Below are 51,244 nucleotides of genomic sequence, written 5' to 3' on the forward strand. Positions count from 1 at the left end.
TACATTGTCCACATGCAGAAATTAGGCTGATCTACCAAGATCAATTATTTTTTTTTCGTATGTACAGGGTCTTCTTAAATATAATTTCTTTATCCTGAAAGCACATACTTTACAGTAAAGGTCACCAAAAACAAGTTACTTCTCATAGAAAAAAAATCAGTGTGATAAACCAGAACCAGCAGAATGAGGAGCTAATATAGAGATTCTGTCAAAACGTTGTCAGCAGAAAATCTTGATGATTTGAGCCCAAGAACAATAAGCATGGTATAACATTCATCAGATACCCATTAATAAACTCAATGACAGCATGCCAAAATGACTAAATAAAAATCTTCAAAATAAGGAAAAAAAAAATTGTGGCTCGTAAGCGAATGTAAAAAAACAAAAAAAAGTCATGATGGGGTTAAGACAATACCTTCACTAGCACTATAATTTCCACTATTAGGGCAGAGACACATTGCCGTATGACTCGTGCGATGATCGCATGGCACTGACCTGAGCATGACGGACTTCTATGCAGCTGTCAAACTAAGGTCAGGAGTGGTGCCAGCCAGTACGTGCTTTATGATGCGATCCTCGGACGAGAAATATGGCAGTGTGTCTCTGCCCTTAAGCTGAGCATAGACTCTCACACGAGATAATCAGATCGATTATGGTAATGAGACACTGATTCGAGTTTGCTCAGAGTGCCATCTTAGTGTGATCTGATTCTATCAGTTAAGAAAATCATAGCACAGTTGAGGAAAAGTTGGAAAACAAAATTTCTCCATTGTGTGAGTGTGAAAATCAGACGGCACTGATATCATCCAAGTTCTGTCTGATGATTTCCACGCATCCATAGATTTGAATGGGTGAGTGCCATCCAAACTGCGTTGCAAAACGCAGCATCCTGCAATTTTTCTTCTCGTGCGAAAAGCGCTGATCAGCACTGCCCCATAGAACATTGGCCCAAGTGCTATCTGAGAAAACATCGAATAGTATTCGTCCGATGTAAACACGTGTGAGCCCTTACTATTCCATCCGCAAATTAAAGATGGGACTTCCCCAAGTGAGCAGAATTTTGGGTGGGGTGCTTTCCTGGAGATTGACAATTCAGCTGCTCTGAACAGTCTGCTCTGCCTCAATAGCACATGTCAAACTCTGGCCCGTGGGTGGTTACATTTGGCCCCCAACACCAGAACCACCACCCTTATGTGAGGCCCATTATCCTGTATACTGGTTGGCCTGCGACTTTGTCCTAAGTTTTTCATTTTGGCCCCCTGTGTGTTTAAGTTTCACATCCCTGCTCTACAGTATTAGAAGAGTGCAATGGCACTGAAGCTGGCCAGATTCAGCGATCCAGTCAGCTTCAGAGCTGCGCTTGTAAGTGTGCACTCGCTGCATAACAAGCCAGCTATCGGTTCTATACACATTAAATTGAAGCTGGCCTGATCCATTATCTGAAGGATTAGCTGGCAATCTTATCTTCCGACAGAAGGGTCCAGCTCAACTGATTTCCAACACATGTTTCTCTTGAAGATAATCTCCCCACCCGAGGAGACTGGCAGCCGCTCTTGCGTAGAGAGCACAGGTCAGCGCTCCCATGCACGGGGAAGGTGGGGACAACAGCTAACTAAAGTGTATGGAGGTGGTGTTTAAAAGGTTAATCAAAATTGTAACAAAAGCAAGCTAGTCTTAGGTCTTTTAATTTACCAGTTCATTTGTCTATTAGCCTTCATCAGCAGTGTTTCTGATTATAGGAGGTTGATGGACAGGTTGGTTCCCATTTTGAGAACAGTAGTGTTCTATAAAACTATTATATTCCTCTCCTGTACTTAGTGCAGTCTTCTTTATAAGTCCCACAATATCATGCAAACACAGGTAGCGATAATGTAGCTAACCCTTTTTACCCCTCCGTGACCAGGCCAGATTGTTCAAATCAGACATGTCACTTTGTAACAACAACTCTGGAAATTCAACATGAATGATTAAGAAATTTTTCATGACACATTGTACTTTATAAAACTATTGACCTAATAGTCAACTTAGAACATCAGAAATTTGACCAAAAAAAAAAAAAAAAAAAAAAAAAAAAAAAACCCCACTAGCAATTTTCAAGCTTTGAAAGGACTATCCCCCAGGGGAGGGGGAGATTGAAAATCACTAAGTAGGTGGGGATTTCTTCCTGTCCCCTGGACCACATGCATAAGAAAACAGATTTAATAAAAGATATTTCAAAGCAACCAAACCTCTAATTCTAATATGGGGCATACAGGTATGTATAGATTCACATTTCTATCATTTGTATGCCCATATTAGAGCTCTGATAAGTCCCAGGGGTGACAGATCCCCTTTAACATTTACCTCATGGCGGTCTTACATCAGCTCAAAATTTGTAGAATGTATATATTATGCTACAGTAGGTTTAATAGTGTAGCTGCAATTTTCCAAGGATATTTACAAAACTTTTAGGGACCTTTTCAGTTTAGTAGTGACTGAGGGACCTATATATTATAACCCCCCCCCCCAAGAGTGATACCAGTTTAAAAAGCAGCCCCCCCCCCCCCTCAACATATTAAAACTTCTATCAGGTAGTCCATCAACCCTTCAGGTGCTTTTCAGAGATTTATGCAAAATGTTATTTTTACCACCCAAATGTTAACTTCTGAACAGATCACTATAGCTGGCAGACCAAGACTGTTACTTGGGGGTGAATTGCCATGTCAACCATCAGGACTACACAATCTCCGGGCACCGATGCTAACCATTTAGACGCCGTTATAACGAACAGTAGCAACAGGGGGTTTATCGGCAATTGTCGGTGTCAACACTGATCGTGCCCGATGCAGCAGGACTTGTTGAGGCTATTCTTAGATCAGTAGAACGATGTATAAGTGGTCATGAAGGGGTTAAATGTAGAATTCAAGATGCTATTATACTTTGGAGACTTGTATATCATGGTGTACAAGTGTGTTAATTGCTTAGATTTAAAAAGGAGTATGTCGCCTTAGTTAGGATGTGAAATCTTTAGTTAGAGAAGGGAAAGGCCATGATTGAGAGAAAGGCAAAAGAGCACATTTTCAATTAAGCGAGAGCAGGAATGATAGTGATACCAGAAATTCAACCAAGATGAGACAACTGCAGAAAGACTGCTTGTAGCTAAATTTTGTTTAAACTCAAATATGCTCATTTGTAGCACTTTATTTGTAAAGTTCTGTCTGCATTCTTCCCATGATACATTTTTCAAAGGGAATGGGTCGGTTTAAAAAAAATTGACAGTACTGTATTTAATGATATATGAAAACTTATAAACCCTAGCAATCATCTGCTGACAATAGTCATGAAAACTTAGGGTAATGCTAGCTCACATTGCAACTGCAGTAAGTGTGGACAGGGTCTGCTCCCATGGGATGTCACTCCTCCCCTCCTAACAGACCTATTGAATAAACTAGCAGCAATATGTCCTCTACCAGAAGGAACCATCCCGGCTACCATTGACATGGAATCTTTGTACTCTTAATATCCCACACAAGGATGGATTAACTGCTTGCAAAATCTTCATGGAAAATACAGGAGGAGTTGATGCAGATTGTGGTGAAACTTATCAAACGCAAAGTAGTTGTGGGTGAGGATGAGTTTTGTAACATATCTACAGGAGACTGGTACAGCGATGGGAAGCAAGGTTGCGCCACAGTATGCAAATCTTTTAATCGCCAAGCTTGAAAGCGACTTGTCCTCATGTCCCATCAGGCCTCTGGCCTACTATGGTTACATTGACGATATTTTAATCTGGACAGATTCTGAGCAACAGCTATGTTCCATGAACACTTTAATCAATTTCATCCTACAATCAACCTAACACTCAACTACTCCTGTACTGAAATTAACTTTTTGGACACCATCATTAAGCTACAGAACAACGAAATAGAGACATCCATGTACCGGAAGCCAATCAACAGTCCAACATACCTTAAATGGGACAGTTTCCAAGAACAATTGAGAACCAAATTACAAGAATCACCTCCTACATTACAAAACAAAAGAAAGCAACCAGGTGCCTCTAGTAGTCCTCTATAGTAATGAGCAAGTATGTTCGGTTAACCCTTTCGCCGAGTATACTCGGCCAAGCACCGAGTATTTATAGAATGCTCGGGCTTTAAGTTTTCGTCGCTCCGTGAACATGATTTGCAACTGTTTGACAGATTTAATACATGTGAGGAATGCCTAACAGTTGCAAATCATGTTCACGGAGCGACGAAAACTTAAAGCCCGAGCATTCTATAAATACTCGGCGAAAGGGTTAACCGAACATACTCGCTCATCACTAGTCATCTACAATCCAAATCTGGAGGTGCTAAAGGGAGCTGCATGGAAACTACAACCCTTACAAAAAAATGTCAGATTACAATCCATATTTCCAGACCCCCCCCCCTCCCTACTGTGTTTCAGGCAGCCCCCAAATCTAAGAATCATTGTCAGAAGCTCCCAGTCATCTCCACCAGCTACAGGAACCTTTCTATGCAACCAGAAAAAAAAAAAAAGTAAAATATATATCTGTCCATTTATAATTGCCATTGACAAGAAATATTACCAACTCACATCAGGACTACAAGATCCCAGGTACTTTCAGCTGCACCACATCTAATGTAGTGTACTTAATTGTATGTACCAAAATGACCAGCTTGGGGGGGGAGGGGGGGGGGTGGAGAGCTGTATGTAGGGGAGACCGGGCAAAAAACTTAGAACAGATGAATTCTCATCACCATAAAAGAAATAAGTACCTGTGGCTAAACATTTGTTTCCCTGATCACATCATGGACATGAAATTACTGGTATTAAAAGGCTATCTTAAATCTCAGAGACAGAAAAGTCTGGGAATACAACCTTATTACAACCTTTGACCATGCAGGAATAAATATGTCACATGGATTTATGTCATTCTACATCAACTAAGGAATGTGCTCCTCAGACCTGTGGGATCACCACAAAACTCAGACTTCATAGATGAGCGAGTTATTGTCCTGTGATTGAACTGCTCCCTCCACAATAGTTTCTCCCTCTCCCATACTCCTAGTTCTGCTTCAAGTCACATCTCATCTATTGCATTATTTGTGTCCTATTGTGTATAAATGTGTGACTCTTCAGATTGTGTTATACCATGCCTGATGAAGAGACCTGCGTAGTCTTGAAAGCTGGCAATTTACCTTTCAATGGCCAACTGCAAAGCTGGTATCAACCACTGAGGTGTATCTATCTATAAACATCTACTGGCTAACATGGTACAAAGTTATAGCCTCCCTTCCCAGGCATTGGCAAAATGAGGTGGGAAGATAAAGGTTTGGCACAGTGCTGCCCTATCTTACTGGTGACAGCAATGTGATACTGAGATCTGGACAGTAACTGGGGATCCCTGACAATGCCAATTCCATCTTGCCTAGTAACAAGTGAAAAATAGAAGTTGTGCTCCTCCTGCAGCACGGTATAAGCATACAGTGACTATGAAGGGGGATAGAGTTGGGGCAGAGAATTTGCCGCATTTGTGATGCCCCAATTTTTCTCTTTTTTTAATGTGGAGAGAGAATAGGAAGTTAAAATTGGTTTGTGACATTGAGACCTGCTATGCAAGTTTTACTGCTGATTAAGGCATCAGGGCTCACTCCTGATGTAACTGTTAAAATGGGTTACATATTGTCTGTGTGTCCCCGCTTAATTGTAAAAAGTGCTACAGAATCATATTTTGGGGTACATCTGTTCTGACCGATTTTCATGGAAGAAAAAAAATTTGGGGCAAAACTTCCCCTGAGTGCAATATGCAGTGAATACATACAATTGCTTGTTTTCATCATAGTGTACTGGAAAATAGGAAAGGGGGTTGGGGGGGAATGGAATAAAAAGCCCCCACTACATTTAAACGGTGACTTTTTAATTTGCTTTTGTTACCATTTTAAGACCTGTAACGTCGATAGAGATATGGATGGATCTGCGGTATAGCCGTCGATAGAGATATGGATGGATCTGCGGTATAGCCTTCGATAGAGATATGGATGGATCTGCGGTATAGCCTTCGATAGAGATATGGATGGATCTGCGGTATAGCCTTCCATAGAGATATGGATGGATCTGCGGTATAGCCTTCCATAGAGATATGGATGGATCTGCGGTATAGCCTTCGATAGAGATATGGATGGATCTGCGGTATAGCCTTCGATAGAGATATGGATGGATCTGCGGTATAGCCTTCGATAGAGATATGGATGGATCTGCGGTATAGCCTTCAGCTTTGAAAGTTAGAATATTTTAGAATTTAATTCTAGCTTTTAAGAAAAATAATCTGAAGCACCTGTGGTTTCAAGACAGTTTCCATGTCTACATAAATTCCAAGGTCCTAGTTTCTAAAATGAGGTCACTTGTGGGGTGGAAAGTTTTTGCAAAAAAAAGTTTTAAACATATATTTTATCTTAACATGTCATTTTGTGATTTCTTGCCTTGGAGCCGTGCCAGACAGCTGCAGTTTTTTCTGCCACAAATAGTTTGCTGCTTGCTTATTTAGTTTACCTTTAGTTGTAGAAGTTTAAAAACCTCACATTTAGCTACATACAGTACACATTATGCAGTTTGTTCATAGCCAATTAGCTGTGCATTTCTGGAGTGGCATGTACAAATTTAGGATGGTGTGTGCTTATATCATACATAGAGGACACTCATTTATGTGCCATTTCTGGTAGTGGAAAAAATATATAGAATCCAATCACTGCTTCAACGTGTTTATTATGTGCCAAACAAAAAGAAAACGACACCACATCTGTAGGTTAAGTGCATTTTCTGCTTGCATAACTACAATGAGGTAGAGACTTCACACGCAGCTTCACAGAAATGCCCACTTAGGGCAGCTAGTGCAGATTTAGCTCAGCATGTACTGGAAAGAGGGAGGGTTACAGACAGTGGGATCTTTGGCACAGAGCTTCCAAACAGAGGGGGCGGGGCACAGAAATAAAAAACAAACAAACATGGACACAAATTTGAAAGGCTTGCAATTTGCACAAGTCAGCTGCTTCCTATAACAAAATACTTAACCTAAGAGCATGGGCACATTCCCTCCAGGAGAAAGGTCTCATCTCTTGCCTCTACCCCATTCTCAAAAGAAAATATATATTACAGCCCTTTACTGTCCAGCCAACCAAACAAGTGATTAAAAACTCTACCATCCCCTGAAGTGCAAATTAAAAAAGTGCAACAAACATCCTTAAAACTATATACACACTGTACTCATCTGTTTCAACCAAGGCCCCAAGTCTGTCATTTTGTTGCAATTTCTGTTGTACAAATACAGTATATTATTTTCAGTAATGCTCTTCAGCTAGCAGCTCCCAGAAACCGAACACTTGCAATAATGTTAAAAGCTGCCAGGAAAAAAAAAAATATGGACTTAAAAACCATCTTAAGAGTGTAAAAAGGAACTGGTAAAAATCCCACAGAGGGTAAAATAGGAAATATGATTTGGTTTAAATTAAGAGCAGATCCTGCAATTGGTGTTTCAGTAAAAAAAACCAACTGAACAGCCTGTGGTTCAGAAGGACATTAAAGAAATCAGAAGGCACTGTGTGGCAACGGCAAAAGACTGGGTAACCACTCAATGAAATTTATAATCACCCACAGTATTTGCAAGGAATGTAAAAAAGCGCCTGTAGTATATATAAAAAAAAAAAAAAAAAAAAAAAAGGAGACGAAGGCAAAGGCAATCCAGATACTGTTCACACATTGCTTACATTCAGCAAGTGTTGTAGCTTAATACGAGTACTGCAGAACTACTGGGAGGAGAACCATGCTCCCCATTAAAGAAAAAACAAAACACAAACTTGAAACCAGACAGTCCCTGGCAAAACTTCACTGTGCACAAGTGCAAGAAAACTGTTACAAGTTACAGCAAACAGTAAGTGCCAAACAAAATAAAGTGACTCCGCCCCCCCACCATCTGCAGTCTTCTGCAATAATCCCGAAAGACTCATGAATATTCCTAGTGCTGTCTGGTGGGGACATGGGGCGCAGGGTCCTCTTCAGCACATTTGTTGTGAATTAAATTTGTTCTTCGCTGGTAACTTTAACTGGAGTCACGACTCTTCTGGTTGCGCATTAGAGGGCGGTGGTGACGGAGAATCTCCATAGAGTGTTGCCAGTGCCAGCAGGAACGGCAGAAGTACTTAAAGCAAACCTAAAATATTTAGGTGTTAATTAATATTGAATCAGGTCTTTAAAAATAAATGTCTAATCAAGTTAGCTTTAAAAAGTAAATACTAGAAGAATCTAGAGTCAACTTTATGCATCAATAAACTATACTGACTGAAAATACGTTTTAGAAGCTGGAGTTTACCATATGAGATTTTCAAGGTAAAGACACCAGCCTCATAAGTACATAATGTATACAGTGTTGTACCTTGAAGACCAGCACTCTAAAGCTTACTTGTTAACAGTTGTTATATTAAGGTGTCTCACTAGTGATCTGACAAGAAATTATTAATTTGCATACATGCTGTCACAATGTCAGCATTAGTCAGTTGGATTGAACTAAATGCTGTCATTGTACCAATAGCACCAGGTAAACTTAATTGTTCAGTTCACTTGTACAGGTTGTTTAATCAGTCATTTGCTTCCCTATGCACAATGTTTTACAGGTATATTAAAATAAAAATGGTACTTAAAGTAGAGAAATGCCTCTGCACTGAACATTTGAGCCTCATTACAAGAATCTCATTGTTGCAAACATTACCTGTCCCATGTAAAATATAGTTTCTACTTTTATACTAAAACACTGCAGTTCTGAAATTTGGATCTACCTGGTCTCTGCAGAAGAAGGGACCTGGCTGGGAATTGCAAACCTGGCACACAGAATCTTCAAGGTAAGGGTCAATCTGAACCTTAAAATAAAAAAATATTTACCTCATTAGTAAACAGATGACAAATAGCTTTATTTTTAATTACACTGGTTACAAAGGTCCACTATATTAGTGTTCTAAACAGAATTGCTTACATTTAACACTTAAGACAGTCATGTGATATCAAATACTTGTGGTTGTTTATCGCCTGCAGACAGTGGCTTTTAGTTTATAAAAAAAAAAGCTACCTCTTAGTTCTCCGTGCTGTATGTTAATTGGCAAGGTCCACTCCAATGCGTGTTGTCCAACACCTCTATCGCTGCAATTGCATCCTCATGCCTTGATTGATGTGGATGATGCATCTCAAGTCATCCATAGAATGCTGCAAATATCATGCCTGCACATTTGAACCACAGGCACACTTTGCTCCATTACATTAAGGGACTGTCATTAGTAGGGCAGAGGGGAGTGCAGATGCTTGTGCCTTCATTGCACAGGCATCAGCTTTATAGTGCGGTGTGCAGGACATAGGAGGAGTCATCCACATCAAGTAAAAGAATGAAATTGTGTGGATAAGTGAAGCATGGGGTAAAGACGAGCAGCACCCATTGGACTGGGCCACGCCAGTTAACATATGGTGCGGGAGACTTCTAAAATTTACTGCTGAGCCAGCTGTTTGTCAAAATGCTGACGTGTGCCTACAGCCCTCACTCATTGTATAGCATGACTGAAAGCTGGCTGCTCCCAGGAGGAAAAAAAAAAGTTACTCTCCCAGATGCTGAACTCACTACAGTGACTGCGCACCTACATAACTATTAACTTACAGACTGACCCTAGAGCTGCAGATTAATAGAATTATCCGACTTCACAGGTTCCTAAAAAAAAGTCTGATTGCACAGAATGACTTTAAATATGGCAAGGGAGCACCTGTAGTTGGGTCTAAACATCTGAGAAGTTTGTGTTTTCTCCAGGTATTCTGGCTTCCTCCCACCCAAAGATATAGTGATAGGGAATTTATATTGTGGGCCCCAATGGGGACAATGCCAATGATGTCTGTAAAGCGCTGCGGAATATGGCACTATGTAAGCAAAGCATAATAAGGTCACCTTCTCGCCTACTTCCACCCTCTGAATCAGGCGTTTGCTGTAGAGCCAAGTTTTTTTTTTTTCTTCTGCAGCACTATCAGAGATGGTACCAACAGAATCAGGCAAAGCAAATTTACCTTTTTAGTAAACTTAGCAGTTTTTATCTCGACAAATGCAGCACTAACAGCCTTTAAATAACTGCGCTGGTTGTTAAATGTCACTCGACCAGAACCTGCGTTATAAGGAAAGAAAGATTAGTTCGCTCAATTGTTATCAATATTAAATTGCGTAATGTGCACAGCTTTACACACCTATTGGGTACTTGTGCTTATCTGTATCAATGCCAGCATAGACCACACCACCAAACAGATCATTCATTATAGAGGCAAGAGCTTCAGCATTCAGCATTCCATGTAAAGCACCAACAAACACAGTTTTGCTGGGATCCAGACGCTGAGATGGACTACGAACAAAGTTGCTGTCTGCCAGCACCCAAGGAATGACCTGCACCTAAGAAAACAAAATGATAGTTCCACTTAATATTGGACAGCAATTACATTAAAACATGTCATTTTTCTTTATAAAAGAAAAAAGGCTCCAATCAATATGTAAAGCTTTGATACCCATTTCGGTGTTTGAATTTGTCAGATTAATTGCTACAGAATAGGGAATTATAAAAAGGCCCTTCAATGAATTTAGGAGTGCAGAATTAAGAGCCAATATATTAGGGGAGCTTGCTTTGGCCTGACCAACAATATTGCAATCCAAAAATTTAAACAAACAGTGGCTTTAGTACTAAAGTCCCATACCTATAATAGGCGCATAGCAGTTGCTCCCACCAACTAACTATAGTCTATGCGAAACAAAACAAAAGAATGGCACAACTTGTGTACATACACACTGGAGAAATTGTGAAGAAATCAGAAATAACTTTGAATGATTTGTTCAGTGGTGAACAGACTGGTACGGGCTTAAACAAGCTTCCGATGTACAGACAGATCCTGGGTTTAATTTTTTTTCCCCTCAAAACCAAATTGTGATCAAAGACAGGAAGCTTACCTCCTTGCAGCGCATCCTGCGACTTGACATTTTGAAGTAGTGCTCACTCAGCCCATCCTGACTTAGCAAGTCCTGAGTGCACGCTTGAAGTAGTGCCCTCACAGATTTATCAGATTCAAACACCAAGTACACATACCCTAAATGAGAGAATGGCATTATAAAACTTTGTAGGTCACAAGTTTCATTCACTTGCTTGATGAAGGTAGCTGCAGAATAGCATTGTCTGCAGTGAGAATAAAGTAGAGCTATAGACCAGATTGGATCTTTACCGTTTAAAATCCCACCACTCTTGATGAGCATTTTCCATTACAATTTGCAAAGTGGCTTGTTTTTACAAGAACTTTACAATTTTAATGAGATTGACCCTGTAACAGACAAGACAAACCACACAAGAAAGCCAGTAATGTTTTAGTGTTTAGGATGCAAAGTCATTTGTCCCATTTATTGACCAGTCATGGGAAGGAAGTGCCAATTAAAGCATTATTCCTAAAAGTTGAAAGCATGTATGCCTCTGCTCCATTCAAGAGGTGATCTTGCAGAGCTCTTTCATCAGCACCCAGTGTTTTGGGATTGCAGGGGGTCCCTGTTGTCAGACCTCTAGCAATTGGGGAATTTTAAGAATTTCGCATTAATATATGAAGTGCAAGCACTACCATATTACGTTATTGCAACCTTTACACTAACCTGTTTGGCAATTACCGCAACTGTCCCATCACCTTGTCACCAGTTATTTGTCCCATGTAAAACAGTCCACAAGTGCACACCCAGGAAGTGCTAGAATAAAAATTTTATCCTACCATCTTTGTATTACCTTTAGGCATATTACCTTTAGGAGGACAACGGGGATGTTTTCCATCCTTACCAGGCCACTCAACACTCAGAGCACCAAACACACGGAATGTGTTTATTAGTCCGGCTGGAAAGTAAAAGTTGTGCTTTAGTTTAAAGAAGCACTATCAGTTTTCATCCTATGAAATTATTGCAATTATATAGCACTGTACTTACAATTGCTCATTTTGACTTTCCACCCAATTTTATTAGGTCTATGGTATCTTGCGATTAAAAACTGACTAGCTGAATTTTTCTAAGCTCCATGTAGAAAATAGGAATTATTCCTACCGTTAATTACGTTTCCAGGAGTCCATCATAACAGCACGACAGGAGTTAAGTCCTCTGTTCCTCTAGGGACAGGAAACATGAGAGGTTAAAAGCCCCCCCCCCCCAGAATCTTAAGGTATGGGTCCAGAACAGAGGGCCTGGATCTCGCCTACCCGTTTCGCTGTAGTAACTGCCACAAGAAAGGCAGATTTCATAGAAAGCAGGTCTACTGATGTTTCTTCAAGGGGTTCAAAGGGAGACTTACATAAAGCCCTCCACACCAGGTTCAGATCCCACGGTGGTACTAGACTCCTTATCGTGGGTTTTAAATGAGAAGTTGCTTTTATGAACCTTGATATCCATGGGTGGTCTATTAAGGAGTAGTCCAAAAAAGCACTTAGGGCCGAGATATGAACTTAACGCATTTGGCCTCAGACCCTTATCAAACCCCTCTTGGAGGAAATCCAGTATTGTTGGAATATTGGGGTGAGACGAATTTCCCACAGACTGGACCTGCAAAGCTACAGAACCGTTTCCAAATCCTAGAATAGATAGCTGACGTTACTGGTTTCCTACAGGCTTGTAGAGTTGCAATTACTTGATGGGAAAGGCCCTTAGAGGCTAGGATCCGCCTCTCAGGTTCCATGCTGTCAATTGGAGGAATTGGATGTTTGGATGTAACAAGGGACCCTGCAATAGAAGATCTCTCCTGGCTGGGAGTCCCACCGCCATCTGGTGTAGCAGAGGGAACCAGCTCTTTTTGGGCCAGTAGGGCGCTATCAGAATAAGAGCTCCCTCTCCTGTTGGATTTTCCTTAGTACTCTTGAGATGAGAGGGACTGGAGGAAAGGCGTACACCAGTTTTGTTCCCCATGATTGAGAAAGGACATCTATTCCTTCTGGGCTGTCGGCTGGGTCCAAGGAAAAAAAAAAAAAAAAAAAAAAAAAAAAAAAGCGCTGCAGCTTCCTGTTTTTTCTTGTTGCGAACAGGTCTATGAACAGGGTGCCCCATCGTTGAATGATTTGATGAAACACATTTCGGATTCAGCTCCCAATCTGAGGGACCAACTCTTGCTCTGCTAAGAAAGTCTGCTACCACATTTTCAGACCCCCTTAGATGAATAGCTGATATTGAAAGGACATTTCTCTCTGCCCAGTAGAAAATTCTTGCAGCCAAGGATTGTAACCATTTCCCTCTTGGACCTCCTTGTCGACAAAGAAAAGCGATGGTGGTGCTGTTGCCTGAGAATTTTTATGTGATTTCCTCTGAGCAAATGCTGACATCTTTGAAGAGTCTCCCAGACCGCCTTTAGCTCCCTTAAATTTGACGACCTGTGTTGTATCTATTTGGGCCACATCCCTTGTAGATATCCGTTTCCTATGCTTGCTCCCCAGCCTTTTTGGCTGGCATCCGTATGGATCTGGATTGAAGGAAGAAGGATCCAGTCTACTGCATTTTCTAAGTTTGAAGGGTCTGTCCACCAGGAAAGGGAATTTAGCTCTTGACAGTCATTTTCTTGTCTAACCCCGATGGTAGTTTGTTCCAAACTGACAGGATCGACTTCTGTAACGGCCTTGAACGGGCCTGTGCCCATTTCACGCTCGGAATGCATGAGGTCATCAGTCCTAAGATCCGCATGGCGTATCTGATTGAGGTGGTCTGCTGTTTTATTTTTTCTCTTTTCTCCTGGGGCAAGGAGGACTTTTGAAGACTGGAATCTAAGAGTACCCCTAGAAATACTTTTGTAGTACTTGGATGGAGGCTTGATTTTTCCCAATTGATGTTCCACCCCAAATATTCCAGGGTTTCGATCATATGCTCTTGTTGACTGAGAAGAGACTGACTCTGCCACCAACAATATATCGTGCAGGTAAGGGATCAATATAATCCCCTGTGTTCTTAAGGCCGCTACTTCTGTCATAACCTTTGTGAATATTCGGGGGGGCTGAGGACAGACCAAAGGGTAGGCAAGTGAATTGAAAGTTGTGTACCGTGTCCTACTGCTCTAGAGTGAACCTGAGGTATTGCTGGTGACTTGGAACATGGTAATATGCATCCTTGAGGTCTAGGGTGCACATTACCGATCCCTTCTCTATCAATGGAATGCTGGTTTTTATAGTTTCCATTTTGAACCTTTTGTATTCCACCCACTGGTTTAAGGGCTTGAGGTTTATAACCGTACAGCGTTTGCCCCAGGGTTTTAACACCGAGAAGAGGGAGGAATAATGGCCTAAACCCTGCTCTGAAGGGGGGACCTGTTTCACCACGTGTAGGGATTGAAGGACTAATATATCCTGCCATAGACTTTTGAGATCTACGGGGGAGTGAGGACGAGTGATTTGGAAACAACGAGGGGGGCATGGGAGAAGTCTATTTTGAAACCTTCCCCTAAGGAACGTAGGATCCATTGATTTTTTGTAATGGACGCCCACTTGTCCTGAAAGAAAAGCCTGCCCCCTACTCCAATGGCGACCTGATCTGCTCTGTCCTTTCCTCCCTTCCTGTAAGACCATCTCCCCGTCTTACCCTTACCCCTGTAATCACATTTAGGGGGATCGAGGGGGGTCCACGAAAGGGCTGGTATCTTTCAACCCTATCCTCGGGAAATCCTTTTTTCTTGTCGGATGCTCTTTCTAGGATCTCGTCCAACACTGGACCAAAGACCCGAGCGCCCGAGAAGGGAATGGAGCACAGTTTATTCTTTGAGTGGTTATTCCCCCCTCCACCACCACCACGTTTTTTAGCCATATTGCCCGTCTAGCTGTATTAGATAATACGCTACATCTAGCTGCGAATCGGACAGATTCGGCTGAGGCATCAGCCATGAATTGCGTTGCCAGCTTTAACATGGGAAGAGAGTCCGATAGCATCTCTACAGGGGAATCAGACCCAATTTGATCTGACAGCTCGTCCAACCAAAGGCACATGGATCTTGCCACTGAAGTGGCAGCGATATTTGATTTAATTATGGCTGCTGAGGCCTCCCAGCTCCTCTTGAGCATGCTCTCTGCCTTCCTATCCATTGCGTCCTTGAGGCAAGACGAATCCTCAAAGGGAGTGGACGTTTTCTTAGCCACTTTCGCTATTGGGACATCTACTTTAGGGATTTCCTCCCAAAGTTTGATGTCCTCCGGATTGAAAGGAAGACGGGATTTAAAGTCTCTTGGCACAATGAGTCTTTTCTCCACTTCCCATTCCTCCATAATCATTGATTTTAAATGCTCATTTACAGGGAACACTATTTCTCCGAGTTCTCAGACCTGCAAACATTTCATCTTGTCTGGAATGGGAGACCCGAGTGTCCTCCAAGTTCATAGTATGCCTGACGGACTTTAATAGTTCATCCGTATGTTCCGTAGAGAATACATTTCTTTCTCTCTTGTGAGGGTAACAGAAGAGATACTCATCCTCTTCTAGACTGTACTCTGATGCAGAGTCTGAATATTCTCCTTCCTCAGACACCTCTTCCATCTCCCACCTAGGTCTTTTCTGGCGAGGAGAGGGTTGAACTATTTGGGGTGACTATTGTGTATGGAAAGGCATGAGGCTCGAGACTGTACTCTGGACCTCCTCACGGATCATAGATCTTATATCCATCAAAAAGGAAGTTTTTTCTTCCTTTAGGACCTCGGCTATACATTTTTTACACAGCCGCTTTTTATACGAGTCCTGAAGCTTCGTGTTACAGTCTACACAGTCTTGATTTTTTGGAAGAAGATCCAGACCTCTGGGTCCCCTTCTAATCCATAAAAAAAAATATAAAAGGACACCGGAGATTTACTATAAAAACCTGTCCTAGAATATTCTGATTTATCCAGAGAAGGGCCTAAGGCTGTACTCACACTGCCCAGGGACTCTGAAGGGGCTTCTGAAAGTGAAGGATTAGCTTCCATGGTGTCAGTGTGTGTGTGGCTGAGGTGTACCCTTTTATAGGGTCTTACCTGATCCAGGTGGTAGCCACACCCCCAACAATAATAGCTTTTCTTAATGCCCTGGAGGCTCACCACTGCCTCCGGGCACCTGTGTGTTCTGGGCCCCGGAAGCCCCTCTTCTCAATGCCGGAAGGAGAAGCCCATGTGGCGTGCGCTCCACCCTGGAACGCACGCCGGCCAAAGCGGATGTCTGCTCTTCTGACTCCGCCTTCCGGCCAGAAGTCTCGCACCGCGCTCTGCGTGCGCTCCACCCTGGAACACACACCGGCCCCAAAGAGGATGTTTGCCCTGATGACTCCGCCTCCCGCCAGAAGCCATACACCGCGCTCCTCCGTGGAGCGCACGTCGGCCTTTCAGAGTAACGCCAGTGGGATAGTGCAATGCTCAGAGGCCCCTGTCTGGGGGATACAGAGGCAAGCGGCGGTTTTCTGGCTCAGGGACCCCGAAAAGGGGTATCAGCATGGAGCCTCTGGACCGAAGGAAGGGGAGAGTTCTCAGACCCCCCCCCCCCCCCCCCCCCCAACCCCCGGCTCTCAGGTAACTTCTATCTTCGGAGAACCTCTCCATAGCGTCCTGTCCTGCTAGGGACAGGAAAAACTGAGGGTGTGATGGGGGGGGGCGCTTTTAACCTCTCATGTTTCCTGTCCCTAGAGGAACAGAGGACTTAACTCCTGTTGTGCCGTTATGATGGACCTACTGGTAAATAGGAGGTAAAAGTTCCCTGTTTGAGCAATAGGGCACTTCAAAAATCCCTGATGGGGGCGAGGAGCAGCTGGATCAGGAGTTGGAGCGGATGATAAATGCAGGGAAAATAAACTTGTTTCTACATAGGGCAAAGAAAAGCAAAGAGCGAAAATTTAGCTGTGTAGAAAGGCAAAATTAGCAATTTTAAGTACAGTGCTATATAATATGACTGCAATATATTAATAGGGTATAAACTTTGATGGGAGTTCTTTAATTGATCTGCCTGTAAAATTTTAAGGATTTAAAAGTCAATATTGGGTTACAGACAAGTGGGCTAGAAAGACCTCAACTCTATACACACGTCACCCACTCCTGTGTTTTGCCTACAGATACCGAGGTAAAATACTGAATGTCACCTACTAAACAAAATATTGAGTAGTTTTAAGAGCTGGGCAGAAGTTCAGCAGTGTACAGCCTAGAAGCATGCACAGAAGTATACCAATATGCAAATTGCCTCTCCAAGTGGGAAAACTAGAACTCCAGTGCCACCCATTAGAAGCAGTGATCCTAAAAGTCAATATTGATCCTTTAAAAAAAAAAAGAGGCTTGCCACATGACTTGGGATAAAAGCCAAACCAGAATCTCAATTTTCAGACAATATACTGCTCAGTCTCAACTGAACCAGTACACCAGCTTTTGGCATGATCTATCAGGGTCACATAACCCATATGCCTGACAGTCTTCTCCACATAAGGTAGTAGGCATGGAATAGGTTGGGGAAGATGCATAGTAACTGAAATGTTTGCCCTTGTAAACTTAAGTACCCAGGTCTTGTCTTTTCAAAGAAAGTGGTGTTCGTGTGAGCTTACTTTCTGTAATGTCCCATGGCACACCACCGAGAAACACTTTGCAAGAATATACTGGATTTTTGTAGTTACGAGGTGGCAGCTGGCCACTCCATGTGCATGTAGCTTCATTTACCGCTGTAAATAAAATAAAAATAGTATGTTTCATATTGTTATCATCTGCTTGAAGAATTAAAAAGGAAAAAAGAAATGCAGTTTAAAAGGAACCTGTCACCATGGAAATGAAGTTTAATCTGCACCAAATATAGGTTATATAGCAAAGGGAGGTAAGCAGATAGTGGTGTGAGAAAATTCCCAGTATAAGCTTGATTTAAAGGGGTTTTCCGACAAACAAAAGTTCATTTTGATCAATAGATCTTGGAATGATAAAATACATTCATTCAATTGTGGAAATTAAGTAAAATGTTCCTGTGCTGAGATAATCTTATACATGTGCCCCTGCTGTGTACTGTGTAATGGCATGTGACTGCAGGAGCATGGTCTGAACATACCACAGCTCCTGGGCGGGGGGGGGGGGGGGGGGGGGGGAGCAAAAGACTATACAGAGAGGACAGCAGGGGATCACAGCTGATTCCTTTGAAGCAAAACATGGTTTAAAAACAGGCAGTGAAATGTTTTACACAATAAAGAATCAGCTGTGATCCTGTGCTGTAATGTCTATACGCTTTCTCCCCTTTCCAGGAGCTGTGGTATAATTAGACCACATTCCTGCACGGTCAGACACAGAAATTACACAGGGGCACATTTATAAGATTGTCAGCACAGGAACATTTTATTTAAAACATCCAATTGTGGAAGTTATTATTCCAAAATAAAGTTGATTTTAATCAATATTGTTCATGGGAAAACCCCCTTTAATCCTCTGCCCTTTCTGGCATTTAAGGACCAGTGGGTGTTTTCATCAGTGGGCCTTTGTATAAGACAGCTCAGTCAGTCACTTAAACAGAAAAAAAAAGGTCCAGAAAAAGTAGCAAGTTTAATTAAACAAGTTATACCAAATCCCAAACAGGTCAATCCACTCAGCTCCCCTTGCTCTATAACATGGTACCTTTCATGCTGACAGGTTCCCTTTAATGTGATTGAATCATGTTATATCAATCTGCTCCGCTTCTTCTGATCTACCGTGCCTACAAGTAGTATTCAACCCCCTGCAGATTTAGCTGGTTTGATAAGATGCAAATAAGTTAGAGCCTTCAAACTGCAAATGAGAGTAGGTTTTATGAACAGAAGCATAAATCTTACAAACCAAAAAGTTATGTTGCTCAGTTGAATTTTATTAAATTTTAAACATAAAAGTGTGGGTCAATTATTATACAACCCCTATGTTTAATATTTTGTGGAATAACCCTTGTTTGCAATTACAGCTAATAATCGTCTTTTATAAGACCTGATCAGGCCGGCACAGGTCTGTGGAGTTATCTTGGCCCACTCCTCCATGCAGATCTTCTCCAAGTTATCTAGGTTCTTTGGGTGTCTCATGTGGACTTTATTCTTGAGCTCCTTCCACAAGTTTTCAATTGGGTTAAGGTCAGGAGACTGACTAGGCCACTCCAACACCTTGACTTTTTCCCTCTTGAACCAGGCCTTGGTTTTCTTGGCTGTGTGCTTTGGGTCGTTGTCTTGTTGGAAGATGAAATTACGACCCATCTTAAGATCCTTGATGGAGGAGCGGAGGTTCTTGGCCAAAATCTCCAGGTAGGCCGTGCTATCCATCTTCCCATGGATGCGGACCAGATGGCCAGGCCCCTTGGCTGAGAAACAGCCCCACAGCATGATGCTGCCACCACCATGCTTGACTGTAGGGATGGTATTCTTGGGGTCGTATGCAGTGTCATCCAGTCTCCAAACGTCACGTGTGTGGTTGGCACCAAAGATCTCGATCTTGGTCTCAGACCATAGAACCTTGAACCAGTCTGTCTCAGAGTCCTCCAAGTGATCATGAGCAAACTGTAGACGAGCCTTGACACGACGCTTTGAAAGTAAAAGGTACCATACAGGCTCGTCTGGAACGGAGACCATTGCGGTGGAGTACGTTACTTATGGTATTGACTGAAACCAATGTCCCCACTGCCATGAGATCTTCCCAGAGCTCCTTCCTTGTTGTCCTTGGGTTAGCCTGACTCTTCGGACAAGCCTGGCCTCGGCACGGGAGGACACTTTCAAAGGCTGTCCAGGCCGTGGAAGGCTAACAGTTCCATAAGCCTTCCACTTACGGATGATGCTCCCAACAGTGGAGACAGGTAGGCCCAACTCCTTGGAAAGGGTTTTGTACCCCTTGCCAGCCTTGTGACCCTCCACGATCTAGTCTGATGGCCTTGGAATGCTCCTTCGTCTTTCCCATGTTGACCATGTCTGAGTGTTGTTCACAAGTTTGGGGAGGGTCTTAAATAGTCAGAAAAGGCTGGCAAAAGAGATCTTTAATCCACACATGTGAAGCTCATTATTCTTGGTGCCTGAACTACTTCTTAATACTTTAGGGGGACCAAACAGAATTCTTGTGGTTTGAGGGGTTGAATAATAAATGACACTCTGAATTAACTTTTAATGTTTTTAAAAAAAAAAAAAAACACAAAAACAAAATTTGCTGCAGTGCATTTCCCACTTCCAGGCTGATCTACAGTACAAATGTCACAATGCCAAGTTAATTCCGCATGTGTCAACCAGCTAAATCTGCAGGGGGTTGAATACTACTTGTAGGCACTGTATATGGCTGAGAGAAGTGATTCAGCATAACCTGTGTTTTAATCATTTAATATGCAATTCTGTATGGGATTTTTTGTCCAGTGGGTGGTCCCAACAGTGGCTGATTGCACAATTGTGCATACAGATAACTCATTAACTGATCAGAACATCCACTGGACTGAAAGTCCCAGAAAGTAAAGAGCTTTAAATACACACTGGGAAACCAAGTCAGAATTTTTCTTTTAATTTTATAGGTTAAATTGACAGATAAAAGAAAAATGGCCAGCTTGTAAATTGGCTTTATTTTAAGACTACTGTAATTAGAATAAGGAGACCTATTGTAGCCCAATGCTATGCAGAGCTACAATTGTCACTTACAGTAGGTCTGGGCATCAGCAAGGTCCCATCATAGCCTGCTATTGTACTACAAATGCAAGGCTGACCTCTCCTCGCCACTGCTGCAGTACTGAAGACAGGTCAGTAGTCTGGTATTAATACAATACCAGACTGTTCACTGCTGCAGTGTAATACTCATGCTGCACTCCACACCAACATGGCAGAACTGAGGCAGTGTTCAAATCATGTGATGCATGGATGTCTGAACTAAGCTTTAATTCCTTCTGATGCCCTTACCAATAAAGCAGTAAAGTTAAATGTTCAGAGTGGCTTAATTAGTCACTGCTTTAAAAGGTCTGCACATTGTCAGCTCATGATGTACTTTGCAGATGTAGCATTAATGCATCATGGACATCTGAGTGATGCTTTATACCAATAGCTTTGTGTGCAGAGGTTGCACTAGAAAACTGAATTACCCCTCGCCTTAGAAATAAATACAAATATACAGGTGCATCTCACCAAATTAGAATATAAAAAACTTAATTTTCAGTTCTTCACTGTTTGTAATGACTAGATGAGTTTCACTTTTTGTATTGATCCATTTCAAGTTTTTATTTGCTAACCCCTTTCCGACGTGGTCAGTATTAGTATGCTCAAGGCCATCACCCCCAGTTCAGTGAGGGCTATGGCGCCGAGCCCGCACTGAATCGGGCACATGTCAGCTGATTACAGCTGACATGTGCCCGCAACAGCCACGGGTGGAATCGCGATCCACCTGCGGCTGTTAACTAGTTAAATGCCACTGTCAGACAGTGGCAATTAACAGCGCCACGCCAGAAGTGCGTCACGTACCCCGCGGTGACCCCATCACTTGATTGTGGGTCACTGATGGGTGGGCATGACAGCCCTGGGTCTGCAGCAGACCCTAGTGGTTGTCATGTAAAGATTGCCATGAGAGCCACCTAGTGGTTGGTGCTCATAGCACAGGAGCATTTCTGCTACATTGAGGAGATCTGCACATCACCTCTATGTAGCAGAGGAGATCAGACAGTTACTGCTTCTAATCTCCTATTGGGACTATAGAAGCCAGCAGTGTAAAAAAAATTATATATATATATATATATATATATATATATATATATATATATATATATATATATATATATATATATATATATATATATATATATATATATATATATATATATATATATATATATATATATATATATATATATATATATTAAAACAACCCCTTTTGCCCCATTCAAAATAAATAAACCCCCACATACACATTTGTTATTGTTATTGCCATATTCAGAATCACCTGATCAATATAAAAAAAATTAATCTGATTGGAATTTTCTGGTTACGCCATTTACCAAACGCCAGCATTAGGTTTTTTGGTCGCCACAAACTTGCAATAAAATGCAATAACGGGCGATCAAAACATCAGATCTACCCCAAAATGGTATCATTAAAAAGGTTAGCCCAGCATGCAAAAAATAAGCCCTCAACTGGCCCCAGACCCTGAAAAGACAGATTTTGGCAAGACCTTACCGGTAAAATCCTTTTCAGCGAAGGAAGGGAGACAGATCCATTACTAGTGGGTAGGCGGAGCCCCATAGGATAGTTCACCTCAGATTAGAAAAAGTGACGACCGGCCCCTCCAGCTTAGGCTCCTCCTACTCCCATGTCCTTCAGTCCGTACACAAGCTAAGGAAGAGCAGACAACACAAGCGGACCACCACAACCCCTTCTGAAAATTCAGAAATGCGAGAGAACAGGTTATGCATATAACAGTCCCAGGCACTACTCACTGGACCCGACAACTGCGATGAGCTGGCAATGCTGGAACAGAGCCCTAGCGCGCAGATCCCCGCCCAGATGACCGCCATCAGAGAGGAGTCGCACCGCATCTGGAAAACAATGTCTCCCTTCCTTCGCTGAAAAGGATTTTACAGGTAAGGTCTTACCAAAATCCATCTTTCAGCAGCAGAAGGGAAGGAAGGGAGACACAGATCTATTACTAGTGGGACGTCCCAAAGCAGTCCAGAACTCAAGGGTGGGAAAAACAGTGGCAGAATCGCCAACTCCTCAACAACTTAGATAAACGCGCAACCAGCGCTAAACACAAGTTAGAGATGTCCTAAACCACCGCCACCTGCAGGACCCTGCGTCCCAAGGCCGCATCAGCGGAAGCACTGACGTCCACCTTATAAAACTTTGTAAAAGTGTGAACGGAGCGCCAGGTAGCCGCTTGGCAGAGCTGCGCTGCCGAGGCCCCCTGATGAAAAGCCCACGACGAACCAACAGCTTTCGTGGAATGAGCTCGAACCTTAACTGGACAAGGCTCGCCCTTGAGCCGGTACGCCTCCAGGCTAGCCGAACATATCCACCGAGCTAGTGTCCTTGGAAGCCCGCTGACCACGCCAACGACCAGCAGGAATCACAAAGAGAGTCAGACTTCCGAAACCCTTGCGTGATTGTAAGATAGAACTTCAAAGCCCGCACCAAATCCAACGAGTGCAGGGCTCGCTCCTTTGGACTTTTCAGATTCGGACAGAGGGAGGGCAACACGATGTCCTGATTGACATGGAAACTCGACACCACTTTAGGCAGAAAATTGCCATGGGTATGAAGCACCACGCGATCCGAGTGGAACTCCAGAAAAGGGGGCGAGCAAGACCGTGCCGCCCTTCTCAAAAGAGGTGACCACCACCAGGAAGGCCACCTTCCAATAAAGTAAGTAAAGCGTAGCTGAATGCATAGGCTCAAACGGCCCATGCTGAAGAGCCTCCAAGGAGCCACAAACGCCCTCCGAGGCGGAAACTGACGTGCCACCCCGTGAAAAAACTAACGCACATCCCTGCGCGAGGCAATAGCCTTCCGAAAAGGCATGGATAGTGCAGATACCCGACCCCGCAAGGTACCAACCCCCAGACCCTTGGCCAAACCACATTGCAGAAAAGCCAAGAAGTTGGGAATGGAAAAAACCCTTGGGTTCCTTGACGATCCAGAACACCATGAATAGAAGGCCTCCCAAGTTCTGTGATAAATCCTAGTTGTAGCTGGACCTCTGGCTGCCCGCAAGGTGGCAATGACCTCGGCCGAAAACCCATGACGGGTCAAGATCTCGGTCTCAAGTGCCACGCTGTCAAACGAAGCGACTTCAGGTCCGGATGACGAATGGGCCCTTGGGTTAACAGGTCCGGGCGAAGAGGCAGTGGAAACTGAGGCGCCGCCAGAAGAGACCAGCGTTGAATACCACGCCCTCCGCGGCCAATCCGGCGCCACCAAAATCACCGGAATTTGTTAGAGTTTGATCTGCCGGATCACCAGAGGAAGTAAGGATACCAGCGGAAACACGTAGATCAGCTCGAACTGGTCCCACGGGGCCACTAGAGCATCTACCGCCACAGCCTCCGGGTCTCTGTACCTGGACATGAACGTCGGAATCCTGGCGTTCAGCCTGAATGCCATCAAGTCCACCTGGGGAGTCCCCCCAACGGGAGCACAGCAGTGCAAAAACTTCCGGATGAAGACTCCATTCTCCGGGATCCACCTGCTCGCGACTGAGGAAGTCCGTTGTGGTATTCAGCACTCCTGGGATGTGAATCGCAGAGATGGCTGGAACCCTAGACTCTGCCCATACCAGGATCCGAGAGACCTCCATCATGAGTCTGGAACTCCTCGTCCCGCCCTGATGGTTGATATACGCGACAGCTGTCGCATTGTCCGTCTGATTCCGGACGGGCAGACTGCTCAAAAAAGGGACCGTCCAATGTTGGAGGCAGAGAAATATCGCTCTTAACTCCAGGATGTTGATCGGCAGAGAAGACTCCTCTGACGACCAGACCCCCTGAACCCAGAGATCGTTCCAAACCCCCCCCCCCCCCAGCCAGTCAGGCTGGCATCGGTGGTAATGACCGACCACCGTGGGAGGAGAAAGGATTTCCCCAGGGATAAAGCCTCCGGACGTAACCACCATCCAAGAGACTCTCGCACCCTGCGGGAGATACTGATACAGCGATCCAGCGAAGCAGGCGATCGATCCCAACGGTTCAGAATAAGATCTTGGAGACCCCGGGAATGAAATTGTGCAAAACGGTACCGCTTCCATTGCAGCCACCATCAGACCCAGAAGGCGCATACACTTCCGAAGGGACATCGCCAACCTCATAGCCTGGACATGGTGACGAAGGTTCGCTTGTTTGTCAGGAGGCAGGGACACCACTGCCCGTACAGTGTCGAAATGCATCCCCAAGAACAGGATTGACTGACGGCTCGGACGACGACTTCTTCCAATTGACCAGCCACCCGAAGTCCTCCAGGTGCTGAAGGGAGAGATTGCGAGCTGTCACCGCCTCCTCCGCTGTGGACGACAGAATTAACAGGTCTTCCAGGTAGGGGAGAATCGTAACTCCTTGCCTTCGAAGGAGCGCCATGAGCGGCGCCAGAATCTTTGTAAAAACCCTGGGCGCAGAGGCCAACCCGAATGGTAGGGCCACAAACTGGTAATGGGCCTGACCTATGGCAAAACGCAGGAAGCGCTGGTGAGCCCTGCCGATAGGGACATGCAAATAGGCGTCGCGGATGTCGATCGACACCAAGAAATCGTACTGTGACAGGGCCGCCACGACAGAGCGAAGAGACTCCATACGGAATTTCCGGGTCCGGACATGAACATTCAATTCTTTGAGGTCCAGAAAGGGCGAAACTTGTCCACCTTTTTGAGGACCACAAAAAGGTTGGAGTAAAACTCCCTTCCCCGGTCCTCCAGCGCAACCGGAACCACCACACCCTGCTGCAGAAGAGAGTCGACCTCCCGCAGCAGTGCACCAGCCAGCTTGGGCTCGGACGGGATGCGTGACTGACTAAACCTGTCCGGGGGTCGAGAATGAAACTATGAAATAGCCTGCTGACATAACCCGTGTCACCCAAGCGTCCGATACGTGGGACGCCCAGATCGACCCGAATTGTATCAGACGACCTCCCACCCGAGAGCCCTCGAGAGTGTTTCAGGCGTCAGTCCACCTTGGCGGGCTTTTTGTCAACCTCCCGTTTGTCCTGACGGAAATGTTTCCAGGGAGTACGGGATTTCTGGGTGGTCTTTTTCCCGGAAGACGAGGGACGACCCGATCTCCAAGAGGGCTGACCGAACCGTCCCCTGGGCCGAAAGGACCGACGACCACTACCAGCACTTGACTTGCCAGACGTAGAAGCCGTTGCGGCAAAGCCGAATCCTTGGCCTTGGCCATCAGCTCCGTGAGGACCGAACCAAAAAGCTGACCACCCTTGTATGTCAGACTCAGCAGACCTTGTTTGGATACTGCGTCTCCAGTCCACTGTTTAAGCCTCAGTGCTCTCCTGACTGACGGCCGAGGATTGAGCCCTGGACAGAACCGAAGTAGTATCTAGCACTGCGTCCCTGCCATATCGGGCCGCCTCTTCCAACAGCTGGAAGAGCCTTTCCACTTCAGACAGCCGAGTCCCATCTTGCCACGCCGTCCGCAGCTGATCCAACCACCACAGAGAAGCCTCACCAGCCCACATGGCCCCCCAAGGCCACTCGGAATCCATGACTCGTGGCCTCGTAGATGGACTTCGCCGCTAACTCAGTCCTTCTGTCCAGTGGTTCCTGTAGACTCGCCTTCCCTTTAACAGGAAGCAAAGAGGATTTGCTCAGCAGAGACAACGGCACATCCACCCCAGGAGAGGGGACCCAATTAGCGATAGTCTCCGTGGAGCAGTGATACAGGGCATCAAAAAAACCACATCCCCTGGAAGCATTTATCCGGACAAAGGCGTTCCTTCTCCACCGCCTCGTTAAGTTAATCGTGCGCCGGCAGCGTCGAACGAGCCCGACGCCTGATACAGCCGGGCCGACTTACCAGGGCGCCTCATCACCTCTTCAGACAGCTGTAACGCTTCCCGCATAGCCCCAATAAAAGCGTCCACGCGGCCCGAAAGCGAAGCAGATCGACCCGGCCAATCCTCTTCATCTGAATCGGAGATCTCACCAGCAGAGTCTGTCAGTGATTCCGAAACCTCCGACGCACTGCGCGGAGGAGACAGCGCCACCACAGGCCTGTGGCGCTTGACTCGTGATGTCAGTTGGGACTTAGCTGATACCCAATGACCCAGGAGGTCAGACAGACTGTCAATGGAGTGAGTGAGCGCTTCCACTTTAACATCACTGAGACCCCCAACCAGTGTCGAACCTGACGCCGAAGACCCCGTTGTATCAGATACGCGTGACCGATCCTGAAGTGGACCGGGAGAGAGATCCGCGCCCCCTGGTCCGACATGCCCCCACACAGTTGCGAGCGTCGCGGAAAAGGCGGTAATAACCCCTTACAATGGGTACAGGAACCGAGGATGAGTGATTCTGCTACCACAGCCTGTTCCTACACAAAAAAAAACAGGCACTGAAGGGTTAAAGCTCCTCCTTAGAGAGAAGAGGTACCCCAGCTGCCTGCAGAGCAAAAGTTAACAGACTAGGGTCCAGAAAGGGTTAACTGCCCTGATGAGGCAAGACCCTCTCAGAAGGGGTTAATGCTGCTGACCACGCAATACACCTTTGCCTTAAAAAGACAGCGGTGTGCGAGTCCCAGAGCCTCCTCAGCGGGGAAGTAGCAGCGCTGTATATAGCACACCCTGTCTGCCTTAACAGGCCAGCAGTAAGGTGCTCTGCGCTAGTGTGAAAAAGGAATCTTCTGCCTTAAAAGGCAGAAGTGACTCACCAGCTGGCCACGGTGACTGCTCTTCCTTAAGCCAGAGTGCTCGGTGTCTGGTGTAGAGAGCGGGGAGCAGGAAGCAGGAGGTTGCACGAGGTAATGGCTGGAAGAAGAGGGGGCTGGGTCAGCTCCAGCGTGCGCTTTCCTGGCACTTCCTGTCTGAGGCTATGATGACAGGCAGGAGAGAGGCGCGAAGCCACGCCCCCCGCCGCTACTAACTGAGCCCGCACTCCTCCTTCCCTGCTCCCCTGCCAGCAGAGAATAAAACAAACGCCTGCAGCGGAGATATCCTCCTCCAAGGACAAAAAAAAAAAAAAGCAGTCACCACTTGAAACAGTAACAGTGGCTGCTGCCGCAGCCGCTGAAGCACTCGAACTTGAGAGCACTTACCCAGCTGAGCGCCACAGGGACCCCCAGGGATGTGTGGCGCCGTGGCCCTTTGCTCCCCCCACGGCGGAGTGCGCAGGGACCCCACAGAAGCGGTGTGCGCCAGGGAGCGCCCTGTATCCCCTGGGGCCGGCAGGCTTCTGCGGGGACCTCCTTAGGGGGTACGCAGATCAGCCAGGGGAGGGTCAGGGGTCCCAGCAACGCTGAGACCTCGGGGGGGTCCAGGTCTCCGGAGTAAAATAAAATTCTTCTGAGGATCTGCAAAGGCAGCGACTATAATCTGCGACCTCAAATTTTAGACTGAAGGACATGGGAGTAGGAGGAGCCTAAGCTGGAGGGGCCGGTCGTCACTTTTTCTAATCTGAGGTGAACTATCCTGTGGGGCTCTGCCTACCCACTAGTAATGGATCTGTGTCTCCCTTCCTTCCCATCTGCTGCTGAAAATGGAGACGCTATGGGTCTCAGAAAATGGTGCTTTTTTTAAGCAAACTTTGGAATATTTTTTTCACCACCTAAATAAAACAAAACAAAATCCTATACATGTTTGCAGTCTATGAACTTGTAATGACCTGGAGAATAATAATGCTGGTCAGTTTTAGCATTCAGTGAACGTGGAAAGAACTGGAATTGCAATTTTTTTTTGCAATTTAACCGCACTTTGAATCAAGCACAGTGATACTGTTAATTTTTATCAATATAGAACCAACATACTCCACAGCACTTTACAGTTAAGCAGGGACATGTACAGACCAGTTCAATAAAATTAAAAGACCGTTTAAGGATGCATTCACACATTGCGTATTTTCCTGCGTTTTTTTACGCTGCGTATTTTCCTGCATTTTTTTAAGCAGGTTAAAAAAAGCACCTCCATTCACACACTGCGTAAAAAAAGAGCAGCAAAAAATGCAGTGAAAATGAAGGGTGACATGTGTTGTGTGTGTCCTGTGTGTCCCTAGCAGTGTATGTACAGACTATGGATACTCACCTACCCGATTGATGAGAGAAACGTCTGCTCCGTCCCGCGCTTGCAGCATCTGCCGTGAAGCGATCAGCAGACTGTCAGCTGACCGGCTTGTAATCAGCTGACCGGAAGCCGGTTACAAGCCAGTTAGCTAACAGCTGATCGGCTCACCGGCAGATGCTGGAAGAGCGGGATTGGAGTGGACCGGACGCCTCACCCCTGACATCGGGTAGGCGAGTATCCATCCTGCGCCTCCGTAAAAAAGCGATGGAATTACGCAGTGTGAACACAATAGAGAGAAAGCGCAGGACGCAGCTGCGTAAAGAATTGACATGCCAATTCTTTACGCAGCTGCGCTTTCCCGCTGCGTAAAATTACAGTGTCTGAACGGCAAAGTGAATTTCCCATTCACTTTGCTGACAGACAAAGCACACTGTATTTTCAAAATGCGCGCGCAAAAATATGCAATGTGTGAACGCAGCCTAAACCGTTACATTAGGAGTGAGATCCCTGCTTGCAAGCTTACATTCTACAAGGAAATGGGGAGAGGGGGGAGACAATAGGTGAAAAGTGCTTGTTATTTCAGGTTTGGCAATTATAATAGGGATTTTCATATAAAGTTGCATGATCCAGTCATCAGCCCGTATGTTTAAGTGCAATAATAAAGTATCGAATGCATGGAGGGTGTGGAGACAGATTACTAGTAGGATTGCAGATTCTGAATAATAATATTTAGAAGGAGGGGACAGGGGAAAGTTAGTTTACTTAGTAGTTGAGGTGGTAGGCTTGTTTAAGAGATGGGTTTTTAAAGTGCGCTTAAAGACATAGGGGCTAGACAGTCAGATCATCTGGGGTAGTGCATTAAGATGCTGGGTATTAATGGTACGTGTATTCATACAAGTGTGGTAAGTGGGGGTGTCAGGGGTGAGGAGAGAGTTCTTGACAGAAGGAAAGGAGGTTGTTATCCGAGAGAGGGGAGTTCATAAAGTCATGCAGGGAGCAGAGACGGAAGATAAACAGGACCAGAGTATTCCTGTCTTCATGCATAGGAGAATTACTGTTTTTAAACCAGGTATTGGTACTTTTGGCAGTGTGCACAGGTGCAAAGTCCTGCTGGAGAATGAAATTTCCATCTCCAAAAGGCTTGTCGGCAGAGGGAAGCATGAAGTGCTCTAAAAATTCCTGGTAGAAGTCTGCGCTGACTTTGGCCTTGATAAAACACAGTGGACCATCACCAGCAGATGACATGGCTCCCCAAACTATCACCGATAGTGGAAACTTCACACTAGACATCAAGCAGCTTGGATTTTGTGCCTCTCCACTCTTCGACCTTTATTTCCAAATGAAAATTAGAACTCTGGGACCTTGTGGAGTGTGTTAATGACTGCCTTCTGGACATCTGTCAAGTCAGTCTTCCCCATGATTGTGGCGCCTACTGAAACAGACTAAGGGACCTTATTAAACGCTTAGGAAGACTTTGCAGGTGTTTGTTAATTATTTAAATTTACTGAGATAAATGATGTGTTTTCATTGGCTGTAAGCCATAATCAACATTAAGAGAAACAAACACTTGAAATAGATCACCGTTTGTAATGACTATACAATATGAGTTTCACTTTGTATTGAAGAACTGAAATAAATAAACTTTTTGATGATTCTAATTTTGTGAGATGCTCCTGTAAAGGTGAAAACAATGTTTAGTCAGAACATGTAAAAAAAAAAAAAATTGCAAGTCAGAAGAGTAATTTTAAATACTTTTTTTGTAGGTGGAGTGACCAAAGTAACAGTTCTCAGAAAATGGTGCTACAAATCTTAGTTTAACACATTTTATAATACAAGTTTGGCATCACTAACCACCAACCTGGAGAAATGTGACAGGTCATTTTTATCATTAAAACCTCCAAATAATGGCTGAATTGTGTTTACTTTATGCATGCTTATATTGCATTGTGGGGAAGTGCACAATTTAAATTTTTGATTTAGCAGTAAAGCCATATTTGGCCCCAACAGCAGTCCTCTGACAGTTTACATTCTTAATGTCACATTGTAGTCACCAAGATGGTGCGGCACAGATTCTAAACTTTTGGCAAACACTCAGGAGAGGCTATATGTCAGATACATGTGAGCAGGTCCTGCACACATTTGATGCAGTCCTAATGCAAGCTAGCAGTACACTTGTTTTCACAACAAATGTCAGCAGCTACTCCCCCTATTGTTTAAAAGTTGAAAATCTCAACTTTCTGTATTTATGGTATATAATAGGAAATTGTTGGAAAAAAACAGCTGAATTATTGATTTATGGAGGGAAAAAAAAAAGTCACATTTTAAAGCTTACACAGCAAGTGCTGTAGTTTAAAACTGAATACATGTAACATTTACTCACAGGCCAAACGTAAAATTGAATTACAGATTAGCACAAAACGCTTACCTGCTGCCTGTCTGTGAAGGCGTGCCTCCCTTTCAATACTGAATGGATCATCAGCAGAGTCAAGCAAATCCCATGATTGCCATACAGAAGTACCAGGCCATCTTTTTGACAGTCCTATGGGGGATGCAGTGGCTGCTGCTAGAGCAGCATGATCTGGATCAAGCCTTGAGCCAATGGCCAGCTTTAGAGGGTCCCGGGAAACTCCGCTCCCCAATGGGAGAAAGGGTAGAGGTGGAGAAATGCGTAGACTAGACTGGAAAGCATCAAGATAAAAGTTTGTTAAACAGTTGCACTGCTGTGGATAAGTAATCTGTAGGCATAGATCTGAAAACCAGTACAAGTTCCATACAAGAATGACTGACATGCATCTACACTTATGTAAAGTATGTGTAATCACTTGGATCATTTCATATCAAGTTGACAGCCTTTAGAACCATAGTATTCTTACAATCAAATCGGAGAGGTGGTCTGAGCCAGAGCTGAATCCACTAGTGTCCGAGTCAGAAGGGCTGCTAGAACGGGAGTCCAAAATTGATCGGCTGTCCAGTCGTGAATTACGAATCAGTGGAGAAGGGTACTTATCCACCAAGTCTGAGCCAATTGGGTCCAAGGGCAAGAAGCCCAGAGGTGGAGGTTTTCCCAGGGGATTGAGTAGGTTGAAAACTAAAAAAAAAAAAAAAAAAAAAAGGTTAATTGTACAGTACTATCCTTAGATTAAACACCTTGCCCTAACAGCATTTACACTCTAGCAACAAAGTCACAAGAAAACAAAGCTTTGCTTGATTGACATGTTAAAAAAAGCTGCATCACACATACAAGCCAACACCCACCTTTAGGAAAGTTAAGCCCCCGTCTCACATAGCGATATCGCTGCTGAGTCACGGTTTTGGCGACTCACCGGCGACCTCACCAGCGATGTCGCTGTGTGTGACACTTTGCAACGATCAGGCCCCTGCTGTGAGGTCGCTGATCGTTGCAAAGTGTCCCGGACAATTTTTTGGTCGTTGGCCTCCCGCTGGCCAGCACACATCGCTGTGTGTGACCAGCGGGACCAACGATCTGGCTGGTAACTATGGTAAACATCGGGTTACTAGGGGCACGCGCGCACTTAGTAACCCGCTGTTTACCATGGATACCACCCTGCTACGGTGCACGGAGGCTCCCGTGCACCGTAGCAGAGTGGTATCCATGGTAAACAGCGGGTTACTAGGGGCACACGCGCATTTAGTAACCCGATGTTTACCATAGTTACCAGCCTGCTCCTGCTTGCAGCAGGCTGGTAAATGGGAGCAGGACATCGTGGAACGATTCTTTCCACGATATCGCTGCTCCCCTGATCGTTGGTGAGCCTGCCTGTTTGACAGCTCACCAGCGATGTATTAGCGATGCAGCAACGATCCCTGACAGGTCATATCGTTGTCGGGATCGCTGCTGCATCGCTTAGTGTGACGGGGCCCTTAGCCTGAACACACTGGATAACAGTTGTATGCTTTAGATCTCTGCAGTATGCATTTCTGGAATAGGTATGGATATTCCAAAGGTTACATTTTGCTGAATCACTACTTAAAGGGAATGTGTTACCAGGTTTTTTGCTACCCCGAGAGCAGCATGATGTAGGGGCAAATTCCAGCAGTGTATCATTTTACTGGGCTGCCTTTTTTTTTTTTTATCAAAACTAAAGCGTTTTAGCTGCAGAGCTCAGACAGCCTACTACATATTCTCCATAAGCAGAACGCAGTTGATGGGGGAATGTGGTTGGACAGCCTGGCAGCCCCCTGGTACTGCTTGCATGTGCTCCAAAATTGGGGGCATAGCCTGCTCCCAGCAGCAGCCAGCCTCCTAATATCAGACCACATACAAGCAGATGCATCAGGGCTGGGTTGTGCTACTAGCAGGCCTGATGTAATGCAAAGTCCTACAAAGGAGGTGGGCTGTGAAGAGCAGCATAACAGAATTACAGGTAGTGAGAAACTGCACTATTCATGTTATCATAGTTTATGAACATACAGCCATTACAATAGGTTTGTACTCTCCAGAGCACCACTCCACGAGAGGGGGTTGATTTATTGGCATCCTTCATTTTTAGGATTGTAGGTAGTCTTAGAGACTGGACCACGATGATCAAGTGATGATATTTGGTTGTACAATAGAGCTCGACAAAAGCCAACAAGAACTAAACAGGCCAGCCTCAGATTAGAGAATTCTTTAGACTGCTTTAACCCCCTTAGTGACCAGATCATTTTTTTAAAATCTGGTCACTTTATGTACAAATAACTCTGGAATACTTAAACATGTCACACACTTAATGGCAAGTTTGTCTTTTTTATATAAATAATTGCAAAATGTATCAGAAATTTGGCAATTTTAAATTTACAATTTTCAAACTTGGAATAACCATCCCTTTAATCCAGTCACACCACACAAAAAAAAAAAAAAAATTAACATTTCCTTCATGTCTGCTTTACATCAGTATCATCTATAAAATGTTTGTTTTGTTAGCATTTTAGAAAGTTTCAAAATTGTAGATGTAATTTTTCGAGGAAATTTACATAGTTTTTTTAGGGACCTGTTCAGTTTTGGAGACTTTGGGGGTCCAATATGTTGGAAACCACCCAAAAGTGATACCATTTTAAAAACTGCACCCCTTAACATTCAAAATTCTCAGGAAGCTCATTAACCTTTCAGGTGCTTTTCAAGAATTAATGCATGACAAATGAAAGTTTTTTCCCCCACCTAAATTTTGATAACTTCTGAACAGGCCACTATAGCCGTCAGACTCTGGCCGGTATTTGGCCTTTAACTGCCATGGCAAATATCAGGACCACACAATCAAGATCACAGGCTGCCAGTGGGGTTAAAGAGGAAGCCCCCCCCCCCCACACACACACTAAACAAACATTTAGATGCTGTAGTCACTATTAACAGCAGCATCTAAGGTGGTTAAAAGATCATGATCATTGACAAAACTGTTCATGGCTGATGCAAGTTGTCTGCTATAGTGTACAGCTGACAGTTCTAGGGCTGTCACTTGTCTGGGAATGCTAATCTCTTATATTGCAGGTCAGTAAAAAGATGTATTGGTGGTCATTAAGGGGTTAAAAAACAAAAAACAACTCCCTAGTGTCCACCATAGGACAACACTTTGTAGCAGAAGTTGGGCCTTTCCTTCTGGGTTGTTGGCTTCTGGCATATAAAGGACCCCTCAAACCTCCATGGCCCTCAGTGTGAAAGGGAGATCTCACCGTTCGCACTAACCCAGCACTGTCATATGGGTCACAATGCTGGCTCCGTACAAAGAGCACCATGGAGGTTTGTGGGATCCCACTTTTGCTCTATGGCTCATTAACCAATAAGGATCTCAGGACCTGCACCAATCTACAGGGCTTTAACATTTCTGAAGATCACGAATAGTCACATTACATATCAAATCTTATCTTCTAAATTTAGTTTTGGCTGTATAAGCATATTAGTAATATGAAATGAAGAGTTCCTCACCTGACTGTGCAGCTGATGGTGTGCTGGACTGCCCAGAAATCTCAGAGTCCTGAGTGCTCCATGGCCGGTCCCAACCTGTGAGGCTAAGGGATTGCAGACCAAGGCACAAGTCATTTGTGTCAGGAAGGCCACGAGGAGACGGATCATGTGATGTTGGGAAGAGCATCCTACTTGCAGTAGCTCCGTCTGTATCTGTAAAATCTGCTCAGGAACAGGAATGAAGAGCTAGTTTATCTGATTAAATACAAGGCAGTTGCCACCTGCAGAAGGTAGCTCCTAAACCATTGCATTGTGCACAGCCCTCCTATCCTGCAGGCAGAATTCAAGCAGACATTTTATACACCTCATACACTGATGAAAAATGCAAAATCAAAAACTTCAACATAGGATCTGCAGTTGGCAGGGGGGGGGGGGGGGGGCAGGGTTCTGTGCACAGATGCAGGGACACTGCTTGGCCCTGCCTTCACCCCCCCCCCCTTCCAGGATCCCTCCCACACAGTTCTGGATACATGCCAAGCCTGAATCAGCAGCAGCAATGCAAGGCTTCATCATTGTGCTAGCATAATCTGTGCCTGGAATAGACAAGAGTTTGCTCTACGAGCTGCTGTTTACCAGGAAGCCATAAACTAAGCTTATGAAGAGTTATCAGCCCTTGTAACTAAACTATGAATTAGTTGCAGCAGAGTATGCATGTATTGAGAATGGTACCGCTTCAGAGAATTGTGAAGAGCAATAGCTCACCTTTTCCCTTAGGACTTAAAAGCAGCAGTTATTGGGTAATGAAGTTTATTAAATCTGAACTTTGGAGATTTAGAATCTTACGCCATAAGTTTATCCACAGTATAGGATTTCTATACTGAAGGGTGGAGAATATGTCCCAAAACTTATGCCACTGATACTTAAAATGACTAGGCAAGTTGTACAATATTAAGATTAGAATAAAGATAGAAGATATATCTTTTTCTCTTTTACATAAATAGTGGAAACCGGGGTTTAATTGTGATAGAAAATCAGTTATCACCTTCTGAGTCCTGTCTTATACAAAGTATTCAAGCTGTTCAAAAGACATTAAAGTGAACAGTTACTAAACATTGGTCATTTACAAAAGGAGTCAGCTTTAGGCCAGGGTCACAGTAGCATATAACACAGCCCCATGCCATGCAATAAATCATAGAATAACACTGGGCCGAGTGCTATGGGGCAGCTCACATCTGCAATTATATCCTCATGCCAATTCGGCATGAGAACAGTTGCAGCATTACTTTCTCCATCTCACCACCTGTGCTGCAATTGTCTCATGCGAGAGAACCTGAGCACTAACACTCAGCTCAAGCTCACAGCAGAGCTGGAGACAAGGGTCATTAGCATATCGAATCCAATACCATACCCTGGTGCGATTCCAGCTCTAGTGTGAGGGAATGGCTCAGTATGCAAACTGAAGGAACATAACAGCCACTATTCAGTTATGCACTCACAGCAAGAGTACACATCTAATCCCCTCTGAAGCAGCTCAAAACTAGAAGTGGTGACTGCTGTAAGGAAGAAATGATAATGAAGGGGAGTAGGGGCACTAGCCCCCCCACATTGTTCATCCCCAACTCCATATTGTACACAGTGCTTGCTACATCAGAGGCAGGGAACTGCTCAGTGCACCAAGCTTTTGGCCACACTAAGGATGCACTGAAGATCCCTCATTTACATATGGAATAAAGAGTTTAAGTTATACCAATGAAATGTATACTACTAATATGATCTTTAGAGGGACCAAGTAATACCACACACACACACACACTTGTTTAGTTTACCAAGGAACTCATGTTATTTATATGGACCAATGGTTTTTACTTACAGCAGGGTATTTGTTAATTTTATTTCCATCTTTGGTTGTCTGTTTAATGGCCACTGAACATTCCTCTACATGTTGCATGTATACCAGCTTATACTCCAGTTTATTTCTTTTGGTTTTGCTTTAGTTCCTTGCATGCAAGGGTGTGGCCTCCCATTCTTTCAGCTGGACACTACATTTATATAGTATCCCATTGCTTGTTATCAAGAGTTGGTCCCTGGTCCTGTTCAGCCCTTATTCACATTGAAGTCATTTTTGACACGTGGCAAGGTTAATACTATAGGTTAGGACAGTCCTGACTGGTTACACCTTGGCTTATGCTCGCTTTTTAATCAGTTTACCAGAGTACCCCATGTTATTTATATGCACTATTTCTTTTTACTTACAGCAGGATATATTCTCATTGTTTCTATCTTAGGTTTTGCTTGGTTAAAGGGAAACTCAAAGGGAGTCTGTCACCCCTGAAATGCAAGCTAAAGTATAACTTACACTAGTAGTCAGAATGCAGGGATGTCCAGTGATCTCAACAGGGCTCTGCAGAGCTAGTTCTGAATGGAACAGAGGTGCTCATGGATAGATCTTTACTTAGGATTTTTCTGGCAGACACAAAGACAATGAATGAAGTGAAGCAGAGGTGGAACATGGGAACCTCTGCAGAGCCCCTTTGAGGATCACTGGGTCCCAGTAAAATATTCATCAATATAGATTAGCGATAACATACCCCTTTTAAAGGGATGTATAAATGGTTTACATACAGCAATATTAGCCATCTAATGTGTATGAATGCATTCTTAATGACTGTCAGCCAAAGACTTGATTGGCTGAAAGCCATCCCCAAACCTAATACATGTGCACAAAAGTGTGAGCACTCTGGCAATTGTTCTTAATTTTTCCTGTCAGACAGTCAGCAGGTCAAGCTAAAATCTTCAGAACCTGACTATTTTAAACAGGATTTTCACATACCAAGTGATAAAGTGGCTGAAGATTGCAACAAGATGAGAGATCAAATAAAAAAAAAAAAAAAAAAAGAAGTTGTTCAGGAAGTGGCTTGTAAAGTTTACTTGCCAATTTGCACTAACCAAGGGGGCGTTTGCCTCTCCAACCTTGTTAGACAGTCTTACTATACCTCACAGTAAACAGTTCTAAAGGTTCTGTGGGCATTTTTTTTTTTTTTGCCTGCATGATGCAGCCCGCTTACAATTTCTCATCACGGAGGGAAAACATTCCCATTGGTTATGATGTAAAAGTAAACTTTACAAGCAATTCCCTCTGCAGTTTAGAAATAAAGTTTCATGCAGATATTCAGCCACTTTATTATGGTGGCCATTTTAACATAAAAAAAGAAGGAAATTCTGTGTGTACAGGGAGGGATCCTGACCTATGCATGGTCTGTGAAAGGTTTCTGTAAGCCAGTTTGACATGGTCACATTACTATGAAATGAACCAGAAGCATTCTACAGAGTACAGGATGCCACATCACTCAAATCCACTGCTCCTTGCCCTACTCTGAAATACAGTCAAAACAGTTTGCTGCTTGCTGGTTTACAGATGACATTATCAAACCAATAAATCAGCGAGGTTTTTTTATGAACACTTAAGACAATTGGTACAATAAGACTTGCATAGGCCAATTGTCCAACTTACAAGAAGAAGTGTTCCATAAAGCTAGGCAGCACGTTTAAAAAAAAAAGCTATGGTTGCATTTTCTGGAAAGCATGCAAACAAAACTAGATTTTTGTTATTTAAGAGAGTCAAAGTTTGGAAATGGATTAGACAGAGGTATACCTTGAAGATGGTCACATTTACCCTTGGCATTGGGGGTAGTACAGACACCAGTGAAGTCCAGGGAATTATCCAGCATGGCGTTTATCCTACGGAAGATGTCAGCATTGCTGCATGTAGAAAGCGCTGGAGTGTCGGTAGGGCATCCCCAGCAATCCTTACTTCTCCCTAGATCATCCTTCTGTAGTAAAAGCAAAGACTTGTCAATTTAGTTAATATATACATTTTAAACAAAACCCACAGGTTATCCTTTGAAAGCTCATTCAATTCCTTTTACTGAACAGTTTGAAAGATACCAAGTCAAAAGTTGCCCATTAATTGCCCAAATGCTACCAGGAGAAAATTAAAGAAGTTGTCCACTATGTCATATGAACACCCCCACCAATGTATCCCCCCAGGGCCCAGAAGTGTTTCTGTAAATACCTTGCGGTGCCTTTTCTGCCTCTGAGCGGTGCCATCGCGGGCTGCTCACAGGCATCACGTGCCAAACTCTGATGTCAGGTCTAGTGAGGCGTGACCGTGACGAGGAATGAGAGGGAGAGCGCGCGGTGGATGCCAGGTGTGATGTGCGGCAATTCCGCTGTGGAAACGCATAAAAACGCTTGGTAGAAGGTCTGCAATGTTCCCCATGTTCGCGCGACTCATCACATGACTAAATGGTGTCATGGCAGGTCCTTTTAGACTATCGCGAGCTGCCGGTAAGCCAGGACAGATAACTATGGAGACCGGGGGCCATCAGAAGGCAAGTATAATATTTATTTATCATTCTTTTACGGTCACTATATAAATCCATGCCGTTTGCATGGATTTATATAGTGTGACCAAGTTGTCAAGCACTTTCCAAGTGATGCTAAAAATCGGTTGGAAAGCACGACAACCTGCATGCGGAAATGCATGTGAAAAATGCTTCACTTCCACTTATCCCTGGAAGGAAAAACGCATGTAAAATCCACATGCGTTTTTCTACCAAGGAGATGCAGAAACGCTCAGGAAAAAAATCTGGACCATTTCTGCATCGTGGGCACACAGCCTAACACTGACTAAGCTTTGCTATGTCAGCATAAAAGGTTAAATTTAGAAGTCTAATTCATGGACATCTGAATGAGGCTTTACTGCTGCGCCTGCAAAACACATCTCTGCGCTTTGCAGATGCAATAGTAAAGACTCACATCCCTGCATTACAGACAGCTGAATGAGGGTTTACGGCAAGCATCTAGTCCCATTGTAAGAGATAAAAAAAAAATATATATATATATTAGATATATTAAGACATTCCCTTTAATGAACATCTATTTGCAGGACCCTGGTGTAGCAGCAACAGGACTGGAGCCCTGTAAACCACTTTGTCAAATCCCTGCACCTCCGATTTTTGAAGCCTGGCATTGTAGCAGTGCACAAATGTTGCACTGGGCCTACTAGTCAGAGGCATCACAACAGCGAGTAGGAGTGGGCTCATAGGGTGTCCCATCAGTCAGACTGACATCTGGTCTGTAGGATACATGCCCACATATTACCATTGAGTGTTGCCAACTTAATGTTTTTTTCTGGACAGCCCTTTACAGACACATTGGAAAACCATAATACATAAGTGACATGTCTATAGCCCAAAATTTGCAAATGAAGACTCCAGCTACATTCACTGAATTGAAAGTTGATTAGTCAATATAATCTGTACAAAGTTAACATTCAAAAATAAGAAAAATTTACTTTACAGACAAGGCAAAAAAGTTACCCATTTTAAAGGTTGTCCTGGAATTTCTGGACAGTTGGCAACCCTGCCCACCACTCCAGATGCATGCCATGACAGGTCTATTGCCCATATGGCATTATGCAAGCCATAGAATGACAGATTCTTATAGCTGTGATATTTGTAAGTCTGGCAAATCTTTACAATGGACCAGCTCAGGCCCTACACCAGAGTCTTCCTTAGCTGCACATTTGGACACTGTTAGAGTTAAAGTAGAAGGCAGATGCCCAGCCTACGATTGGTGCTGTAAGAGCATCGATCATAGGCTGATGCCTGGCAATGCGAGAGTCACCAGGGCCAGCTCTGATTGGTGCAATTGACGATAACATCGATCGCACCAATTAGAGCGCTCAGATGCGGTCTGAACTCTAACCGCTCTGCTTCCTCATTCCAGATGTGAGGAGAGCGGTCACAGATCTGCTGTGCCTTGTGGTGCCACAGACTTTAAAGCCTATGCCACCACTGCTAGTGTTGCTGCTGAAGATTTCCAGACCTTCCTAATCCACCAAAACTCCCCCCTCCGCCAAGCGCTGATCAGTATTTGATGGCTTGATTTTTTGGCAGGTTCTCTTTTCTGTGCATCCTGCAGCTGCCGAGCACTGATCAGTGACGCAAGTCACTGATCCGCACTCATGCCTGCTGTTTTTAGGACTTTTGTCCCTGTCTAAACCACCACCTGTGCGAGTCCTACAGCTGCAAATCAGATGCACACCACTGATTAGCACCTGTGTTTTTGGCAAAGACTTTCCCAAACCCTTCCCCACTTTTCTCCCCTTTTGCACCATATCTGTATGTGCGTCCTACAGCTGTTGAGTGCTGATCAGTGACTAATACCGACAAGCCTACAGTTTTTTTTTTTTATATATTCAAAAAAGTGTAAAAAAATAATTTCGATTAGAAAAGAATCACATCTGTGCACCAGTAGTACAGCCGTTGTTGATCACTGATGTGTCATGTGTTCAGCACACTTCTGGTGGTGCCAAGTCTTAAAGAACGGGGATATGCATGGACACCACTTATCAATGCAACACCTACACACCTGGTCTATGTATAAGAGAATACTTCAGACTGTACCACACATCCATGGACTACCAAATTCATTTCTCACTTACACTACATAACTCACATATGCCAACCTGATGTACTCTAGACAATTTACACGCCAGGACACTAGATCAAGTCTAATATAGGGTGGGAAGGAGTTTTCCATAGTGTTGAGCTAGCATGCTCGACACTGCTCGTTACTCGGGATGTTTGGCGAGCACTTCCGGGTTACTCGGGCCGGAGCTCGGGTCTCCGCCCTGCACGTTTGGCGCTCTTTACAGAGCCAATGAACATGCAGGGATTACCAGCCAGTCACTGTAATGCCGCAGCCGTGTTGTTTGTGGGCATTAGTGATTGGCTGGCCGCACAGCGTCACCGCAAGTATTTAAAACCGGGCGCCACCATCTTGGACAGTCGCTCCAGATCAGCCAGTGTAGGGTCAGTGCTGCTGAGCTAGGGAGAGATTTATACTCCAAAATAGTTAGTGTAGGGTCTCTAAAGCCTGCCAAATCAAAAACAGTCCTTCTCAGGACTAATATACATCCCAGATATCAGGCAGGCTGTATAGTAGACACAGTGGTTATACCAGCAAATGCTGCATTACAGTCCTGTGTGCTCCTGTTGGTCAAATTGCTTGTCTTATCCCCCGGTCTCAGGGGCCAGGAAAAATCCTTTTTTTCATCTAAATCCTTCCACCACCCCCCCTTTCAGTCAGATTGTGCAATTAACCTTAACAGGCATTGCATTTCCTCCTAATTTTAGTCAGCTTTTGCTTTTCAATGCATTGGCGAACACCAAGTGAGACCAACTCCCCAATAATGGGGAGAAGGTTTTTAGTATGCTGTAATCCACATCTGTTACAAGGGGCATTGCAGTTCCTCAATTTTTGGAAAGCCTTTCATTTACTGCTTAGGCCAACAGTGTACAGGAGACCCAGTTGCTATAAATGGAAAAAACTGTTTAGTTAAGGCCCTCTGACCTATATGTCACTGCCAAGGGGCATTGGAGTGCCTCAATTTTTGGTAGGCATTGCACTCACTGCATGCCCTATAATTGTGTAGCCGAACTGCTCCTTTTGGTACAGAAACATATCCTACAAGACATATGTGGTTGACTGGCCTGATATTGATGTGAATGGTCCCTGTTCCTCCTGCACTCTCTCCTTTCCACCACCTGAAGCTTTGTTTTAACGGGAGTCAGAACTGGGATAGTAGCAGGAAAACATCCAGAAAGCCTCGGAGGAGGTAGGATATGCACCAAAATGCTGACCTCAGGCCTAGCCGCTACTACATACATGTGCTTGCATTCCAAGAAAACAAAGCAGATGCTAACTTCTATCATCATCATGCTCCTCACCTTGGCACTCAACTCCCCTGATGGAGAAGCCAGGGCCCACCAGAGGAGTTTGGTTATCTGGTGGGCTCGTCCAATGCTGCCCTAAAGCAGGCCAGGCTAAGAAGTGTGGGAAGGTGACAGGAGAAATAGGGGCAGCTGGGGACTGTTTATGGACACCCGGCCACCCCCAGACGGCTGGGGACAGAGCGTGGACACCCGACCGCCGGGCGACTGAGTATGGATACCTTGCTGCCAAAGCAGCCATGAGGTAGTGGCCAGCTTCAGCCTCCTCCAAACTAAAAGGCCCCATTTCAAGTGCAAGCTAGCAGTATGGTATTGCAGCCTGGGGGTGGGTGGGTGGCAGGCCACATACTTGCGCTTGCATTGCAAGGAATGGGGGAGGTACAATTGAACACTGCCCTGGGACAAGGACTGGCACAGGGATAGTTGCAAGTCTGCATCTTCTGATGCGGCAAGGATCACTTCTGATGGGCACACTTTTAGGCAGTGACCTACCTTGGTGTCAGATGCTTCCAGGGGTCTTCCCCATGCTGTTCCCATGTCTTTTCAGCACTGTATGCATCTGTCCCACAGCACATGGCCAGATAAGGTTGTAAAATGTTAAAATGACATTTCCCGGTGAATGCATTTGTCACGGTTGAAAGCAATACAAAAGTGCAAAAACGCATAAAAAAAATGCTACTTGTGAACATAGCCCAAGGTGTGGAGGAGTATTTTTGTTTTTGGTTATTTATTTTACCTTATACACAAGTCTTTACCCTGGAAAAGAGCTCCTTAACATATTTCACAGGAAAACCATTTGTTTTGTTTGAGTGTTTTATTGTGAGCCGGTAAAAGTGGATTAATACTTCTGACCACGTTGTTGACAGCAGTGACCTGGGGTCAGAAATTCTTCCTGGGGCGATGCCCATGCTGTCCCCATGTCATTTGAGCACTGTCACTATAGTTTGGGGCACTTTTTAGGCTTCCTACAGACTGCCGTGGGTGCTGCTGCAAAAATGCTTGGGTCTCCCATAGACTAACATTGGGCTTGTTGCTCGGGCACCCGAGTATCACGGTGAGCTTGGCCCGAGCTTCGAGCATTTTAGTGCTTGCTCAACACTAGTTTTCCACTGTTTAGGCACACAAGGTGCTCTCCAAACACAACATAACACCCGCAGACCATTACATCAAAGTCTGCATTCCAAAATGTCACTCCTTTCCTTTCATGTCGTGCACCCAGTGGTTTTCCTCCACATATGGGGCATTAGCATACTAAGGAGAAATTGCACAACTACCTTTGGGGTTTAATTTCTCCTGTTACCCTTATGAAAATAAAGTTTGGGGCTAAAAGATCGTTTTTGTGGAAAAATGATTTTTATTTTCACAGCTCTACATTCTAAGCTTCCGTGAAGCACCTTGGGGTTCAGAGTGCTCACACCACATTTAGACAAGTTCCTTGAGGGATCACTAAATGTCCTATAATAATAATAATCCATTGCTGGACACTTCAAAATTAATATTCAAAGATCCAGATCTGCATAAACTTGGCAGTCAGGATCAAGAAGAGATACTCTTAATAAAATTTGGTTAGTATATACTTTGTTTAAAAACAAAAAAAAAAAAAAAAAAACCACACACCACCACCACCACACCTATGTAGGAGAGACATGACAACTAGGGGAAAAAAATTGCCCCCATATAGGCCAAGCCAGTCACTAATGGGGGCATCTGGAAGAAGTGTTGGCAAAATGGTGTTGGGGTGGACACTACATCTTTACTTTAGTGGCAGCTGAATTACTAGGTAGCTTTACCTGCATTGTATGTATCTGGCTTGCCACGATTAGTAGGCCTGCTATATCTTATGGTATAGGTCTCTTATCCCCATTACTCCAATATTTATTGCACCAAGCATTGGTATGGAGTTATGAGGATCTGCACCTGCACCTTATATTACACCTACAGGATTTTCAGAGTGTATACTCATTTTCTCTGGTGTTGGAGCTGCAGCATCTTATTTGATGTTGATTTATAATGATTGGTAAACTAAATATTGTCTTTTGCAATAGAGCGATACCTGTGTTTACCTTCAGTTAATAAATGTGACTGGTTTGGCCTATATGGGGGCAATTTTTCCCTAGTTGTCATGTCCCTGTCATGTTTATGAAGATCTGGATCTTTGGTTGAATACAAGTTCCTTGAGGGGTCTAGTTTACACTGTTTAGGCACATCAGGGGTTCTCCAAAAGCAACATGGCATCCGCTAGTTATTCCAGCAAATTTTGCATTCAGAAAGTCAAATGGTGCTCCTTCTCATTTGAGTCCTGCACCCAAACAGTGGTTTCCCCCCATATATGAGGTATTGGCATGTTCAGGAGAAAATGGACTTACAAATTGTGGTCTTTTCCTGTTAACCTTGTGTGTGTGTGGGGGGGGGAGGGGAGAAAAAAAAAAGTTAAAAAGGTTTACTTTTTTTTTCCCCCCTTTCACGTTCCATTAATTCCTGTGAAGCACCTGAAGGGTTAATAAGGTTCTCAAAACCACTTTCAAGAAGTTTGAGGGGTGCAGACTAGAATTGTGTCACTTTTGGGTATTTTCTGCCATATAGACCCCCTCAAAGTCACTTAAAGTGTGATGTGGTCCCTAAAAAAGTTTAGGAAATTGTAAAAATGAGAAACTGCTAGTCAACTTTTAACCCTTTAACTTCTGGAAAAGAGAAAAAAAATATATCAAATTGTGCTGATGTAAAGTAGACCTGTGGGAAATGTAAGCGCATAAGAATTCAAAGTTTGCAAGCTTTGCCAAAAGTCCATACCCCACAAATAAACGCAAGTCACATCAAATACATTTTACTACCATCATGAAGTACAATGTGTCAAAAACAATCTCAGAATCAGTGGGTTCCGTTGAAGCGTTCCAGAGTTGGCCACATAAAGTGACACTGGTCAGAATTTAAAAAAAAAAAAAAACTGCCCTGGTCATTAAGGTGCAAACAGCCTTGGGGAGAGGGGTGAAGGGGTTAAGCAAAGCTTTCCAGCAGGCACAAAATATATGTATCTTGTGACTAGAACAGGTAACTGAATTTCACTAGTGGACTTCTGGGGGTTGTACAAGCCAGAGGGCATGTAGTTGTGTGACTGCATCTATGCTATTTACATACATGCAGTCACATTACAACTAGACTTGTGCTGTCTTGCTCAATACAAGCGAATTGAGAGAGACTGAGCAAATTTAGTTGGTATGGGGCAGCAAGTATGCAAGTTGCATACCTGCGGTCACATCACCACCAACTCCCAGCGCCTGAGAGTACCGGTGTACTGTGAGGATTCACAGGTCTGCAGTCACTATCCACAATTCTTGACACACCTTTAACTACAGACAAGTATAGGGACAACTCTGGAAGGGTCTTCATAGGTCCTTCAGGTCAGAAGAACCCTCACCAAAAAGACAGTTTTAGTAAATCAGAACTTTTGGAAAACCCCGTCAAGGAACAACATTAAAAATAGTTTTGATTTTACTTTAACTGATGCTTTTGGACCAAGAGTGAAAATCCACAAAATCCTAGAAGACCAAGCTGTAGGAAGACTACAATAAATGCTTGTTTACATATAGATTTTCTCAATGCATTTTTTTCCATAAGGTACAACAAAGATCTTCCATATACCTTATAAAGCAATCCAGAAGTTGCCAGTAGCAGCAGATTAGCTACTTAGCTCATGGGATTTTAGTATTCCTGCATTGCATAGAAGTGTACAATCTATAGAATGTTTAATAAAAACTGGCTCTGGTGCACTAATGCAGGGTATATGAAAAACAAGTCCCTAAAATTAGATGCCATGATACAGCACAAACTGCAAAAAGGCACAGTGCAATTTACAAAAGCAACATCACTGCAGATTAAAACAGCATCTCACCCTTACATTTCAGATATTGCTCCGACTAGGTTGGCATTATGTTAGTGTTAGACCCCTGTAAACATCAGAGCAATATTGATGCAAGACAGACCATCACAATGTAAATCAGACCTACCTCTGGTCTCACTGAGTCACTATTGCTGCTGCAGATGAATCCAATGCCAGCATGAGGAGCAACTAGTGGCATCAATGCCTGCACAAAGCACCTCCCTCAGTGAGAAACCTCATGCTTCATCTCCATGACTGGGCAGGGTCTGCGTGCACTTCAAGCTCCAATACAAATTAGGTGGACAGACATTATGGTCATCCTCAATACATTAGTTGCTAGTACTATAGATCTGAGCAACACCCAGCCCATTATAGACGAGTGTGAAAAGGTTTATAGCAAGTAATCCACTACAGCAAAGAAATCTAGCAAATTCTGGATACATCAAGATACTGCAAGGAATAATATCACATGTACAGCTGAACCAGCTGCTTATGGAAGCTATAGAGCAGTGCTCCTTATACAGCAATGGACATGTCATGCAATGACAAGATGTCAGTATTTAAAGACTAAAACAAGGGAATGTTATTCATAGTATGTTGCCATATACACTTTAGTAACTAAACTTTGCATCCGTCACCAGGATATTCCCTCTAATCCACCACCAGCTTTGACAAGATTCCAAAATTGCCTATTTCGAAACAAGTTTATTTTTACCACAAATCACTTAAAAAGCATTAACAAAAACCAACACAAGCTACAGCCTGAAACAGTTAAGTCACAACAGCTGAGCAAATGCATGATTCCAGGGGTGGATGAAGCTTGGGTGTGATAGGAAAACAACATCTGCAGTGTCATGAAAAAGGGATTGGCAAAATTATTGAATTGATTTGTATGTTATGGACATGCGGGTGTTGGATGAAAGAGGGATCCTATTGACAGGTTTCCTTTATAACTGCACTATGGCTGGTATTAATTTCAACAAAGACACCAGGCAAAAAGTGTAGACTCCATACTATGCTAATGCACTTATGTTCACCCCTGAAACTCCAGAGAGGCAAGTTACACTGTACCAGAGTCAAGAAACCTGAGAAAAAGGAGCAGACAGCAATTAAACACAGTGACAAGAGCACTGCTATCAAAGTTTAGCATCTTAATATATTGCAATTATGTGTAGCACTGTACTTACAATTGCTCATTTTGCCCTTCTACTCAGTTAATTCTTTTACCCCCCCATTAGGTCAGTGACATGTGATTATAAAGAGACTGGCTGAATTCCTATAAGCTCTAATAGAAACAGGAAGTCTTTCCCCTGCCCCAGCTCCTCCTCCCATTGCCAGGGACTTCTGCAGTGATATGCAGGGAAGGACTTCCTGTTTCTACATAGAGCTTTGAACGATTCAGACAGTTTTTAATCATGTGGTATCAGAACTAATCACTCTTTTCTAACTGGGTAGAAGGGAAACAAAGGGTAGTAATTTTAAGTACAGTGCAATATTTTAAGACAGTAAAAATTGATTGGAGTGCTTCTTGAAAAGACAATGTGCCATTTGGTGAATTAACCCTGTACTGACATGACATACTGTTACATCATTCTGGCTCCCTGACTGATGCAGACTTGCATCTTTCCTGGCAGATTTAATCAACCATCATGTGCCCTTAACAGCAGAATTTAAACACCAGCAGGTGGGCGAGTAATTCCACACACCCCACCCCTGTGCCTGCCATAAGGAATCTTGTTAAAGCTAGCTTTCCCATGACATTGTGATTTTCTCTATACATAGCAGTGCTGAGGAACTGCCATGTATAGTATAAGTGACCAGACGATTACTGTATTTAATAGGGGACTTGAATCTGCAAACAGTGAAAGTTTAAAGGGAACCTGTCAGGTCCCCCATGCCACTAGAACCACCAACAGTTGTGTCTGCATATGTAAATACCCTGCCTATCAGGCCCTATATTACACAAACAGATCTTTAGAAAAAGTTTCTAAAGTCTGTTATATAGTACAGACCAAAAGTTTGGACACCTTCTCATTTAAAGAAATTTCTGTATTTTCATAACTATGAAAATTGTACATTCACACTGAAGGCATCAAAACTATGAAGTAAAACTATGAAGTAACACATGTGGAATTATATACTTAAAAAAAGTGTGAAACAACTGAAAATATATCTTATATTCTAGGTTCTTCAAAGTAGCCACCTTTTGCTTTGATGACTGCTTTACACACTCTTGGCATTCTCTTGATGAGCTTCAAGAGGTAGTCACCAGAAATGGTTTTCACTTCACAGGTGTGCCCTGTCAGGTTTAATAAGTGGGATTTCTTGCCTTATAAATGGGGTTGGGACTATCAGTTGTGTTGTGCAGAAGTCTGGTGGATACACAGCTGATAGTCCTACTGAATAGACTGTTAGAATTTGTATTATGGCAAGAAAAAAGCAGCTAAGTAAAGAAAAACGAGTGGCCATCATTACTTTTAAGAAATGAAGGTCAGTCAGTCCGAAAAATTAGGCAAGCTTTGAATGCGTCCCCAAGTGCAGTTGCAAAAACCATCAAGAGCTACAAAGAAACTGGCTCACATGAGGACCACCCCAGGAAAGGAAGACCAAGAGTCACCTCTGCTTCTGAGGATAAGTTTATCCGAGTCACCAGCCTCAGAAATCGCAGGTTAACAGCAGCTCAGATTAGAGACCATGTCAATGCCAGAGTTTTAGCAGCAGACATCTCTTCAACAACTGTTATGATGCATGCCCACTATGCGTTTTTTTGCCACGGAATTTCCGCAGAAAAAACGCTTGGTAATACGTGCCCCATGGTCCCCAATGATAATCCGCATGTGCTGTGAACATGCTGCGGAAACTTCCGCTGCGGATTATCATTGCGGAAAAATCTGCAGCATGTCCATTAATTTTGCAGACATGCAGCGTTATCGCCGCCATTGGCTTGCATTGGACCACGCGAGATCCGCAGCACTGCATCTGCACATGCAGATATCACACGGTTCAATTTGTGGATGGTACCCAGGTCTGGAGGAGAGGCGACTCTACTCCAGACCCAGGTAGCATGGTAGCTGTAAAATTAAAAAAAAAGATTAAAATAAAAATACTTACCTGCCGATGTCCTCCCGGTGTTTCCTCCCCTCCGTCTGGTCTTCTGTATGGGTCTCGGTGTTGTGAAGGACCTGCCATGATGTCATTGAGTCATGTGACATCATGAACGCCAGAAACGCAGTGCGGGTGGTACCTGGGTCAGGAGAGGAGGACTATAACGCCTCTCATCCGACAGCCGCTCCCGCTGATAACAGAGGAGCAGTAGTCTCTTCTGCCCAGCGTGCGGTGTATAAAAAAAAACAAAAAACAAAAAAAAAAAAAACACACACACCCTATACCTCACCTGACCGGTGGCCCCGTGTCCTCCTGGTCCCCAGCCGTGATGCGAGGCTCCCGGCGGCCAGCAGTACACTGCGGGAGAGCGCTCGCTCCCAGCAGTGTACTGCGCTGCCAGGACCTGCGGTGACATCAGCGATCAGCTCATGTGACCTCCCTGTGGGAACATTCTCAAGAATAGCCCCAGTGGTTCACCTTGGGAGCAATCAGCCCCAGTGATCTCCTGCAGCAGCATGTATACTGACATGAGTGATTTTACATGGCTGTCTTCAACAGCAGTGACAGTGATTGCTGATGTCACTGCTGTAGAAGTGACCCGGATCGCCATGGGACAATTGTTGGCTGCACATGGACTGTCATTGACTGCGGACAGATTGTGGATATGGTTGTGTTTTTTCCAGAAGAATGATGGCTTCGGATAGAGTGTAACTTAAAAAAGTGCCCATGGGTGATCCTCAACCTCTGATGCACGCATAATGGACATGAGATTTCTAGAGATCCCATCCACTATGCTGTAACATCTGGACGCATCGGGTTTGACACTGTATAAACACTGCAGCATGTCAATTTCTGTAGCGGACACGCCAGTCTTCACTGCAGATTGACTGATTGAAGTGTCACTATATGCGGTGGATTCACATGTTCCAACATCAAAAATGCAGCATTAGGACATTACGTTTTGGACACAACAAAAATACACTGCGTCCAAAGTGCTGTTGAATGGTGATTGGGGGAGGAGGTCAGACGTAGCTGCTAAGGAACCAGCTGTGAGCTGTTAATTATAGCCAGGGACCATGTTTGCAAATGGCACCTTCCCAGGCCAAAAATAGCTACCACATAAATTACATGAATAGAAATGCTAATGAAGATTGGGTGAATGGGACTAGCTGACACCTAGCTCTTTCGATTGATTAATTAGGTTTGTTCATGAAAAGGTCTGACACCTTGTAAAGTAAAGAGTTAAATAAAGTGTTTACTCCATTTGAAATACAAAAGACCTTCTTTAATCATTTAAAATTAACCAATATACTCACCCCAGTTCTGAAGGTAATCCAAGGGTTTAAGCAAATAACTATTCAGCTCCAAAAATGCACAAAAAAAAAAAAGCACAGAATTTCCACATGCGTTTTTCCTGCCAAGGAGATTCAGAAACACAGGACATTTCTGATTCAAATCCTGATCGTGCGCACATAGCCTTAGAGGATGAATGCAGTGAGGGAAAAGCCACACGCATGTGCAAGGTTTGTACAGCGCTGGCAAGGATGCAGGACTTCTAATGCTCCTGTGGGCATGATGACATTATAATATGCCAAAACGCCCCTATCAACTAGTCAAAGGTATAATTTACATATAACAGACTTTAGAACTACTTTTTTGAAAGATCTGTTTGTATTTACATAAGACAACTACTGGTGGTTCTGGGGGCACAGGGGTACCCAACAGGCAGGGCTGTGGAGTCGGTAAGACAAACCTCCGACTCAGACTCAATTTACATGACTCCGACTCCCTCATACATGGCATATATTTAAGTGATAACTTTACTGCAGCATAAATTCATCTCAACCCTTAGATCAGGAATAGGACATTTCATAACTTTCCC

The 51,244-nt window shown here is 44.0% G+C and overlaps 1 protein-coding gene across 1 annotated transcript; it reads right to left on the reverse strand.

The window, feature by feature from the left end:
* Nucleotides 1-6,729: 6,729 nt before the first annotated feature.
* Nucleotides 6,730-46,526, reverse strand: CPEB1 (cytoplasmic polyadenylation element binding protein 1). Its single transcript, XM_073650794.1, has 12 exons — nucleotides 46,385-46,526; nucleotides 38,234-38,411; nucleotides 34,603-34,803; nucleotides 31,556-31,770; nucleotides 31,108-31,360; nucleotides 17,577-17,690; nucleotides 11,820-11,909; nucleotides 10,994-11,130; nucleotides 10,246-10,444; nucleotides 10,072-10,166; nucleotides 8,811-8,891; nucleotides 6,730-8,188 (listed from the first exon to the last, which is right to left on the reverse strand). Exons 1-12 carry the CDS (start codon nucleotides 46,454-46,456, stop codon nucleotides 8,078-8,080), a joined length of 1,746 nt encoding a protein of 581 aa, XP_073506895.1. The 5' UTR covers nucleotides 46,457-46,526; the 3' UTR covers nucleotides 6,730-8,077.
* Between the last annotated feature and the right edge of the window lie 4,718 nt (nucleotides 46,527-51,244).

The sequence above is a fragment of the Phyllobates terribilis genome, unplaced genomic scaffold, assembly GCF_046119375.1.
Source record: "Phyllobates terribilis strain yellow unplaced genomic scaffold, ASM4611937v1 Scaffold_11__3_contigs__length_659146591, whole genome shotgun sequence".
Classification (NCBI taxonomy): Eukaryota; Metazoa; Chordata; class Amphibia; order Anura; family Dendrobatidae; genus Phyllobates; species Phyllobates terribilis.

Bases quoted from the DNA above. Each gene is read 5' to 3' on its own strand.
- CPEB1 (XM_073650794.1), bottom strand. From the start codon at position 46,456: ATGCCACTAGTTGCTCCTCATGCTGGCATTGGATTCATCTGCAGCAGC. The intron at 31,361-31,555 runs GTAAGAATACTA...GATGCTTTCCAG, and splicing joins ACCACCTCTCCGATTTGATT to TCTAGTCTACGCATTTCTCC. The intron at 8,892-10,071 runs GTAAATTTGCTT...TTTTATTTTAAG, and splicing joins CTGCTAAGTTTACTAAAAAG to GTTCAGATTGACCCTTACCT.